Genomic DNA, 72,089 nt, shown 5'->3' with positions numbered 1-72,089 from the left:
TTCTTTTTATCACAGGACAAGAAATCAGCCCTCGACAACTTAACCGGCAGAAAAATATTTTTTTGAAAAAACCCCAAAGCCCCGGGGTCACAATTTCATCAAAAATCTGACTTTCGGCAATTGACTCAGAAATGGTGCCCAACGGTTGCAAATGCTCCTCTGAAAGGTTTGGCGGTCGAAAGAGAAGGCTTTTTATTACAGGACAAGAAATCAGCCCTCGACAACGTAACCGGCAGAAATAATTTTTTTTGAAAAAATCCCTACGCCCCGGGGTCACAATTTCATCAAAAACCTGACTTTTAGCAATTTACTCTATAATCGTGTCCAACGGTTGCAAATGCTCCTCTGAAAGGTTTGCCGGTCGAAACAGATGTCTTTTTATCACAGGAAAAGAAAACAGCCCTCGACAACTTAACCGGCAGAAAAATATTTTTTTGAAAAAATCCCTAAGCCCCGGGGTCACAATTTCATCAAAAATCTGTCTTTCAGCAATTGACTCAGAAATGGTGCCCAACGGTTGCAAATGCTCCTCTGAAAGGTTTGGCGGTCGAAACAGAAGGCTTTTTATCACAAGATAAGAAATCAGCCCTCGTCAACTTAACTGGCAGAAAAATATATTTTTGAAAAAATCCCTAAGCCCCGGGTCAGAATTTCATCAAAACTCTGAATTTCGGCAATTGATTCATAAATGGTGCCCAACGGTTGCAAATGCTCCTCTGAAAGGTTTGGCAGTCGAAAAAGAAGGCTTTTTATCACAGGACAAGAAATCAGCCCTCGACAACTTAACTGGCAGAAAAGTATATTTTGAAAAAATCTCTAAGCCCCGGGGTCACAATTTCATCAAAACTCTGACTTTTGGCAATTTACTCCGAAATGATGCCCAATGGTTGCAAATGCTCCTCTGAAAGGTTTGGCGGTCGAAAGAGAAGGCTTTTTATCTCAGGACAAGAAATCAGCCCTCAACAACTTAACCGGCAGAAAAATATTTTTTTGAAAAAATCCCTAAGCCCCGGGGTCACAATTTCATCAAAAATCTGACTTTCGGCAATTGACTCAGAACTGGTGCAAAATGCTTGCAAATGCTCCTCTGAAAGGTTTGGCGGTCGAAAGAGATGGCTTTTTATTACAGGAAAAGAAAACAGCCCTCGACAACTTAACCGGCAGAAAAATATTTTTTTGAAATAATTCCTAAGCCCCGGGGTCACAATTTCTTTTTTTTTTTTTATAAGATTTTTATTGGGTTTTCACATTTTATAAACACAGACACACACACACGGACAAAGACAACACATATAAAATTTTGTATCCTTACTTTCCTAACCCCAGTTCTTGACCTCCCCCCACCCCCCCTTCATACATCCTAATTCAATTAAATTAGCTCAGCAAGTTCATATCTCTCATTCTTTACATATTATTATTATTATATATATATTTTTAAAGAAATACTTAATTCTTATTACTTGGCCAAATTTTACTTATCCAGTTTCCTTATAAACATTAAATCCTTTTCTAAGGTCGACTCGAATTCCTTCCACGAATTTCCCTTTTATCTTAAAAATAGGTCATAATAATCAAACACAAAGGTCATAAACATATTTTTAAAAATTCTTTCCCCCCCCCGCCCCGGTTTCTGTCCCTTCCCAATGTCCCCATGTCCACAAAAACAGTCTTTAGCCTGGATTCCTCACATCTGAGGCCTTTAAATCTCTGACAGTCTCTCTCTGCCGATTTTGTTGGTAGCCCTCTTTGTTGGTCCTCGGGTCTCAAAGGAGTTCTAGCTCAGTCTCATCAGATTTTCTTCCATCCAAAGTACTTGACACCAGCTGCTGCGAAAGGTCAGCCAATCCATGCTCAAAGAGGAAGCCCCAATCATATTTCTTATTTCTTTTAAATTCAAATATTCCAAGTGTTCCAGGGGCTTCCTGCCTCCTCTTTCGCATCTCTCGCAAGTTTGTAATCCAAAGGTCTTCTTCTTTGTGTTCTGACAATGTAGGCTTGTGGTTGGTACTCTCCATCTGTACTGGCCCTTGTTCCCTCTCCTCCTGTTCCAAAGTTATCTCTTCTAATTCAGCTGCAGATTTTTTCCCGGTCAAGTCCATTGTGCATTCAGCAGAGTCACTTATTTTAGAGTTCAAGGTTATAAGTTGTTTACTCATAGCCGTAGTCTGCTCCTGCAACTTTCCCACGAGAAAAGACATTCTTTCTATCTCTGCCTGTAATTTTCCATCTGCAGCCATTGTAGTGTTTCAATGTTTCCCCTAGGGGGATTTTGGTTACTTAATAGTCTTTTCCCAACAGTCCGTTACTTTGTTATTTCACTGCTTTGTTCCCAACCATTTTAATTCAAATATAACAAATTTAGTCCAGAAAGGTGTTAAATAATAAGATTTTTAACTTTCACTGCCCGTTTGACAGCTCCTTTGACAGCTGTCAAACTCCTTGTTCCTTTTTCTCCAGCTCACATACAGGACACTCCCGGGTCTGGGGGGGGTTAAAACAAAAACTTCTAAAATTCCAGTCTTACTCTCCAGCACAAATCTTCTTGTGTCAAATTCATGAAGATATTATCTTTTAAAAAACACCAAAAAGAAAAAACTCTCCACCTTAGTTCTCCGATCCTTCCTTTAAATCTTCTGTAAGCAGGGGGGGGGTGCGGACTTCCCTTTAGCACATCCCCCGATCGTACCGAATTAAAGGATAGAAATTTTAAAGTCCAAATTCCATTCTACTCACGGATTAATTACAGTCCAAATTTCAGGGAAGAAAGTCAGCGGTCTCCGGCCATGGCTCGCGGCTTCGCTCCACTGCAGTAGCGGTCCACTCACAGCACCACGCCACTCCCCATACCCTCTCCGCAGCCTTTAAAAAGGCTCTTCGTGGGTCAGGGGGGCGCTTTAGGTGCCTGCCGAGTCACCAAGTCCGCAGGCTTCCGCGCCTGCGGTTTCTGAGGGTCCCCGCGTCGCCGTTGCGGTAGAACCCTTCTCCAGCGGAGCCGATTCCCTCCGGAGCTCGGAGGGAATCCGCCATTAACCAGATCGCGCTAACCCGGAAGTCCCGGGGTCACAATTTCATCAAAAATCTGACTTTCAGCAATTGACTCAGAAATGGTGCCCAACGGGTGCAAATGCTCCTCTGAAAGGTTTGGCGGTTGAAACAGAAGGCTTTTTATCTCAGGAAAAGAAATCAGCCCTCGACAACTTAACTGGCAGAAAAATATTTTTTTGAAAAAATCCCTAAGCCCCGGGGTCACAATTTCATCAAAACTCTGAATTTTGGCAATTCATTCATAAATGGTGCCCAACGGTTGCAAATGCTCCTCTGAAAGGATTGGCAGTCGAAAAAGAAGGCTTTTTATCACAGGACAAGAAATCAGCCCTCGACAACGTAACTGGCAGAAAAATATTTTTTTGAAAAAATCCCTAAGCCCCGGGGTCACAATTTCATCAAAAATCTGACTTTCGGCAATTGACTCAAAACTGGTGCAAAACGGTCGCAAATGCTCCCTAGAAGGGGTTGGCGGTCGAAACAGAAGGCTTTTTATCACAGGAAAAGAAATCAGCCCTCGACAACTTAACCGGCAGAAAAAGATATTTTTGAAAAAATCTCTAAGCCCCGGGGTCACAATTTCATCAAAACTCTGACTTTTGGCAATTTACTCCGAAATGATGCCCAATGGTTGCAAATGCTCCTCTGAAAGGTTTGGCGGTCGAAAGAGAAGGCTTTTTATCTCAGGAAAAGAAATCAGCCCTCGACAACTTAACTGGCAGAAAAATATTTTTTTGAAAAAATCCCTAAGCCCCGGGGTCACAATTTCATCAAAAATCTGACTTTCGGCAATTGACTCAGAAATGGTGCCCAACGGTTGCAAATGCTCCTCTGAAAGGTTTGGCGGTCGAAAGAGAAGGCTTTTTATCTCAGGAAAAGAAATCAGCCCTCGACAACTTAATTGGCAGAAAAAGATATTTTGGAAGAAATCCCTAAGCCCCGGGGTCACAATTTCATCAAAAACCTGACTTTTGGCAATTGACTCAAAAATGGTGCCAAACGGTTTCTAATGCTCCTCTGAAAGGTTTGGCGGTCGAAACAGATGTCTTTTTATCACAGGAAAGGAAATCAGCCCTCGACAACTTAACCGGCAGAAAAATATTTTTTTGAAAAAATCCCTAAGCCCCGGGGTCACAATTTCATCAAAAATCTGACTTTTGGCTATTTACTCAATAATGGGAGGAGAACTTCTAAAGACCACAGAGCAAATGAGGCTGGAGTACTCCTCTATCAAATGGCCATCCGTTTAAATCTGGTCCCCTTAAATGGCACATGCCTCCCTGATATTCCTGGGGATTTTACCCACCTGAGCGTTAAATCAAACAGCGTCCTCGATTACCTGTTGGTTTCCAGGGATCTACTTAAGTGTATTTCCACCTTTAAGATCGAGAATGTACAATCTAGTGATCATCTTCCCCTTGTAGCCAAGCTTTCCCTGAACTGGCAGTCGGAGGCTCATAGACATGTGACTCAGATGGTAACCAACGAATCTTTCCAAGTAAGAGGAATCAAATGGTCGGAGACCCAGGCTCAAAGGTATCAGGAATTCTTTCAAAAAGAAATCCTTGGGCCCCATCCCAACATAGGCTCTGCCTCAGACAAGCATAGCATAGTGTTGAAATGCTTCCACCATCTTACGACTGATCTTACGTCCTTCTTTAGGTTACCACCCAAAATATTAAATTGAAATGAATATTCTTGCAGCGCCCCCTAGTATAACTCTCAGTGCAAACAAGCAAGACAGCGCCTTTGTGCTATATATAATGTTTATAAGACCTCCGGTGCATCTACTCTGCCAGCTAGTTATGCACAAGCCAAGCTAGTTTATAAACGCACGCAGAAAATTGCCAAACGTGAGTTGCAATACAATCGCTGGCAGGCTTTGATTACTGCTTCAAAATCACACAGATCCAGGGAATTCTGGTCTTTGATCAACAGAAGGGTGAGGAAATACCCAAGGGCAGTCATCCCTGCACCAACATGGGAATTGTTCCTGAAGAAATGCTTCTCACAGGCGGATGCTCCCTCTGACCATCTGACGCATCTGTTTACCCACTTACCTATTTGGCCTCCCACCGATCCTGACGAAATAGCCAAGCTAATAGCCCAGCTGAAACCGGGTAAAGCCCCAGGGCCCGATCTGATCCCTGCCGAAGCCATTAAACTACACCCAAAATGGTGGGCTGGCATCTTGGCCAAAACCTTCGATGCAATCAATGCTTCTGGCCTCATTCCCAAAATATGGAAGGAGGCCATTATAGTACCAATTCAAACGGTTTCTAATGCTCCTCGACAACTTAACCGGCAGAAAAATATTTTTTTGAAAAAATCCCTAAGCCCCGGGGTCACAATTTCATCAAAACTCTGAGTTTTGGCAATTTACTCTATAATGGTGTCCAACGGTTCCAAATGCTCCTCTGAAAGGTTTGGCGGTCGAAAGAGAAGTCTTTTTATCACAGTACAAGAAATCAGCCCTCGACAACTTAACCGGCAGAAAAATATTTTTTTAAAAAAATCCCTAAACCCCGGGGTCACAATTTCATCAAAACTCTGACTTTCGGCAATTGACTCAGAAATGGTGCCCAACAGTTGCAAATGCTCCTCTGAAAGGTTTGCCGGTCGATACAGATGACTTTTTATCACAGGAAAAGAAATCAGCCCTCGACAACTTAACTGGCAGAAAAATATTTTTTTGAAAATATCACTAAGCCCCGGGGTCACAATTTCATCAAAAATCTGACTTTCGGCAATTGACTAAGAAATGGTGCCCAACGGTTGCAAATGCTCCTCTGAAAGGTTTGGCCGTCGAAAGAGAATGCTTTTTATCACAGGAAAAGAAATCAGCCCTCGACAACTTAACCGGCAGAAAAATATTTTTTTCAAAAAATCCCTAAGCCCCGGGCTCAAAATTTCATCAAAACTCTAACTTTTGGCAATTGACTCAGAAATGGTGCCCAACGGTTGCAAATGCTCCTCTGAAAGGTTTGGCGGTCGAAAGAGAAGGCTTTTTATCACAAGATAAGAAATCAGCCCTCGACAACTTAACCGGCAGAAAAATATTTTTTTGAAAAAATCCCTAAGCCCCGGCGTCACAATTTCATCAAAAATCTGACTTTCGACAATTGACTCAGAAATGGTGCCCAACGGTTGCAAATGCTCCTCTGAAAGGTTTGGTGGTCGAAAGAGAAGTCTTTTTATCACAGTACAAGAAATCAGCCCTCGACACCTTAAGCGGCAGAAAAATATTTTTTTGAAAAAACCCCAAAGCCCCGGGGTCACAATTTCATCAAAAATCTGACTTTCGGCAATTGACTCAGAAATTGTGCCCAACGGTTGCAAATGCTCTTCTGAAAGGTTTGGCGGTCGAAACAGAAGGCTTTTTATCACAAGATAAGAAATCAGCCCTCGACAACGTAACCGGCAGAAAAATATTTTTTTGAAAAAATCCCTAAGCCCCAGGGTCACAATTTCATCAAAACTCTGAATATCGGCAACTGATTCATAAATGGTGCCCAACGGTTGCAAATGCTCCTCTGAAAGGTTTGGTGGTCGAAAGAGAAGGCTTTTTATCACAGGAAAAGAAATCAGCCCTCGACAATTCAACTGGCAGAAAAATATTTTTTTGAAAAGATCCCTAAGCCCCGGGGTCACAATTTCATCAAAAACCTGACTTTTGGCAATTGACTCAAAAATGGTGCCCAACGGTTGCAAATGCTCCTCTGAAAGATTTGGCGGTCGAACGAGAAGGCTTTTTATCACAGGAAAAGAAATCAGCCCTCGACAACTTAACCAGCAGAAAAATATATTTTGAAAATATCCCTAAGCCCCGGGGTCACAATTTCATCAAAACTCTGACTTTCAGCAATTGACTCAAAACTGGTGCAAAACGGTTGCAAATGCTCCTCTGAAAGGTTTGGCGGTCGCAAGAGAAGGCTTTTTATCACAGGACAAGAAATCAGCCCTCGACAACTTAACCGCCAGAAAAATATTTTTTTGAAAATATCCCTAAGCAATTTCACAATTTCATCAAAAATCTGACTTTCGGCAATTGACTCAGAAATGGTGCCCAACGGTTGCAAATGCTCCCCTGAAAGATTTGGCGGTCGAACGAGAAGGCTTTTTATCACAGGACAAGAAATCAGCCCTCGACAACTTAACCGGCAGAAAAATATCTTTTTGAAAAAATCCCAAAGCCCCGGGGTCACAATTTCATCAAAAATCTGACTTTCAGCAATTGACTCAAAACTGGTGCAAAACGGTTGCAAATGCTCCCTAGAAGGGGTTGGCGGTCGAAACAGAAGGCTTTTTATCACAGGCAAAGAAATCAGCCCTTGACAACTTAACCGGCAGAAAAAGATATTTTTGAAAAAATCCCGAAGCCAGGGGTCACAATTTCATCAAAAACCTGACTTTTGGCAATTGACTCAAAAATGGTGCCCAACGGTTGCAAATGCTCCTCTGAAAGGTTTGGCGGTCGAAAGAGAAGGCTTTTTATCACTGTAAAAGAAATCAGCCCTCGACAACTTAACCGGCAGAAAAATATATTTTGAAAAAATCCCTAAGCCCCGGGGTCACAATTTCATCAAAACTCTGACTTTCGGCAATTGACTCAGAAATGGTGCCCAACAGTTGCAAATGCTCCTCTGAAAGGTTTGCCGGTCGATACAGATGACTTTTTATCACAGGAAAAGAAATCAGCCCTCGACAACTTAACTGGCAGAAAAATATTTTTTTGAAAATATCACTAAGCCCCGGGGTCACAAATTCATCAAAAATCTGACTTTCGGCAATTGACTAAGAAATGGTGCCCAACGGTTGCAAATGCTCCTCTGAAAGGTTTGGCCGTCGAAAGAGAATGCTTTTTATCACAGGAAAAGAAATCAGCCCTCGACAACTTAACCGGCAGAAAAATATTTTTTTCAAAAAATCCCTAAGCCCCGGGCTCAAAATTTCATCAAAACTCTAACTTTTGGCAATTGACTCAGAAATGGTGCCCAACGGTTGCAAATGCTCCTCTGAAAGGTTTGGCGGTCGAAAGAGAAGGCTTTTTATCACAAGATAAGAAATCAGCCCTCGACAACTTAACCGGCAGAAAAATATTTTTTTGAAAAAATCCCTAAGCCCCGGCGTCACAATTTCATCAAAAATCTGACTTTCGACAATTGACTCAGAAATGGTGCCCAACGGTTGCAAATGCTCCTCTGAAAGGTTTGGTGGTCGAAAGAGAAGTCTTTTTATCACAGTACAAGAAATCAGCCCTCGACACCTTAAGCGGCAGAAAAATATTTTTTTGAAAAAACCCCAAAGCCCCGGGGTCACAATTTCATCAAAAATCTGACTTTCGGCAATTGACTCAGAAATTGTGCCCAACGGTTGCAAATGCTCTTCTGAAAGGTTTGGCGGTCGAAACAGAAGGCTTTTTATCACAAGATAAGAAATCAGCCCTCGACAACGTAACCGGCAGAAAAATATTTTTTTGAAAAAATCCCTAAGCCCCAGGGTCACAATTTCATCAAAACTCTGAATATCGGCAACTGATTCATAAATGGTGCCCAACGGTTGCAAATGCTCCTCTGAAAGGTTTGGTGGTCGAAAGAGAAGGCTTTTTATCACAGGAAAAGAAATCAGCCCTCGACAATTCAACTGGCAGAAAAATATTTTTTTGAAAAGATCCCTAAGCCCCGGGGTCACAATTTCATCAAAAACCTGACTTTTGGCAATTGACTCAAAAATGGTGCCCAACGGTTGCAAATGCTCCTCTGAAAGATTTGGCGGTCGAACGAGAAGGCTTTTTATCACAGGAAAAGAAATCAGCCCTCGACAACTTAACCAGCAGAAAAATATATTTTGAAAATATCCCTAAGCCCCGGGGTCACAATTTCATCAAAACTCTGACTTTCAGCAATTGACTCAAAACTGGTGCAAAACGGTTGCAAATGCTCCTCTGAAAGGTTTGGCGGTCGCAAGAGAAGGCTTTTTATCACAGGACAAGAAATCAGCCCTCGACAACTTAACCGCCAGAAAAATATTTTTTTGAAAATATCCCTAAGCAATTTCACAATTTCATCAAAAATCTGACTTTCGGCAATTGACTCAGAAATGGTGCCCAACGGTTGCAAATGCTCCCCTGAAAGATTTGGCGGTCGAACGAGAAGGCTTTTTATCACAGGACAAGAAATCAGCCCTCGACAACTTAACCGGCAGAAAAATATCTTTTTGAAAAAATCCCAAAGCCCCGGGGTCACAATTTCATCAAAAATCTGACTTTCGGCAATTGACTCAAAACTGGTGCAAAACGGTTGCAAATGCTCCCTAGAAGGGGTTGGCGGTCGAAACAGAAGGCTTTTTATCACAGGCAAAGAAATCAGCCCTTGACAACTTAACCGGCAGAAAAAGATATTTTTGAAAAAATCCCGAAGCCCGGGGGTCACAATTTCATCAAAAACCTGACTTTTGGCAATTGACTCAAAAATGGTGCCCAACGGTTGCAAATGCTCCTCTGAAAGGTTTGGCGGTCGAAAGAGAAGGCTTTTTATCACTGTAAAAGAAATCAGCCCTCGACAACTTAACCGGCAGAAAAATATATTTTGAAAAAATCCCTAAGCCCCGGGGTCACAATTTCATCAAAACTCTGACTTTCGGCAATTGACTCAGAAATGGTGCCCAACAGTTGCAAATGCTCCTCTGAAAGGTTTGCCGGTCGATACAGATGACTTTTTATCACAGGAAAAGAAATCAGCCCTCGACAACTTAACTGGCAGAAAAATATTTTTTTGAAAATATCACTAAGCCCCGGGGTCACAATTTCATCAAAAATCTGACTTTCGGCAATTGACTAAGAAATGGTGCCCAACGGTTGCAAATGCTCCTCTGAAAGGTTTGGCCGTCGAAAGAGAATGCTTTTTATCACAGGAAAAGAAATCAGCCCTCGACAACTTAACCGGCAGAAAAATATTTTTTTCAAAAAATCCCTAAGCCCCGGGCTCAAAATTTCATCAAAACTCTAACTTTTGGCAATTGACTCAGAAATGGTGCCCAACGGTTGCAAATGCTCCTCTGAAAGGTTTGGCGGTCGAAAGAGAAGGCTTTTTATCACAAGATAAGAAATCAGCCCTCGACAACTTAACCGGCAGAAAAATATTTTTTTGAAAAAATCCCTAAGCCCCGGCGTCACAATTTCATCAAAAATCTGACTTTCGACAATTGACTCAGAAATGGTGCCCAACGGTTGCAAATGCTCCTCTGAAAGGTTTGGTGGTCGAAAGAGAAGTCTTTTTATCACAGTACAAGAAATCAGCCCTCGACACCTTAACCGGCAGAAAAATATTTTTTTGAAAAAACCCCAAAGCCCCGGGGTCACAATTTCATCAAAAATCTGACTTTCGGCAATTGACTCAGAAATTGTGCCCAACGGTTGCAAATGCTCTTCTGAAAGGTTTGGTGGTCGAAAGAGAAGGCTTTTTATCACAGTACAAGAAATCAGCCCTCGACAATTCAACTGGCAGAAAAATATTTTTTTGAAAAGATCCCTAAGCCCCGGGGTCACAATTTCATCAAAAACCTGACTTTTGGCAATTGACTCAGAAATGGTGCCCAACAGTTGCAAATGCTCCTCTGAAAGGTTTGGCGGTCGATACAGATGTCTTTTTATCACAGGAAAAGAAATCAGCCCTCGACAACTTAACCGGCAGAAAAATATTTTTTGAAAATATCCCTAAGCCCCGGGGTCACAATTTCATCAAAAATCTGACTTTCGGCAATTGACTCAGAAATGGTGCCCAACGGTTGGAAATGCTCCTCTGAAAGGTTTGGCGGTCGATACAGACGTCTTTTTATCACAGGAAAAGAAATCAGCCCTCGACAACTTAACCGCCAGAAAAATATTTTTTTGAAAAAATCCCTAAGCCCCGGGGTCACAATTTCATCAAACATCTGACTTTCGGCAATTGACTCAGAAATGGTGCCCAACGGTTGCAAATGCTCCTCTGAAAGGTTTGGCGGTCGAACGAGAAGGCTTTTTATCACAGGACAAGAAATCAGACCTCGACAACTTAACCGGCAGAAAAATATATTTTGAAAAAATCCCTAAGCCCCGGGGTCACAATTTCATCAAAACTCTGACTTTCAGCAATTGACTCAAAACTGCTGCAAAACGGTTGCAAATGCTCCTCTGAAAGGTTTGGCGGTCGCAAGAGAAGGCTTTTTATCACAGGACAAGAAATCAGCCCTCGACAACTTAACCGCCAGAAAAATATTTTTTTGAAAATATCCCTAAGCAATTTCACAATTTCATCAAAAATCTGACTTTCGGCAATTGACTCAGAAATGGTGCCCAACAGTTGCAAATGCTCCTCTGAAAGGTTTGGCGGTCGATACAGATGTCTTTTTATCACAGGACAAGAAATCAGCCCTCGACAACTTAACCGCAATAAAAATATTTTTTTGAAAATATCCCTAAGCCCCGGGGTCACAATTTCATCAAAAATCTGACTTTCGGCAATTGACTCAGAAATGGTGCCCAACGGTTGCAAATGCTCCCCTGAAAGATTTGGCGATCGAACGAGAAGGCTTTTTATCACAGGACAAGAAATCAGCCCTCGACAACTTAACCGGCAGAAAAATATCTTTTTGAAAAAATCCCAAAGCCCCGGGGTCACAATTTCATCAAAAATCTGACTTTCGGCAATTGACTCAAAACTGGTGCAAAACGGTTGCAAATGCTCCCTAGAAGGGGTTGGCGGTCGAAACAGAAGGCTTTTTATCACAGGCAAAGAAATCAGCCCTTGACAACTTAACCGGCAGAAAAAGATATTTTTGAAAAAATCCCGAAGCCCGGGGGTCACAATTTCATCAAAAACCTGACTTTTGGCAATTGACTCAAAAATGGTGCCCAACGGTTGCAAATGCTCCTCTGAAAGGTTTGGCGGTCGAAAGAGAAGGCTTTTTATCACTGTAAAAGAAATCAGCCCTCGACAACTTAACCGGCAGAAAAATATATTTTGAAAAAATCCCTAAGCCCCGGGGTCACAATTTCATCAAAAATCTGACCTTCGGCAATTGACTCAGAAATGGTGCCCAACGGTTGCAAATGCTCCTCTGAAGGGTTTGGCGTTCGAAACAGATGTCTTTTTATCACAGGAAAAGAAATCAGCCCTCGACAACTTAACCGGCAGAAAAATATTTTTTTGAAAAAATCCCTAAGCCCCGGGGTCACAATTTCATCAAAACTCTGACTTTTGGCAATTGACTCAGAAATGGTGCCCAACAGTTGCAAATGCTCCTCTGAAAGGTTTGGCGGTCGATACAGATGTCTTTTTATCACAGGAAAAGAAATCAGCCCTCGACAACTTAACCGGCAGAAAAATATTTTTTTGAAAAAACCCCAAAGCCCCGGGGTCACAATTTCATCAAAAATCTGACTTTCGGCAATTGACTCAGAAATTGTGCCCAACGGTTGCAAATGCTCTTCTGAAAGGTTTGGCGGTCGAAACAGAAGGCTTTTTATCACAAGATAAGAAATCAGCCCTCGACAACGTAACCGGCAGAAAAATATTTTTTTGAAAAAATCCCTAAGCCCCAGGGTCACAATTTCATCAAAACTCTGAATATCGGCAACTGATTCATAAATGGTGCCCAACGGTTGCAAATGCTCCTCTGAAAGGTTTGGTGGTCGAAAGAGAAGGCTTTTTATCACAGGAAAAGAAATCAGCCCTCGACAATTCAACTGGCAGAAAAATATTTTTTTGAAAAGATCCCTAAGCCCCGGGGTCACAATTTCATCAAAAACCTGACTTTTGGCAATTGACTCAAAAATGGTGCCCAACGGTTGCAAATGCTCCTCTGAAAGATTTGGCGGTCGAACGAGAAGGCTTTTTATCACAGGAAAAGAAATCAGCCCTCGACAACTTAACCAGCAGAAAAATATATTTTGAAAATATCCCTAAGCCCCGGGGTCACAATTTCATCAAAACTCTGACTTTCAGCAATTGACTCAAAACTGGTGCAAAACGGTTGCAAATGCTCCTCTGAAAGGTTTGGCGGTCGCAAGAGAAGGCTTTTTATCACAGGACAAGAAATCAGCCCTCGACAACTTAACCGCCAGAAAAATATTTTTTTGAAAATATCCCTAAGCAATTTCACAATTTCATCAAAAATCTGACTTTCGGCAATTGACTCAGAAATGGTGCCCAACGGTTGCAAATGCTCCCCTGAAAGATTTGGCGGTCGAACGAGAAGGCTTTTTATCACAGGACAAGAAATCAGCCCTCGACAACTTAACCGGCAGAAAAATATCTTTTTGAAAAAATCCCAAAGCCCCGGGGTCACAATTTCATCAAAAATCTGACTTTCGGCAATTGACTCAAAACTGGTGCAAAACGGTTGCAAATGCTCCCTAGAAGGGGTTGGCGGTCGAAACAGAAGGCTTTTTATCACAGGCAAAGAAATCAGCCCTTGACAACTTAACCGGCAGAAAAAGATATTTTTGAAAAAATCCCGAAGCCCGGGGGTCACAATTTCATCAAAAACCTGACTTTTGGCAATTGACTCAAAAATGGTGCCCAACGGTTGCAAATGCTCCTCTGAAAGGTTTGGCCGTCGAAAGAGAAGGCTTTTTATCACTGTAAAAGAAATCAGCCCTCGACAACTTAACCGGCAGAAAAATATATTTTGAAAAAATCCCTAAGCCCCGGGGTCACAATTTCATCAAAACTCTGACTTTCGGCAATTGACTCAGAAATGGTGCCCAACAGTTGCAAATGCTCCTCTGAAAGGTTTGCCGGTCGATACAGATGACTTTTTATCACAGGAAAAGAAATCAGCCCTCGACAACTTAACTGGCAGAAAAATATTTTTTTGAAAATATCACTAAGCCCCGGGGTCACAATTTCATCAAAAATCTGACTTTCGGCAATTGACTAAGAAATGGTGCCCAACGGTTGCAAATGCTCCTCTGAAAGGTTTGGCCGTCGAAAGAGAATGCTTTTTATCACAGGAAAAGAAATCAGCCCTCGACAACTTAACCGGCAGAAAAATATTTTTTTCAAAAAATCCCTAAGCCCCGGGCTCAAAATTTCATCAAAACTCTAACTTTTGGCAATTGACTCAGAAATGGTGCCCAACGGTTGCAAATGCTCCTCTGAAAAGTTTGGCGGTCGAAAGAGAAGGCTTTTTATCACAAGATAAGAAATCAGCCCTCGACAACTTAACCGGCAGAAAAATATTTTTTTGAAAAAATCCCTAAGCCCCGGCGTCACAATTTCATCAAAAATCTGACTTTCGACAATTGACTCAGAAATGGTGCCCAACGGTTGCAAATGCTCCTCTGAAAGGTTTGGTGGTCGAAAGAGAAGTCTTTTTATCACAGTACAAGAAATCAGCCCTCGACACCTTAACCGGCAGAAAAATATTTTTTTGAAAAAACCCCAAAGCCCCGGGGTCACAATTTCATCAAAAATCTGACTTTCGGCAATTGACTCAGAAATTGTGCCCAACGGTTGCAAATGCTCTTCTGAAAGGTTTGGTGGTCGAAAGAGAAGGCTTTTTATCACAGTACAAGAAATCAGCCCTCGACAATTCAACTGGCAGAAAAATATTTTTTTGAAAAGATCCCTAAGCCCCGGGGTCACAATTTCATCAAAAACCTGACTTTTGGCAATTGACTCAGAAATGGTGCCCAACAGTTGCAAATGCTCCTCTGAAAGGTTTGGCGGTCGATACAGATGTCTTTTTATCACAGGAAAAGAAATCAGCCCTCGACAACTTAACCGGCAGAAAAATATTTTTTGAAAATATCCCTAAGCCCCGGGGTCACAATTTCATCAAAAATCTGACTTTCGGCAATTGACTCAGAAATGGTGCCCAACGGTTGGAAATGCTCCTCTGAAAGGTTTGGCGGTCGATACAGACGTCTTTTTATCACAGGAAAAGAAATCAGCCCTCGACAACTTAACCGCCAGAAAAATATTTTTTTGAAAAAATCCCTAAGCCCCGGGGTCACAATTTCATCAAACATCTGACTTTCGGCAATTGACTCAGAAATGGTGCCCAACGGTTGCAAATGCTCCTCTGAAAGGTTTGGCGGTCGAACGAGAAGGCTTTTTATCACAGGACAAGAAATCAGACCTCGACAACTTAACCGGCAGAAAAATATATTTTGAAAAAATCCCTAAGCCCCGGGGTCACAATTTCATCAAAACTCTGACTTTCAGCAATTGACTCAAAACTGCTGCAAAACGGTTGCAAATGCTCCTCTGAAAGGTTTGGCGGTCGCAAGAGAAGGCTTTTTATCACAGGACAAGAAATCAGCCCTCGACAACTTAACCGCCAGAAAAATATTTTTTTGAAAATATCCCTAAGCAATTTCACAATTTCATCAAAAATCTGACTTTCGGCAATTGACTCAGAAATGGTGCCCAACAGTTGCAAATGCTCCTCTGAAAGGTTTGGCGGTCGATACAGATGTCTTTTTATCACAGGACAAGAAATCAGCCCTCGACAACTTAACCGCAATAAAAATATTTTTTTGAAAATATCCCTAAGCCCCGGGGTCACAATTTCATCAAAAATCTGACTTTCGGCAATTGACTCAGAAATGGTGCCCAACGGTTGCAAATGCTCCCCTGAAAGATTTGGCGATCGAACGAGAAGGCTTTTTATCACAGGACAAGAAATCAGCCCTCGACAACTTAACCGGCAGAAAAATATCTTTTTGAAAAAATCCCAAAGCCCCGGGGTCACAATTTCATCAAAAATCTGACTTTCGGCAATTGACTCAAAACTGGTGCAAAACGGTTGCAAATGCTCCCTAGAAGGGGTTGGCGGTCGAAACAGAAGGCTTTTTATCACAGGCAAAGAAATCAGCCCTTGACAACTTAACCGGCAGAAAAAGATATTTTTGAAAAAATCCCGAAGCCCGGGGGTCACAATTTCATCAAAAACCTGACTTTTGGCAATTGACTCAAAAATGGTGCCCAACGGTTGCAAATGCTCCTCTGAAAGGTTTGGCGGTCGAAAGAGAAGGCTTTTTATCACTGTAAAAGAAATCAGCCCTCGACAACTTAACCGGCAGAAAAATATATTTTGAAAAAATCCCTAAGCCCCGGGGTCACAATTTCATCAAAAATCTGACCTTCGGCAATTGACTCAGAAATGGTGCCCAACGGTTGCAAATGCTCCTCTGAAGGGTTTGGCGTTCGAAACAGATGTCTTTTTATCACAGGAAAAGAAATCAGCCCTCGACAACTTAACCGGCAGAAAAATATTTTTTTGAAAAAATCCCTAAGCCCCGGGGTCACAATTTCATCAAAACTCTGACTTTTGGCAATTGACTCAGAAATGGTGCCCAACAGTTGCAAATGCTCCTCTGAAAGGTTTGGCGGTCGATACAGATGTCTTTTTATCACAGGAAAAGAAATCAGCCCTCGACAACTTAACCGGCAGAAAAATATTTTTTTGAAAAAACCCCAAAGCCCCGGGGTCACAATTTCATCAAAAATCTGACTTTCGGCAATTGACTCAGAAATTGTGCCCAACGGTTGCAAATGCTCTTCTGAAAGGTTTGGCGGTCGAAACAGAAGGCTTTTTATCACAAGATAAGAAATCAGCCCTCGACAACGTAACCGGCAGAAAAATATTTTTTTGAAAAAATCCCTAAGCCCCAGGGTCACAATTTCATCAAAACTCTGAATATCGGCAACTGATTCATAAATGGTGCCCAACGGTTGAAAATGCTCCTCTGAAAGGTTTGGTGGTCGAAAGAGAAGGCTTTTTATCACAGGAAAAGAAATCAGCCCTCGACAATTCAACTGGCAGAAAAATATTTTTTTGAAAAGATCCCTAAGCCCCGGGGTCACAATTTCATCAAAAACCTGACTTTTGGCAATTGACTCAAAAATGGTGCCCAACGGTTGCAAATGCTCCTCTGAAAGATTTGGCGGTCGAACGAGAAGGCTTTTTATCACAGGAAAAGAAATCAGCCCTCGACAACTTAACCAGCAGAAAAATATATTTTGAAAATATCCCTAAGCCCCGGGGTCACAATTTCATCAAAACTCTGACTTTCAGCAATTGACTCAAAACTGGTGCAAAACGGTTGCAAATGCTCCTCTGAAAGGTTTGGCGGTCGCAAGAGAAGGCTTTTTATCACAGGACAAGAAATCAGCCCTCGACAACTTAACCGCCAGAAAAATATTTTTTTGAAAATATCCCTAAGCAATTTCACAATTTCATCAAAAATCTGACTTTCGGCAATTGACTCAGAAATGGTGCCCAACGGTTGCAAATGCTCCCCTGAAAGATTTGGCGGTCGAACGAGAAGGCTTTTTATCACAGGACAAGAAATCAGCCCTCGACAACTTAACCGGCAGAAAAATATCTTTTTGAAAAAATCCCAAAGCCCCGGGGTCACAATTTCATCAAAAATCTGACTTTCGGCAATTGACTCAAAACTGGTGCAAAACGGTTGCAAATGCTCCCTAGAAGGGGTTGGCGGTCGAAACAGAAGGCTTTTTATCACAGGCAAAGAAATCAGCCCTTGACAACTTAACCGGCAGAAAAAGATATTTTTGAAAAAATCCCGAAGCCCGGGGGTCACAATTTCATCAAAAACCTGACTTTTGGCAATTGACTCAAAAATGGTGCCCAACGGTTGCAAATGCTCCTCTGAAAGGTTTGGCGGTCGAAAGAGAAGGCTTTTTATCACTGTAAAAGAAATCAGCCCTCGACAACTTAACCGGCAGAAAAATATATTTTGAAAAAATCCCTAAGCCCCGGGGTCACAATTTCATCAAAACTCTGACTTTCGGCAATTGACTCAGAAATGGTGCCCAACAGTTGCAAATGCTCCTCTGAAAGGTTTGCCGGTCGATACAGATGACTTTTTATCACAGGAAAAGAAATCAGCCCTCGACAACTTAACTGGCAGAAAAATATTTTTTTGAAAATATCACTAAGCCCCGGGGTCACAATTTCATCAAAAATCTGACTTTCGGCAATTGACTAAGAAATGGTGCCCAACGGTTGCAAATGCTCCTCTGAAAGGTTTGGCCGTCGAAAGAGAATGCTTTTTATCACAGGAAAAGAAATCAGCCCTCGACAACTTAACCGGCAGAAAAATATTTTTTTCAAAAAATCCCTAAGCCCCGGGCTCAAAATTTCATCAAAACTCTAACTTTTGGCAATTGACTCAGAAATGGTGCCCAACGGTTGCAAATGCTCCTCTGAAAGGTTTGGCGGTCGAAAGAGAAGGCTTTTTATCACAAGATAAGAAATCAGCCCTCGACAACTTAACCGGCAGAAAAATATTTTTTTGAAAAAATCCCTAAGCCCCGGCGTCACAATTTCATCAAAAATCTGACTTTCGACAATTGACTCAGAAATGGTGCCCAACGGTTGCAAATGCTCCTCTGAAAGGTTTGGTGGTCGAAAGAGAAGTCTTTTTATCACAGTACAAGAAATCAGCCCTCGACACCTTAACCGGCAGAAAAATATTTTTTTGAAAAAACCCCAAAGCCCCGGGGTCACAATTTCATCAAAAATCTGACTTTCGGCAATTGACTCAGAAATTGTGCCCAACGGTTGCAAATGCTCTTCTGAAAGGTTTGGTGGTCGAAAGAGAAGGCTTTTTATCACAGTACAAGAAATCAGCCCTCGACAATTCAACTGGCAGAAAAATATTTTTTTGAAAAGATCCCTAAGCCCCGGGGTCACAATTTCATCAAAAACCTGACTTTTGGCAATTGACTCAGAAATGGTGCCCAACAGTTGCAAATGCTCCTCTGAAAGGTTTGGCGGTCGATACAGATGTCTTTTTATCACAGGAAAAGAAATCAGCCCTCGACAACTTAACCGGCAGAAAAATATTTTTTGAAAATATCCCTAAGCCCCGGGGTCACAATTTCATCAAAAATCTGACTTTCGGCAATTGACTCAGAAATGGTGCCCAACGGTTGGAAATGCTCCTCTGAAAGGTTTGGCGGTCGATACAGACGTCTTTTTATCACAGGAAAAGAAATCAGCCCTCGACAACTTAACCGCCAGAAAAATATTTTTTTGAAAAAATCCCTAAGCCCCGGGGTCACAATTTCATCAAACATCTGACTTTCGGCAATTGACTCAGAAATGGTGCCCAACGGTTGCAAATGCTCCTCTGAAAGGTTTGGCGGTCGAACGAGAAGGCTTTTTATCACAGGACAAGAAATCAGACCTCGACAACTTAACCGGCAGAAAAATATATTTTGAAAAAATCCCTAAGCCCCGGGGTCACAATTTCATCAAAACTCTGACTTTCAGCAATTGACTCAAAACTGCTGCAAAACGGTTGCAAATGCTCCTCTGAAAGGTTTGGCGGTCGCAAGAGAAGGCTTTTTATCACAGGACAAGAAATCAGCCCTCGACAACTTAACCGCCAGAAAAATATTTTTTTGAAAATATCCCTAAGCAATTTCACAATTTCATCAAAAATCTGACTTTCGGCAATTGACTCAGAAATGGTGCCCAACAGTTGCAAATGCTCCTCTGAAAGGTTTGGCGGTCGATACAGATGTCTTTTTATCACAGGACAAGAAATCAGCCCTCGACAACTTAACCGCAATAAAAATATTTTTTTGAAAATATCCCTAAGCCCCGGGGTCACAATTTCATCAAAAATCTGACTTTCGGCAATTGACTCAGAAATGGTGCCCAACGGTTGCAAATGCTCCCCTGAAAGATTTGGCGATCGAACGAGAAGGCTTTTTATCACAGGACAAGAAATCAGCCCTCGACAACTTAACCGGCAGAAAAATATCTTTTTGAAAAAATCCCAAAGCCCCGGGGTCACAATTTCATCAAAAATCTGACTTTCGGCAATTGACTCAAAACTGGTGCAAAACGGTTGCAAATGCTCCCTAGAAGGGGTTGGCGGTCGAAACAGAAGGCTTTTTATCACAGGCAAAGAAATCAGCCCTTGACAACTTAACCGGCAGAAAAAGATATTTTTGAAAAAATCCCGAAGCCCGGGGGTCACAATTTCATCAAAAACCTGACTTTTGGCAATTGACTCAAAAATGGTGCCCAACGGTTGCAAATGCTCCTCTGAAAGGTTTGGCGGTCGAAAGAGAAGGCTTTTTATCACTGTAAAAGAAATCAGCCCTCGACAACTTAACCGGCAGAAAAATATATTTTGAAAAAATCCCTAAGCCCCGGGGTCACAATTTCATCAAAAATCTGACTTTCAGGAATTAATTCAAAAATGGTGCCCAACGGTTGCAAATGCTCCTCTGAAAGGTTTGGCGGTCGAAACAGAAGGCTTTTTATCACAGGACAAGTAATCAGCTTTCGACAACGTAACCGGCAGAAAAATATTTTTTTGAAAAAATCCCTAAGCTTTGGGGTCACAATTTCATCAAAAACCTGACTTTTGGCAATTGACTCAAAAATGGTGCCCAACGGTTGCAAATGCTCCTCTGAAAGGTTTGGCGGTCGATACAGATGTCTTTTTATCACAGGAAAAGAAATCAGCCCTCGACAACTTAACTGGCAGAAAAATATATTTTGAAAAAATTCCTAAGCCCCGGCGTCACAATTTCATCAAAAATCTGACTTTCGACAATTGACTCCGAAATGGTGCCCAACGGTTGCAAATGCTCCTCTGAAAGGTTTGGCGGTCGAAAGAGAAGTCTTTTTATCACAGTACAAGAAATCAGCCCTCGACACCTTAACCGGCAGAAAAATATTTTTTTGAAAAAAACCCCAAAGCCCCGGGGTCACAATTTCATCAAAAATCTGACTTTCGGCAATTGACTCAGAAATGGTGCCCAACGGTTGCAAATGCTCCTCTGAAAGGTTTGGCGGTCGAAACAGAAGTCTTTTTATCACAGGACAAGAAATCAGCCCTCGACAACTTAACTGGCAGAAAAATATATTTTGAAAAAATCCCTAAGCCCCGGCGTCACAATTTCATCAAAACTCTGACTTTTGGCAATTTACTCTATAATGGTGTCCAACGGTTCCAAATGCTCCTCTGAAAGGTTTGCCGGTCGAAACAGATGTCTTTTTATCACAGGAAAAGAAAACAGCCCTCAACAACTTAACCGGCAGAAAAATATTTTTTTGAAAAAATCCCTAAGCCCCGGGGTCACAATTTCATCAAAACTCTGACTTTTGGCAATTGACTCAGAAATGGTGCCCAACAGTTGCAAATGCTCCTCTGAAAGGTTTGGCGGTCGATACAGATGTCTTTTTATCACAGGAAAAGAAATCAGCCCTCGACAACTTAACCGGCAGAAAAATATTTTTTTGAAAATATCCCTAAGCCCCGGGGTCACAATTTCATCAAAAATCTGACTTTCGGCAATTGACTCAAAAATGGTGCCCAACGGATGCAAATGCTCCTCTGAAAGGTTTGGTGGTCGAAAGAGAAGGCTTTTTATCACAGCAAAAGAAATCAGCCCTCGACAACTTGACTGGCAGAAAAATGTATTTTGAAAATATCCCTAAGCCCCGGGGTCACAATTTCATCAAAACTCTGACTTTCGGCAATTGACTCAGAAATGGTGCCCAACGGTTGCAAATGCTCCTCTGAAAGGTTTGGCGGTCGAAAGAGAAGGCTTTTTATCACAAGATAAGAAATCAGCCCTCGACAACTTAACCGGCAGAAAAATATTTTTTTGAAAAAATCCCTAAGCCCCGGGGTCACAATTTCATCAAAACTCTGACTTTCGACAATTGACTCAAAAATGTTGACCAACGGTTGCAAATGCTCCTCTGAAAGGTTTGGCGGTCGAAACAGATGTCTTTTTATCACAGGAAAAGAAATTAGCCCTCGACAACTTAACCGACAGAAAAATATTTTTTTGAAAAAATCCCTAAGCCCCGGGGTCACAACTTCATCAAAAATCTGACTGTCAGGAATTAATTCAAAAATGGTTCCCAACGGTTGCAAATGCTCCTCTGAAAGGTTTGGCGGTCGAAACAGAAGGCTTTTTATCACAGAACAAGTAATCAGCTTTCGACAACGTAACCGGCAGAAAAATATTTTTTTGAAAAAATCCCTAAGCCCTGGGGTCAGAATTTCATCAAAAACCTGACTTTTGGCAATTGACTCAAAAATGGTGCCCAACGGTTGCAAATGCTCCTCTGAAAGGTTTGGCGGTCGATACAGATGTCTTTTTATCACAGGAAAAGAAATCAGCCCTCGACAACGTAACCGGCAGAAAAATATTTTTTTGAAAAAATCCCTAAGCCCTGGGGTCACAATTTCATCAAAAACCTGACTTTTGGCAATTGACTCAAAAATGGTGCCCAACGGTTGCAAATGCTCCTCTGAAAGGTTTGGCGGTCGATACAGATGTCTTTTTATCACAGGACAAGAAATCAGCCCTCGACAACTTAACTGGCAGAAAAATATATTTTGAAAAAATCCCTAAGCCCCGGCGTCACAATTTCATCAAAACTCTGACTTTTGGCAATTTACTCTATAATGGTGTCCAACGGTTCCAAATGCTCCTCTGAAAGGTTTGCCGGTCGAAACAGATGTCTTTTTATCACAGGAAAAGAAAACAGCCCTCAACAACTTAACCGGCAGAAAAATATTTTTTTGAAAAAATCCCTAAGCCCCGGGGTCACAATTTCATCAAAAATCTGACTTTCGGCAATTGACTCAGAAATGGTGCCCAACAGTTGCAAATGCTCCTCTGAAAGGTTTGGCGGTCGATACAGATGTCTTTTTATCACAGGAAAAGAAATCAGCCCTCGACAACTTAACCGGCAGAAAAATATTTTTTTGAAAATATCCCTAAGCCCCGGGGTCACAATTTCATCAAAACTCTGACTTTCGGCAATTGACTCAAAACTGGTGCAAAACGGGTGCAAATGCTCCTCTGAAAGGTTTGGTCGTCGAACAAGAAGGCTTTTTATCACAGGACAAGAAATCAGCCCTCGACAACTTAACCGGCAGAAAAATATATTTTGAAAAAATCCCTAAGCCCCGGGGTCACAATTTCATCAAAACTCTGACTTTTGGCAATTTACTCTATAATGGTGTCCAACGGTTCCAAATGCTCCTCTGAAAGGTTTGCCGGTCGAAACAGATGTCTTTTTATCACAGGAAAAGAAATCAGCCCTCGACAACTTAACCGGCAGAAAAATATTTTTTTGAAAAAATCCCTAAGCCCCGGGGTCACAATTTCATCAAAACTCTGACTTTCGGCAATTGACTCAGAAATGGTGCCCAACGGTTGCTAATGCTCCTCTGAAAGGTTTGGCGGTCGAAAGAGAAGGGTTTTTATCACAAGATAAGAAATCAGCCCTCGACAACTTAACCGGCAGAAAAAGATATTTTGAAAAAATCCCTAACCCCCGGGTGTCACAATTTCATCAAAAACCTGACTTTTGGCAATTGACTTAAAAATGGTGCCCAACGGTTGCAAATGCTCCTCTGAAAGGTTTGGCGGTCGATACAGATGTCTTTTTATCACAGGAAAAGAAATCAGCCCTCGACAACTTAACCGGCAGAAAAATATTTTTTTGAAAATATCCCTAAGCCCCGGGGTCACAATTTCATCAAACATGTGACTTTCGGCAATTGACTCAGAAATGGTGCCCAACGGTTGCAAATGCTCCTCTGAAAGGTTTGGCGGTCGAAAGAGAATGCTTTTTATCACAGGAAAAGAAATCAGCCCTCGACAACTTAACCGGCAGAAAAATATTTTTTTGAAAAAATCCCTAAGCCCCGGGGACACAATTTCATCAAAACTCTGACTTTCGGCAATTGACTCAGAAATGGTGCCCAACGGTTGCAAATCCTCCTCTGAAAGGTTTGGCGGTCGAAACAGATGTCTTTTTATCACAGGAAAAGAAATTAGCCCTCGACAACGTAACCGGCAGAAAAATATTTTTTTGAAAAAATCCCTAAGCCCCGGGTTCACAATTTCATCAAAAACCTGACTTTTGGCAATTGACTCAAAAATGCTGCCCAACGGTTGCAAGTACTCCTCTGAAAGGTTTGGCGGTCGAAAGAGAATGCTTTTTATCACAGGACAAGAAATCAGCCCTCGACAACTTAACTGGCAGAAAAATATATTTTGAAAAAATCTCTAAGCCTTGGGGTCACAATTTCATCAAAACTCTGACTTTCGGCAATTGACTCCGAAATGGTGCCCAATGGTTGCAAATGCTCCTCTGAAAGGTTTGGCGGTCGAAAGAGAAGGCTTTTTATCACAGTACAAGAAATCAGCCCTCGACAACTTAACCGGCAGAAAAATATTTTTTTGAAAAAACCCCAAAGCCCCGGGGTCACAATTTCATCAAAAATCTGACTTTCGGCAATTGACTCAGAAATGGTGCCCAACGGTTGCAAATGCTCCTCTGAAAGGTTTGGCGGTCGATACAGACGTCTTTTTATCACAGGAAATGAAATCAGCCCTCGACAACTTAACCGCCAGAAAAATATTTTTTTGAAAAAATCCCTAAGCCCCGGGGTCACAATTTCATCAAAACTCTGACTTTCAGCAATTGACTCAAAACTGCGGCAAAACGGTTGCAAATGCTCCTCTGAAAGGTTTGGCGCTCGAAAGAGAAGGCTTTTTATCACAGGACAAGAAATCAGCCCTCGACAACATAACCGGCAGAATAATATATTTTGAAAAAATCCCTAAGCCCCGGGGTCACAATTTCATCAAAACTCTGACTTTCAGCAATTGACTCAAAACTGGTGCCCAACGGTTGCAAATACTCCTCTGAAAGGTTTGGCGGTCGAAAGAGAATGCTTTTTATCACAGGACAAGAAATCAGCCCTCGACAACTTAACTGGCAGAAAAATATATTTTGAAAAAATCTCTAAGCCTTGGGGTCACAATTTCATCAAAACTCTGACTTTCGGCAATTGACTCCGAAATGGTGCCCAATGGTTGCAAATGCTCCTCTGAAAGGTTTGGCGGTCGAAAGAGAAGGCTTTTTATCACAGGACAAGAAATCAGCCCTCGACAACTTAACCGGCAGAAAAAATTTTTTTTGAAAAAATCCCTAAGCCCCGGCGTCACAATTTCATCAAAAATCTGACTTTCGACAAATGACTCAGAAATGGTGCCCAACGGTTGCAAATGCTCCTCTGAAAGGTTTGGCGGTCGAAAGAGAAGTCTTTTTATCACAGTACAAGAAATCAGCCCTCGACACCTTAACCGGCAGAAAAATATTTTTTTGAAAAAACCCCAAAGCCCCGGGATCACAATTTCATCAAAAATCTGACTTTCGGCAATTGACTCAGAAATGGTGCCCAACGGTTGCAAATGCTCCTCTGAAAGGTTTGGCGGTCGATACAGACGTCTTTTTATCACAGGAAAAGAAATCAGCCCTCGACAACTTAACCGCCAGAAAAATATTTTTTTGAAAAAATCCCTAAGCCCCGGGGTCACAATTTCATCAAAACTCTGACTTTCAGCAATTGACTCAAAACTTGTGCAAAACAGTTGCAAATGCTCATCTGAAAGGTTTGGCGGTCGAAAGAGAAGGCTTTTTATCACAGGACAAGAAATCAGCCTTCGACAACATAACCGGCAGAAAAATATATTTTGAAAAAATCCCTAAGCCCCGGGGTCACAATTTCATCAAAACTCTGACTTTCAGCAATTGACTCAAAACTGGTGCAAAACGGTTGCAAATGCTCCTCTGAAAGATTTGGCGGTCGAAAGAGACGGCTTTTTATCACAGGACAAGAAATCAGCCCTCGACAACTTAACCGGCAGAAAAATATCTTTTTGAAAAAACCCCTAAGCCCCGGGGTCACAATTTCATCAAAAATCTGACTTTCGGCAATTGACTCAGAAATGGTGCCCAACGGTTGCAAATGCTCCTCTGAAAGGTTTGGCGGTCGAAAGAGAAGGCTTTTTATCACAAGATAAGAAATCAGCCCTCGACAACTTAATCGGCAGAAAAATATATTTTGAAAAAATCCCTAAGCCCCAGGGTCACAATTTCATCAAAACTCTGACTTTCGGCAATTGACTCAAAAATGTTGCCCAACGGTTGCAAATGCTCCTCTGAAAGGTTTGGCAGTCGAAACAGATGTCTTTTTATCACAGGAAAAGAAATTAGCCCTCGACAACTTAACCGGCAGAAAAATATTTTTTTGAAAAAATCCCTAAGCCCCGGCGTCACAATTTCATCAAAACTCTGACTTTCAGCAATTGACTCAAAACTGGTGCAAAACGGTTGCAAATGCTCCTCTGAAAGATTTGGCGGTCGAAAGAGACGGCTTTTTATCACAGGACAAGAAATCAGCCCTCGACAACTTAACCGGCAGAAAAATATCTTTTTGAAAAAACCCCTAAGCCCCGGGGTCACAATTTCATCAAAAATCTGACTTTCGGCAATTGACTCAGAAATGGTGCCCAACGGTTGCAAATGCTCCTCTGAAAGGTTTGGCGGTCGAAAGAGAAGGCTTTTTATCACAAGATAAGAAATCAGCCCTCGACAACTTAATCGGCAGAAAAATATATTTTGAAAAAATCCCTAAGCCCCAGGGTCACAATTTCATCAAAACTCTGACTTTCGGCAATTGACTCCGAAATGGTGCCCAACGGTTGCAAATGCTCCGCTGAAAGGTTTGGCGGTCGAAAGAGAAGTCTTTTTATCACAGTACAAGAAATCAGCCCTCGACACCTTAACCGGCAGAAAAATATTTTTTTGAAAAAACCCCAAAGCCCCGGGGTCACAATTTCATCAAAAATCTGACTTTCAGCAATTGACTCAGAAATGGTGCCCAACGGTTGCAAATGCTCCTCTGGAAGCTTTGGCGGTCGAAAGAGAAAGCTTTTTATCACAGGACAAGAAATCAGCCCTCGACAACTTAACCGGCAGAAAAATATTTTTTTGAAAATATCCCTAAGCCCCGGGGTCACAATTTCATCAAAAATCTGACTTTCGGCAATTGACTCAGGAATGGTGCCCAACTGTTGCAAATACTCCTCTGAAAGGTTTGGCGGTCGAATTGAATGCTTTTTATCACAGGACAAGAAATCAGCTTTCGACAACGTAACCGGCAGAAAAATATTTTTTTGAAAAAATCCCTAAGCCCTGGGGTCACAATTTCATCAAAAACCTGACTTTTGGCAATTGACTCAAAAATGGTGCCCAACGGTTGCAAATGCTCCTCTGAAAGGTTTGGCGGTCAATACAGATGTCTTTTTATCACAGGAAAAGAAATCAGCCCTCGACAACTTAACCGGCAGAAAAATATTTTTTTGAAAATATCCCTAAGCCCCGGGGTCACAATTTCATCAAAAATCTGACTTTCGGCAATTGACTCAGGAATGGTGCCCAACTGTTGCAAATACTCCTCTGAAAGGTTTGGCGGTCGAAAGAGAATGCTTTTTATCACAGGACAAGAAATCAGCCCTCGACAACTTAACTGGCAGAAAAATATATTTTGAAAAAATCCCTAAGCCCCGGCGTCACAATTTCATCAAAAATCTGACTTTCGACAATTGACTCCGAAATGGTGCCCAACGGTTGCAAATGATCCGCTGAAAGGTTTGGCGGTCGAAAGAGAAGTCTTTTTATCACAGTACAAGAAATCAGCCCTCGACACCTTAACCGGCAGAAAAATATTTTTTTGAAAAAAACCCCAAAGCCCCGGGGTCACAATTTCATCAAAAATCTGACTTTCGGCAATTGACTCAGAAATGGTGCCCAACGGTTGCAAATGCTCCTCTGAAAGGTTTGGCGGTCGAAACAGAAGGCTTTTTATCACAGGAAAAGAAATCAGCCCTCGACAACTTAACCGGCAGAAAAATATTTTTTTCAAAAAATCCCTAAGCCCCGGGGTCATAATTTCATCAAAACTCTGACTTTCAGCAATTGACTCAGAAATGGTGCCCAACGGTTGCAAATGCTCCTCTGGAAGCTTTGGCGGTCGAAAGAGAAAGCTTTTTATCACAGGACAAGAAATCAGCCCTCGACAACTTAACCGGCAGAAAAATATTTTTTTCAAAAAATCCCTAAGCCCCGGGGTCACAATCTCATCAAAACTCTGACTTTCAGCAATTGACTCAAAACTGGTACAAAACGGTTGCAAATGCTCCTCTGAAAGGTTTGGCGGTCGAAAGAGAAGGCTTTTTATTACAGGACAAGAAATCAGCCCTCGACAACTAAACCGGCAGAAAATTTTTTTTTTGAAAAAATCCCTAATTCCCGGGGTCACAATTTCATCAAAAATCTGGCTTTCGGCAATTGACTCAGAAATGGTGCCCAACGGTTGCAAATGCTCCTCTGAAAGGTTTGGCGGTCGAACGAGAAGGCTTTTTATCACAGGACAAGAAATCAGCCCTCGACAACTGAACAGGCAGAAAAATATATTTTGAAAAAATCCCTAAGCCCCGGGGTCACAATTTCATCAAAACTCTGACTTTTGGCAATTTACTCTATAATGGTGTCCAACGGTTGCAAATGCTCCTCTGAAAGGTTTGGCGGTCGAACGAGAAGGCTTTTTATCACAGGAAAAGAAAACAGCCCCCAACAACTTAACCGGCAGAAAAATATTTTTTTGAAAAAATCCCTAAGCCCCGGGGTCACAATTTCATCAAAAATCTGACTTTCAGGAATTAATTCAAAAATGGTGCCCAACGGTTGCAAATGCTCCTCTGAAAGGTTTGGCGGTCGAAACAGAAGGCTTTTTATCACAGGACAAGTAATCAGCTTTCGACAACGTAACCGGCAGAAAAATATTTTTTTGAAAAAATCCCTAAGCCCTGGGGTCACAATTTCATCAAAAACCTGACTTTTGGCAATTGACTCAAAAATGGTGCCCAACGGTTGCAAATGCTCCTCTGAAAGGTTTGGCGGTCGATACAGATGTCTTTTTATCACAGGAAAAGAAATCAGCCCTCGACAACTTAACTGGCAGAAAAATATATTTTGAAAAAATCCCTAAGCCCCGGCGTCACAATTTCATCAAAAATCTGACTTTCGACAATTGACTCCGAAATGGTGCCCAACGGTTGCAAATGCTCCTCTGAAAGGTTTGGCGGTCGAAAGAGAAGTCTTTTTATCACAGTACAAGAAATCAGCCCTCGACACCTTAACCGGCAGAAAAATATTTTTTTGAAAAAAACCCCAAAGCCCCGGGGTCACAATTTCATCAAAAATCTGACTTTCGGCAATTGACTCAGAAATGGTGCCCAACGGTTGCAAATGCTCCTCTGAAAGGTTTGGCGGTCGAAACAGAAGGCTTTTTATCACAGGAAAAGAAATCAGCCCTCGACAACTTAACTGGCAGAAAAATATATTTTGAAAAAATCCCTAAGCCCCGGCGTCACAATTTCATCAAAAATCTGACTTTCGACAATTGACTCCGAAATGGTGCCCAACGGTTGCAAATGCTCCTCTGAAAGGTTTGGCGGTCGAAAGAGAAGTCTTTTTATCACAGTACAAGAAATCAGCCCTCGACACCTTAACCGGCAGAAAAATATTTTTTTGAAAAAAACCCCAAAGCCCCGGGGTCACAATTTCATCAAAAATCTGACTTTCGGCAATTGACTCAGAAATGGTGCCCAACGGTTGCAAATGCTCCTCTGAAAGGTTTGGCGGTCGAAACAGAAGGCTTTTTATCACAGGAAAAGAAATCAGCCCTCGACAACTTAACCGGCAGAAAAATATTTTTTTCAAAAAATCCCTAAGCCCCGGGGTCATAATTTCATCAAAACTCTGAATTTCGGCAATTGATTCATAAATGGTGCCCAACGGTTGCAAATGCTCCTCTGAAAGGTTTGGCGGTCGAAACAGAAGGATTTTTATCACAGGACAAGAAATCTGCCCTCGACAAGGTAACCGGCAGAAAAATATTTTTTTGAAAAAATCCCTAAGCCCCGGGGTCACAATTTCATCAAAAATCTGACTTTCGGGAATTAATTCAAAAATGCTGCCCAACGGTTGTAAATGCTCCTCTGAAAGGTTTGGCGATCGAAACAGAAGGCTTTTTATCACAGGACAAGAAATCAGCCCTCGACAACTTAACCGGCAGAAAAATATTTTTTTGAAAAAATCCCTAAGCCCCGGAGTCACAATTTCATCAAAAACCTGACTTTTGGCAATTGACTCAAAAATGGTGCCCAACGGTTTCTAATGCTCCTCTAAAAGTTTTTGCGGTCGAAACAGATGTCTTTTTATCACAGGAAAAGAAATCAGCCCTCGACAACGTAACCGGCAGAAAAATATTTTTTTGAAAAAATCCCTAAGCCCCGGGGTCACAATTTCATCAAAAACCTGACTTTTGGCAATTGACTCAGAAGTGGTGCCCAACGGTTGCAAATGCTCCTCTAAAAGGTTTGGCGGTCGAAAGAGAAGGCTTTTTATCACAAGATAAGAAATCAGCCCTCGACAACTTAACCGGCAGAAAAATACCTTTTTGAAAAAACCTCTGTGATTGAGGCTAACAACATGGCGCCTTGTTGTACAACGAACACTTCCGAGGTCATTCTTACTACTATTTTAGCACTACTTTACCACTACTTTACTACTACTTTACTACCACTTTACTACTACTTTACTACTACTTTACCACTACTTTACAACTGCTTTACTACTGCTTTACTACCACTTTACTACCAATTTACTATTACTTTACCACTACTTTACTATTACTTTACTACTGCTTTACCACTACTTTACTACCACTTTACTACTGCTTTACTACCACTTTACTACTGCTTTACTACTGCTTTACTACTGCTTTACTACTACTTTACTACTGCTTTACTACTACTTTACTATTACTTTACCACTACTTTACTATTACTTTACTACTGCTTTACCACTACTTTACTACCACTTTAAGACTACTATTCCACCACTTTACTATTGTTTTACCATTACTTAACTGCTACTTCACTACTGGTTTACTATTGCTTTACTACCACTTTACTTCCACTTTACTACTGCTACTTTAATACTTATCCTGCTTTACTATTTATACCCCTATTTATGCAGTAGACCTTCCTGAACAATGGCATGCCTGTCTATAGTAACAAATAGTATTGTTACTATTTTATTAATTGTATATACTGCGCTTCATCCGTAGATTTAAGGTTGGTTTACAACTTAAAAATGCAAGGTAAAAAACACCTTAAGCGGCAGAATTTTTTTTTTAAAAAAAAATCCCTAAGCCCCGGGGTCACAATTTGATGAAAAAACTGACTTGCGGCCATTCACTCAAAAATGCTGCCATACGGTTGCATATGCTCACCTGAGAGGTTTGGCGGTCGAAACAGAAGGCTTTTTATCACAGGACAGAAAATCCTTAACCGGCAGAAAAAGATTTTTTTGATAAAATCCCTAAGCCCCGGGCTCACAATTTCAGCAAAAATCTGACTTTCGGCAATTGACTCAAAAATGGTGCCAAACGGTTGCAAATGCTCCCCTGAAAGGTTTGGCGGTCGAAACAGAAGGCTTTTTATCACAGGAAAAGAAATCAGCCCTCGACAACTTAACTGGCAGAAAAAGATCTTTTTGAAAAAACCCCTAAGCCCCGGGGTCACAATTTCATCAAATATCTGACTTTCGGCAATTGACTCAGAAATGGTGCCTGTCAGGGACTCAGCGGGAGCGCAGGGAGGAGAGGAGATGGAGAGCGAGGGGGAGCAATCCGAGGGCAGCGTAGGAGAAGATGACAGCAGCCCGATAGATTCCATGAGCCTCTCCAGCGAATCGGAAGATTCACAGAAGGGGGCGCCGATGGGCAGGGCAAGGGGCGACCCAAGGGGGACACCCCAGAAGCAAGGGGCCAGCGGGGACTCCCAGAGCAGCAGTTGGAAATCAGGACCAGCTTCCCCACCAGAGCGTAGTGGGGGGGAGGAGTCCCAGGTGTCAGAGCCCACATATGCACCACCAGTGATAGAAGATGAGTCAGGGTTGACCACGCCTCCATCGGAGAGCGAGTTAACGGTCAAGAGGAAAGTTGCAGGCTGGGCGCGCGCGCCAAGTTCAAATGTACAGGCGAGCGGCACAGAAGGTAGCCCGGATAGGGAACCAGGTCCTAAAGCCCGCCGGAAGGAGGGGCAAGAATCGTCAGGGTCAGCGTCAGAAGAGTCCAGAAAGGATGAAACCCTAGTGGGCAGGAGGGCCCAGAGGAGAAAGGAACTTAGGAAGAGGTGGAGCAAGGCTAGAGTCTTAAACTGGTGTGGAAGGGGAGGAGACTCAGTCGGGACTTTGCCGGTCTAAGGTCGAGACGTAGAGCTGCACGCTGCGGCTTTAAAATGGAAACTGAACCTCAATAAAGACTTTTGTACATAACTACAGCCTAGCGTTGGTCCTCTGTGAGCTGGGACCTGGAGGCAGCTCTGACAGTAAGTCCCGTCACAGTCAAAGAACCTCGCAACGTGAGAGGACGCAGCGAGGGGCGAAGATTGGTGCTTCGCGAGCTCACAAAAGCAGCACAAGATGACTACAGAAGAACGACTGGCAAGGAGGAGAGAAGAGGAATCAGATGCTGTCTGCAAGGATCTGCAAACCAGGTTGGAAATGTTGACTAAACAGGGGCCACCGGGAGCCAAATCAGAGGGGATCGGGCTCGGGAAGAGAGGGGGGAGCCTTGTGTCGCATTTCGATGGGAGTCTGCAGCAATATCCTAACTTCAGAGCAGACGTAGTTTTTGCGCTAAAGTTGCTGGAGAAGGACTTTAGAGATGAGCAGGAGATAGTAGGCTTCATACTATCGCATCTCCATGGAGAAGCTAAAGCGTGGTTGCGCAATCTGTGGAGAGATAATGATCCAGCCCTCCAAAACGCAAAAGCCTTCATTAAGGCAATGGACGATTGTTTTTTATCGGAGATAGATGTGGATGTCGCTAGAAAAGAGATTCATGGTTTGAAACAAGGCAGAGCCACTGTAAGGCAATATCATTCCCGCTTTTTTGCATTTGTCAACGCGCTGGGATGGGAAAAAGACTCAGCGTCCGTCAGGGACCTGTTCTGGGAGGGGCTGAACGGGGCTGTGAAAGACGAAATCGCAAGGGGGGAGAGACCACGGAGCACTCAAGAAGTGGTCCAGAAGGCGCTGACGATTGGTGTGCGGCTAGAAGAACGTCCCTGGAGCAAAGATGAAGGGCGTTGGGGACGCACGCCAGCAAGGGCACCTCCTTTCTTTCCCAGAGACTCAGCGCGCGCTCAATCCACGCCTCCACTGGGAGGGGGAGAGGAGCCGATGGAGATAGGTGGTGCCAAGGCTCAGTCAGCAACCAGAGCCCTCACACCAGGAGCAGCCAAGGTGAAGCCTCCTAGAGGGAACAGGAAGTGTTACATCTGCGAAAGTGCTCAGCATATGGCAAAAGAGTGCCCCCAGAGGCTCCGCAAGCACAATGCAGCCTCAGCAAAAGTAACAGAAGCAGCTCAGCAGAGGGAACCGCAGCAGGGAAACGACGAAGTCTGGCTGGAAGCAGAGCCGCTGGGGCCCAGCCAGACGAATCAGTGAAGCAGTCCCCAGGAATCTTACAGCCCACAGACCCCCTCCCGCCCAAACCAGTGGTGCAGCTCACCGCAACACTCCAGCTTCCCAATGGGCTCACCATGGAAGTCCCTATTACCATTGACTCTGGTAGCAATGCAGACTTTATAGGAGTGGATTTCATCAAGCAACATGGCATAGCGCTCCTGCCTGCCACGATGCCCCTGAAAGTAGTGACAGTCGATGGAAGAGAATTGCTGGGGGGACAGGTGGTACAGCAAACGCCGCCAATGGTGATGCGAATTGGAAATCACCGCGAAGTCATCAGCTTCAATGTCACCCAACTGTCAGACACGCCCATAGTGTTGGGCATGAGCTGGTTGGACAGGCACAGCCCGGCATTGGCATGGTACCAGCGTAAATTGACCTTCTGCTCCTCCTACTGCGCAGAACATTGCATCATGACTACCCAGGAGGACGAGGGGCAAGAGGATGACCCACAGCTACAACTGGGCATGCTGCAAGCGGTACCCGACAAGTACAAGGCGTTTTTGGAGGTCTTCTGCGAGAAGGAAGCGGACAAGCTGCCTCCCCACAGACCCTACGACTGCAAGATTGACCTCCTGCCGGGGGCAACGCTGCCGACCGGAAAACTGTACTCCATGTCTGAAGACGAACTGCAAGAGCTCAGGGAGTTCATAGATCACAATTTGAAGCGGGGATTCATCCGAGAATCCAAAGCAGTGGGGGGCAGTCCTGTGTTCTTTGTGAAGAAAAAGACACGCCCCAAAAGAGGCTAGTAGTTGATTTCAGAATCTTAAACTCGAAAACCAAGCCCACGGCTTTCCCGATGCCCAAGATCGACGACTTGCTCGCGACGGTGAGGAAGGGACGCATCTTCACCAAGTTGGATCTACGAGGGGCGTACAATCTTATACGCATGCGGGAGGGTGACGAGTGGAAGACGGCCATGTTCACGCCCTTGGGCACCTATGAGTATAGGGTTATGCCTTTCGGTTTACAAAATGGCTCCCACTGCTTCCAAGCCTTCATGCATCACGTGTTAGCGGGGCTCCTCTACAAGAAGTGCGTCTGCTTCCTGGACGACATTCTGATCTTCTCTGAATCGCAGGAGGCTCACGAGAGAGATGTCAAGGAAGTCCTGCAAAGACTACGGGAGCACAGGCTTTACGCCAAACTGGAGAAATGCCAGTTCGACATGACGGAGGTGGATTTCCTGGGCTACAAGCTGTCCAACAAGGGAATCGCCATGGACAGCACCAAGGTACGATCAGTACTGGACTGGAAAAGCCCGCGCAATCGGAAGGAGGTCCAGAGGTTTGTCGGCTTTGCTAACTTTTATTGCAAGTTCATCAAGGGTTTCGCTATGCAGACGGCGGCCATCACGGACACCCTCAGCTCCAAGAAGAAGAAGTTCATCTGGACGGAGCAGGCGGAGCAGTCTTTTCAGAAACTCAAGCGTCTTTTCGCTTCCGAGGAACAACTGCTGCATGTGAACCCCAGCAGACCCATGAGGGTGGAGACGGATGCCTCCGACAGAGCCGTGGGGGCAGTCCTGTTGCAGCAAGACCCGCAAGGGGATTGGAGGCCGTGTGCTTTCTACTCCAGGAAACTCAGCAAGTCGGAGCAGAACTACACCATCTGGGACAGAGAGTTGCTGGCCATTCATGCAGCCTTCAAGGCGTGGCGGCACTTCCTCATCGGAGCCAAACACACGGTGCAAGTTCGCACGGACCATAAGAACCTGGAGTACTGGCGCACGGCGCGGTTCCTGAACCAGAGACACATCCGCTGGGCGGAGTTCTTTGCGGATTTCGACTTCAGGATAGAATATATCCCCGGAGACAACAACGTCATGGCTGATGCGCTATCCAGGAAGCCGCAGTATCTGGAGGAAGCAGCACCGGTAGCGGCCAAACACATTTTCGCACCCAAGGCGTGGGCATGCGCTTCAGCCACCGTAGACCTGGAAGCAATACGGCGCGAGCTGCGAACAGATTCCTTCGCACGATCCAAGATGGAGGAGGTGCGCAGCGGCACGGCGAAGGACGACGAGTTCCAGATACGCGACGGACTGCTCCTCCGCAAGGGGGCCATCTATGTGCCGGGAGATGAACTCCGCGCGACAGTACTGCAACAGCTACACGACGCACCCAGCGCCGGACATTTCGGCAAGGACAAGACGGTGGAATTAGTAGCCAGAGACTTTTGGTGGCCCAAGATGCGGGGAGAAGTCGCGGATTACGTCACGAGGTGCGACACATGCCAAAGGGCCAAGCCAGTACACAGACCGCCAGCGGGACTGTTAGAACCGCTAAAGACCCCGTCCGAACCGTGGGAGAGGGTGGCCTTGGACTTTGTCACTGACCTGCCCAGCTCGAGGGGCAAAACAGCAGTACTCGTGGTAGTCGACATGTTCACCAAGATGGCGCACTTCATTCCTTGCGCGAAGGTGGCCACAGCGGAACAGACAGCCAAGCTGTTGATAGACCACGTGTTCAAGGTGCATGGCCTGCCACGGTCTATCCTGTCTGACCGGGGGCGCCAGTTCATCTCGAGTTTCTGGCAGAAGCTGATGGGGATCCTGAACGTCAAGGTCAACCTAGCGTCGGCAAGACACCCGCAGACCAACGGACAAGCGGAGAGGGTCAACGCCATCATGCAGCAGTACCTGAGATGCTACGCCAACCAGCAGCCCTCGACCTGGGTGGACTACCTACCCCTGGCCGAGTTTGCCTACAACAACACACAACATGTGTCCACGGGGGTGACACCGTTTTTCGCCAACAACGGGCGACATCCCAGGACCTTCCTGGGCTTAGAGAAAGAGGGGGAGGGGGAGCCGCAGGGAGCAGAGGCATTGGCAGAGGAGTTACAGGAGGTCCATGAACAGCTCCGTAGGCAGTTAGACCTAGCAAAACACGTATACAAGATGCAAGCAGTCAAACACAGAAGAGTGGGGGAGGACATACGGGTAGGGGACTGGGTCTGGTTAGCGGCCCAGGCAGTGCCGGCCAGATCCTTAGCTAAGAAGAAGCTAGGACACAAGCAGCTAGGCCCTTACCTAGTCGAGGCACAGATCAACCCAGTGGCCTTCCGTTTGACACTACCGGAGGGTTCCAGAATGCACCCGGTCTTTCATAGATCGGTGCTAATGCCCTACAAGGCACCTCACAGGTTTCAGGAGCCAGGGACAGCTTCCAGTCCGCTTAGAGACGCACCCATGACAGGGGGGTCGCCTAGGGCGGGGCCACTCAACGAGGTGACGGAGATTTTGGACTCGAGATGGGGGGAAGAGGGGGTCGAATATCTCATCGCAAGGGAAGGTGCCCCGGCCAGCGCCAACAGCTGGGTGCCGTACTATGCGGTGGAGGAGCACTACCTCAAAGACGAGTTCCACGCACTCTTCCCACACAGGCCCATGCCGGAGGATTATTTTGACGAATATCTTTTCACCCCCCACACTCTCAGCCAGTACGTTTCAGGGGTTCTCCTCGGCTGAGGAGACGGTTCCAGAGACTACCTCGCCGGAGGGGTCGGTCTCAGACTTGGGTGCGGAACGCTCTTATTGGTGGGACACTCAACCCGAGGAGGAGTGGCGCAGGAGACTGCTCAGAGGGCCCTGGCACGCAGACTCCCCAGAGGAAATGGGGGAACAAGGGGGCATGGACGGGTTGGGGGAGGACCCTGGGTTCGAGCACACCGGAAACGAGATGGAAGCGGAGGAGAGCGACGTCGATGTACCAGTCACGGACTGGCAGCATGCCAGGGGGGAAGAACTATATCCGGCATGCACCCCACAGCATTGGAGCACCCGGAACCCACGCCAGAAGAGGGGGAGGGGGGAAGGGGGGGCTTCGAGGGGGGGATGGATGTCAGGGACTCAGCGGGAGCGCAGGGAGGAGAGGAGATGGAGAGCGAGGGGGAGCAATCCGAGGGCAGCGTAGGAGAATATGACAGCAGCCCGATAGATTCCATGAGCCTCTCCAGCGAATCGGAAGATTCGCAGAAGGGGGCGCCGATGGGCAGGGAAAGGGGCGACCCAAGGGGGACAACCCAGAAGCAAGGGGCCAGCGGGGACTCCCAGAGCAGCAGTTGGAAATCAGGACCAGCTTCCCCACCAGAGCGTAGTGGGGGGGAGGAGTCCCAGGTGTCAGAGCCCACATATGCACCACCAGCGAGAGAAGATGAGTCAGGGTTGACCACGCTTCCATCGGAGAGAGAGTTAACGGTCAAGAGGAAAGTTGCAGGCTGGGCGCGCGCGCCAAGTTCAAATGTACAGGCGAGCGGCACAGAAGGTAGCCTGGATAGGGAACCAGGTCCTAAAGCCCGCCGGAAGGAGGGGCAAGAATCGTCAGGGTCAGCGTCAGAAGAGTCCAGGAAGGATGAAACCCTAGCGGGCAGGAGGGCCCAGAGGAGAAAGGAACTTAGGAAGAGGTGGAGCAAGGCTAGAGTCTTAAACTGGTGTGGAAGGGGAGGAGACTCAGACGGGACTTTGCCGGTCTAAGGTCGAGACGTAGAGCTGCACGCTGCGGCTTTAAAATGGAAACTGAACCTCAATAAAGACTTTTGTACATAACTACAGCCTAGCGTTGGTCCTCTGTGAGCTGGGACCTGGAGGCAGCTCTGACAGGTGCCCAACGGTTGCAAATGCTCCTCTGAAAGGTTTGGTGGTCGAAAGAGAAGGCTTTTTATCACAGAAAAAGAAATCAGCCCTCGACAACTTAAGTGGCAGAAAAATGTATTTTGAAAATATCCCTAAGCCCCGGGGTCACAATTTCAGCAAAAATCTGACTTTCGGCAATTGACTCAAAAATGGTGCCAAACGGTTGCAAATGCTCCCCTGAAAGGTTTGGCGGTCGAAACAGAAGGCTTTTTATCACAGGAAAAGAAATCAGCCCTCGACAAATTAACCGGCAGAAAAAGATATTTTTGAAAAAATCTCTAAGCCCCGGGGTCACAATTTCATCAAAAACCTGACTTTTGGCAATTGACTCAGAAATGGTGCCCAACGGATGCAAATGCTCCTCTGAAAGGTTTGGCGGTCGATACAGATGTCTTTTTATCACAGGAAAAGAAATCAGCCCTCGACAACTTAAGTGGCAGAAAAATATATTTTGAAAAAATCTCTAAGCCTTGGGGTCACAATTTCATCAAAACTCTGACTTTCGGCAATTGACTCAAAAATGGTGCCAAACGGTTGCAAATGCTCCTCTGAAAGGTTTGGCGGTTGAAAGAGAAGGCATTATATCACAGTAAAAGAAATCAGCCCTCGACAACTTAACTGGCAGAAAAATATATTTTGAAAAAATCCCTAAGCCCCGGGGTCACAATTTCATCAAAAACCTGACTTTTGGCAATTGACTCAAAAATGGTGCCCAACGGTTGCAAATGCTCCTCTGAAAGGTTTGGCGGTCGAACGAGAAGGCTTTTTATCACAGGACAAGAAATCAGCCCTCGACAACTTAACCGGCAGAAAAATATTTTTTTGAAAAAATCCCTAAGCCCCGGGGTCAGAATTTCATCAAAAATCTGACTTTCGGCAATTGACTCAGAAATGGTGCCCAACGATTGCAAATGCTCCTCTGAGAGGTTTGGAGGTCGAAAGAGAATGCTTTTTATCACAGGAAAAGAAATCAGCCCTCGACAACTTAACCGGCAGAAAAATATTTTTTTGAAAAAATCCCTAAGCCCCGGGGTCACAATTTCATCAAAACTCTGACTTTTGGCAATTGACTCAGAAATGGTGCCCAACGGTTGCAAATGATCCTCTGAAAGGTTTGGCGGTCGAAAGAGATGGCTTTTTATCACAAGATAAGAAATCAGCCCTCGACAACTTAACCGGCAGAAAAAGATATTTTGAAAAAATCCCTAAGCCCCGGGGTCACAATTTCATCAAAAATCTGACTTTCGGCAATTGACTCAGAAATGGTGCCCAACGGTTGCAAATGCTCCTCTGAAAGGTTTGCCGGTCGAAAGAGAATGCTTTTTATCACAGGAAAAGAAATCAGCCCTCGACAACGTAACCGGCAGAAAAATATTTTTTTGAAAAAATCCCTAAGCCCCGGGGTCACAATTTCATCAAAAATCTGACTTTCGGCAATTGACTCAGAAATGGTGCCCAACGGTTGCACATGCTCCTCTGAAAGGTTTGGCGGTCGAAAGAGAAGGCTTTTTAGAGAAATCAGCCCTCGACAACTTAACCGGCAGAAAAATATTTTTTTGAAAAAATCTCTAAGCCCCGGGGTCACAATTTCATCAAGACTCTGAATTTCGGCAATTGACTCATAAATGGTGCCCAACGGTTGCAAATGCTCCTCTGAAAGGTTTGGCGGTCGAAACAGAAGGATTTTTATCACAGGACAAGAAATCAGCCCTCGACAACGTAACCGGCAGAAAAATATTTTTTTGAAAAAATCCCTAAGCTCCGGGGTCACAATTTCATCAAAACTCTGAATTTCGGCAATTGACTCAGAAATGGTGCCCAACGGTTGCAAATGCTCCTCTGAAAGTTTTTGCGGTTGAAACAGATGTCTTTTTATCACAGGAAAAGAAATCAGCCCTCGACAACTTAACCGGCAGAAAAATATTTTTTTGAAAAAATCCCTAAGCCCCGGAGTCACAATTTCATCAAAAACCTGACTTTCGGCAATTGACTCAGAAATGGTGCCCAACGGTTGCAAATGCTCCTCTGAAAGGTTTGCCGGTCGAAAGAGAATGCTTTTTATCACAGGAAAAGAAATCAGCCCTCGACAACTTAACCGGCAGAAAAAGATATTTTGAAAAAATCCCTAAGCCCCGGGGTCACAATTTCATCAAAAACCTGACTTTTGGCAATTGACTCAAAAATGGTGCCCAACGGTTGCAAATGCTCCTCTGAAAAGTTTGGCGGTCGATACAGATGTCTTTTTATCACAGGAAAAGAAATCAGCCCTCGACAACTTAACCGGCAGAAAAATATTTTTTTGTAAATATCCCTAAGCCCGGGGTCACAATTTCATCAAAAATATGACTTTCGGCAATTGACTCAGAAATGGTGCCCAACGGTTGCAAATGCTCCTCTGAAAGGTTTGGCGGTCGAAACAGAAGGATGTTTATGACACGACAAGAAATCAGCCCTCGACAACGTAACCGGCAGAAAAATATTTTTTTGAAAAAATCCCTAAGCCCCGGGGTCACATTTTCATCAAAAATCTGACTTTCGGCAATTGACTCAGAAATGGTGCCCAACGGTTGCAAATACTCCTCTGAAAGGTTTGGCGGTCGAAAGAGAAGGCTTTTTAGAGAAATCAGCCCTCGACAACTTAACCGGCAGAAAAATATTTTTTTGAAAAAATCTCTAAGCCCCGGGGTCACAATTTCATCAAAACTCTGAATTTCGGCAATTGATTCATAAATGGTGCCCAACGGTTGCAAATGCTCCTCTGAAATGTTTGGCGGTCGAAACAGAAGGATTTTTATCACAGGACAAGAAATCAGCCCTCGACAACGTAACCGGCAGAAAAATATTTTTTTGAAAAAATATGACTTTCGGCAATTGACTCAGAAATGGTGCCCAACGGTTGCAAATGCTCCTCTGAAAGGTTTGGCGGTCGAAACAGAAGGTTTTTTATCACAGGACAAGAAATCAGCCCTCGACAACTTAACCGGCAGAAATATATTTTTTTGAAAAAATCCCTAAGCTCCGGGGTCACAATTTCATCAAAACTCTGAATTTCGGCAATTGACTCAGAAATGGTGCCCAACGGTTGCAAATGCTCCTCTGAAAGGTTTGGCGGTCGAAAGAGAAGTCTTTTTATCACAGGACAAGAAATCAGCCCTCGACAACTTAACCGGCAGAAAAATATATTTTGAAAAAATCCCTAAGCCCCGGGGTCACAAATTCATCAAAACTCTGAATTTCGGCAATTGATTCAGCAATGGTGCCCAACGGTTGCAAATGCTCCTCTGAAAGGTTTGGCGGTCGAAACAGAAGGATTTTTATCACAGGACAAGAAATCAGCCCTCGACAACTTAACCGGCAGAAATATATTTTTTTGAAAAAATCCCTAAGCTCCGGGGTCACAATTTCATCAAAACTCTGAATTTCGGCAATTGACTCAGAAATGGTGCCCAACGGTTGCAAATGCTCCTCTGAAAGGTTTGGCGGTCGAAACAGAAGGATTTTTATCACAGGACAAGAAATCAGCCCTCGACAACTTAACCGGCAGAAATATATTTTTTTGAAAAAATCCCTAAGCTCCGGGGTCACAATTTCATCAAAAATCTGACTTTCGGTAATTGACTCAGAAATGGTGCCCAACGGTTGCAAATGCTCCTCTGAAAGGTTTGGCGGTCGAAAGAGAAGGCTTTTTATCACAAGATAAGAAATCAGCCCTCGACAACTTAACCGGCAGAAAAAGATATTTTGAAAAAATCCCTAAGCCCCGGGGTCACAATTTCATCAAAACTCTGACTTTTGGCAATTGACTCAAAAATGGTGCACAACGGTTGCAAATGCTCCTCTGAAAGGTTTGGCGGTCGAAACAGATGTCTTTTTATCACAGGAAAAGAAATTAGCCCACGACAACTGAACCGGCAGAAAAATATTTTTTTTGAAAAAATCCCTAAGCCCCGGGGTCACAATTTCATCAAAACTCTGACTTTTGGCAATTGACTCAGAAATGGTGCCCAACGGTTGCAAATGCTCCTCTGAAAGGTTTGGCGGTCGAAAGAGAAGGCTTTTTATCACAGAACAAGAAATCAGCCCTCGACAACGTAACCGGCAGAAAAATATATTTTGAAAAAATCCCTAAGCCCCGGGGTCACAATTTCATCAAAACTCTGACTTTTGGCAATTTTCTCTATAATGGTGTCCAACGGTTCCAAATGCTCCTCTGAAAGGTTTGCCGGTCGAAACAGTTGTCTTTTTATCACAGGAATAGAAAACAGCCCTCGACAACGTAACCGGCAGAAATATATATTTTTGAAAAAATCCCTAAGCCCCGGGGTCACAATTTCATCAAAAATCTGACTTTCGGCAATTGACTCAGAAATGGTGCCCAACGGTAGCAAATGCTCCTCTGAAAGGTTTTCCGGTCGAAAGAGAATGCTTTTTATCACAGGAAAAGAAATCAGCCCTCGACAACTTAACCGGCAGAAAAATATTTTTTTCAAAAAATCCCTAAGCCCCGGGGTCACAATTTCATCAAAACTCTGACTTTTGGCAATTGACTCAGAAATGGTGCCCAACGGTTGCAAATGCTCCTCTGAAAGGTTTGGCGGTCGAAAGAGATGGCTTTTTATCACAAGATAAGAAATCAGCCCTCGACAACTTAACCGGCAGAAAAAGATATTTTGAAAAAATCCCTAAGCCCCGGGGTCACAATTTCATCAAAAACCTGTCTTTTGGCAATTGACTTAAAAATGGTGCCCAACGGTTGCAAATGCTCCTCTGAAAGGTTTGGCGGTCGATACAGATGTCTTTTTATCACAGGAAAAGAAATCAGCCCTCGACAACTTAACCGGCAGAAGAATATTTTGTTGTAAATATCCCTAAGCCCGGGGTCACAATTTCATCAAAAATATGACTTTCGGCAATTGACTCAGAAATGGTGCCCAACGGTTGCAAATGCTCCTCTGAAAGGTTTGGCGGTCGAAACAGAAGTATTTTTATGACACGACAAGAAATCAGCCCTCGACAACGTAACCGGCAGAAAAATATTTTTTTGAAAAAATCCCTAAGCCCCGGGGTCACAATTTCATCAAAAATCTGACTTTCGGCAATTGACTCAGAAATGGTGCCCAACGGTTGCAAATGCTCCTCTGAAAGGTTTGGCGGTCGAAAGAGATGGCTTTTTATCACAAGATAAGAAATCAGCCCTCGACAACTTAACCGGCAGAAAAAGATATTTTGAAAAAATCCCTAAGCCCCGGGGTCACAATTTCATCAAAAATCTGACTTTCGGCAATTGACTCAGAAATGGTGCCCAACGGTTGCAAATGCTCCTCTGAAAGGTTTGGCGGTCGATACAGATGTCTTTTTATCACAGGAAAAGAAATCAGCCCTCGACAACTTAACCGGCAGAAAAATATATTTTTGAAAAAATCCCTAAGCCCCGGGGTCACAATTTCATCAAAAATCTGACTTTCGGCAATTGACTCAGAAATGGTGCCCAACGGTAGCAAATGCTCCTCTGAAAGGTTTTGCGGTCGAAAGAGAAGGCTTTTTTTCACAGGAAAAGAAATCAGCCCTCGAAAACTTAACCGGCAGAAAAATATTTTTTTCAAAAAATCCCTAAGCCCCGGGGTCACAATTTCATCAAAAATATGACTTTCGGCAATTGACTCAGAAATGGTGCCAAACGGTTGCAAATGCTCCTCTGAAAGGTTTGGCGGTCGAAACAGAAGGATTTTTATCACAGGACAAGAAATCAGCCCTCGACAACGTAACCGGCAGAAAAATATTTTTTTGAAAAAATCCCTCAGCCCCGGGGTCACAATTTCATCAAAAATCTGACTTTCGGCAACTGACTCAGAAATGGTGCCCAACGGTTGCAAATGCTCCTCTGAAAGGTTTGGCGGTCGAAACAGAAGGATTTTTATCACACGACAAGAAATCAGCCCTCGACAACGTAACCGGCAGAAAAATATTTTTTTGAAAAAATCCCTAAGCCCCGGGGTCACAATTACATCAAAACTCTGACTTTCGGCAATTGACTCAAAAATGGTGCACAACGGTTGCAAATGCTCCTCTGAAAGGTTTGGCGGTTGAAACAGATGTCTTTTTATCACAGGAAAAGAAATTAGCCCTCGACAACTTAACCGGCAGAAAAATATTTTTTTGAAAAAATCCCTAAGCCCCGGGGTCACAATTTCATCAAAACTCTGACTTTTGGCAATTGACTCAGAAATGGTGCCCAACGATTGCAAATGCTCCTCTGAAAGGTTTGGCGGTCGAAAGAGAAGGCTTTTTATCACAGGACAAGAAATCAGCCCTCGACAACGTAACCGGCAGAAAAATATATTTTGAAAAAATCCCTAAGCCCCGGGGTCACAATTTCATCAAAACTCTGACTTTTGGCAATTTTCTCTATAATGGTGTCCAACGGTTCCAAATGCTCCTCTGAAAGGTTTGGCGGTCGAAACAGAAGGATTTTTATCACAGGACAAGAAATCAGCCCTCGACAACGTAACCGGCAGAAAAATATTTTTTTGAAAAAATCCCTAAGCCCCGGGGTCACAATTTCATCAAAAATCTGACTTTCGGCAACTGACTCAGAAATGCTGCCCAACGGTTGCAAATGCTCCTCTGAAAGGTTTGGCGGTCGAAACAGAAGGATTTTTATGACACGACAAGAAATCAGCCCTCGATAACGTAACCGGCAGAAAAATATTTTTTTGAAAAAATCCCTAAGCCCCGGGGTCACAATTTCATCAAAACTCTGACTTTCGGCAATTGACTCAAAAATGGTGCACAACGGTTGCAAATGCTCCTCTGAAAGGTTTGGCGGTCGAAAGAGATGGCTTTTTATCACAAGATAAGAAATCAGCCCTCGACAACTTAACCAGCAGAAAAAGATATTTTGAAAAAATCCCTAAGCCCCGGGGTCACAATTTCATCAAAAACCTGACTTTTGGCAATTGACTTAAAAATGGTGCCCAACGGTTGCAAATGCTCCTCTGAAAGGTTTGGCGGTCGATACAGATGTCTTTTTATCACAGGAAAAGAAATCAGCCCTCGACAACTTAACCGGCAGAAAAATATTTTTTTGTAAATATCCCTAAGCCCGGGGTCACAATTTCATCAAAAATATGACTTTCGGCAATTGACTCAGAAATGGTGCCCAACGGTTGCAAATGCTCCTCTGAAAGGTTTGGCGGTCGAAACAGAAGGATTTTTATGACACGACAAGAAATCAGCCCTCGACAACGTAACCGGCAGAAAAATATTTTTTTGAAAAAATCCCTAAGCCCCGGGGTCACAATTTCATCAAAAATATGACTTTCGGCAATTGACTCAGAAATGGTGCCAAACGGTTGCAAATGCTCCTCTGAACGGTTTGGCGGTCGAAACAGAAGGATTTTTATCACAGGACAAGAAATCAGCCCTCGACAACGTAACCGGCAGAAAAATATTTTTTTGAAAAAATCCCTAAGCCCCGGGGTCACAATTTCATCAAAAATCTGACTTTCGGCAACTGACTCAGAAATGGTGCCCAACGGTTGCAAATGCTCCTCTGAAAGGTTTGGCGGTCGAAACAGAAGGATTTTTATCACACGACAAGAAATCAGCCCTCGACAACGTAACCGGCAGAAAAATATTTTTTTGAAAAAATCCCTAAGCCCCGGGGTCACAATTTCATCAAAACTCTGACTTTCGGCAATTGACTCAAAAATGGTGCACAACGGTTGCAAATGCTCCTCTGAAAGGTTTGGCGGTTGAAACAGATGTCTTTTTATCACAGGAAAAGAAATTAGCCCTCGACAACTTAACCGGCAGAAAAATATTTTTTTGAAAAAATCCCTAAGCCCCGGGGTCACAATTTCATCAAAACTCTGACTTTTGGCAATTGACTCAGAAATGGTGCCCAACGATTGCAAATGCTCCTCTGAAAGGTTTGGCGGTCGAAAGAGAAGGCTTTTTATCACAGGACAAGAAATCAGCCCTCGACAACGTAACCGGCAGAAAAATATATTTTGAAAAAATCCCTAAGCCCCGGGGTCACAATTTCATCAAAACTCTGACTTTTGGCAATTTTCTCTATAATGGTGTCCAACGGTTCCAAATGCTCCTCTGAAAGGTTTGGCGGTCGAAACAGAAGGATTTTTATCACAGGACAAGAAATCAGCCCTCGACAACGTAACCGGCAGAAAAATATTTTTTTGAAAAAATCCCTAAGCCCCGGGGTCACAATTTCATCAAAACTCTGACTTTCGGCAATTGACTCAAAAATGGTGCACAACGGTTGCAAATGCTCCTCTGAAAGGTTTGGCGGTTGAAACAGATGTCTTTTTATCACAGGAAAAGAAATTAGCCCTCGACAACTTAACCGGCAGAAAAATATTTTTTTGAAAAAATCCCTAAGCCCCGGGGTCACAATTTCATCAAAACTCTGACTTTTGGCAATTGACTCAGAAATGGTGCCCAACGATTGCAAATGCTCCTCTGAAAGGTTTGGCGGTCGAAAGAGAAGGCTTTTTATCACAGGACAAGAAATCAGCCCTCGACAACGTAACCGGCAGAAAAATATATTTTGAAAAAATCCCTAAGCCCCGGGGTCACAATTTCATCAAAACTCTGACTTTTGGCAATTTTCTCTATAATGGTGTCCAACGGTTCCAAATGCTCCTCTGAAAGGTTTGGCGGTCGAAACAGAAGGATTTTTATCACAGGACAAGAAATCAGCCCTCGACAACGTAACCGGCAGAAAAATATTTTTTTGAAAAAATCCCTAACCCCCGGGGTCACAATTTCATCAAAACTCTGACTTTCGGCAATTGACTCAAAAATGGTGCACAACGGTTGCAAATGCTCCTCTGAAAGGTTTGGCGGTCGAAAGAGATGGCTTTTTATCACAAGATAAGAAATCAGCCCTCGACAACTTAACCGGCAGAAAAAGATATTTTGAAAAAATCCCTAAGCCCCGGGGTCACAATTTCATCAAAAACCTGACTTTTGGCAATTGACTTAAAAATGGTGCCCAACGGTTGCAAATGCTCCTCTGAAAGGTTTGGCGGTCGATACAGATGTCTTTTTATCACAGGAAAAGAAATCAGCCCTCGACAACTTAACCGGCAGAAAAATATTTTTTTGTAAATATCCCTAAGCCCGGGGTCACAATTTCATCAAAAATATGACTTTCGGCAATTGACTCAGAAATGGTGCCCAACGGTTGCAAATGCTCCTCTGAAAGGTTTGGCGGTCGAAACAGAAGGATTTTTATGACACGACAAGAAATCAGCCCTCGACAACGTAACCGGCAGAAAAATATTTTTTTGAAAAAATCCCTAAGCCCCGGGGTCACAATTTCATCAAAAATCTGACTTTCTGCAATTGACTCCGAAATGGTGCCCAACGGTTGCAAATGCTCCTCTGAAAGGTTTGACGGTCGAAAGAGAAGGCTTTTTATCACAAGATAAGAAATCAGCCCTCGACAACTTAACCGGAAGAAAAATATTTTTTTGAAAAAATCCCTAAGCCCCGGGGTCACAATTTCATCAAAACTCTGACTTTCGGCAATTGACTCAAAAATGGTGCACAACGGTTGCAAATGCTCCTCTGAAAGGTTTGGCGGTCGAAAGAGATGGCTTTTTATCACAAGATAAGAAATCAGCCCTTGACAACTTAACCGGCAGAAAAAGATATTTTGAAAAAATCCCTAAGCCCCGGGGTCACAATTTCATCAAAAACCTGACTTTTGGCAATTGACTTAAAAATGGTGCCCAACGGTTGCAAATGCTCCTCTGAAAGGTTTGGCGGTCGATACAGATGTCTTTTTATCACAGGAAAAGAAATCAGCCCTCGACAACTTAACCGGCAGAAAAATATTTTTTTGTAAATATCCCTAAGCCCGGGGTCACAATTTCATCAAAAATATGACTTTCGGCAATTGACTCAGAAATGGTGCCCAACGGTTGCAAATGCTCCTCTGAAAGGTTTGGCGGTCGAAACAGAAGGATTTTTATGACACGACAAGAAATCAGCCCTCGACAACGTAACCGGCAGAAAAATATTTTTTTGAAAAAATCCCTAAGCCCCGGGGTCACAATTTCATCAAAAATCTGACTTTCGGCAATTGACTCAGAAATGGTGCCCAACGGTTGCAAATGCTCCTCTGAAAGGTTTGGCGGTCGAAAGAGAAGGCTTTTTATCACAAGATAAGAAATCAGCCCTCGACAACTTAACCGGCAGAAAAATATTTTTTTGAAAAAATCTCTAAGCCCCGGGGTCACAATTTCATCAAAACTCTGACTTTTGGCAATTGACTCAAAAATGGTGCCAAACGGTTTCTAATGCTCCGCTGAAAGTTTTTGCGGTTGAAACAGATGTCTTTTTATCACAGGAAAAGAAATCAGCCCTCGACAATTTAACCGGCAGAAAAATATATTTTTGAAAAAATCCCTAAGCCCCGGGGTCACAATTTCATCAAAAATCTGACTTTCAGCAATTGACTCAGAAATGGTGCCCAACGGTAGCAAATGCTCCTCTGAAAGGTTTTGCGGTCGAAAGAGAAGGCTTTTTATCACAGGAAAAGAAATCAGCCCTCGACAACTTAACCGGCAGAAAAATATTTTTTTCAAAAAATCCCTAAGCCCCGGGGTCACAATTTCATCAAAACTCTGACTTTTGGCAATTGACTCAGAAATGGTGCCCAACGGTTGCAAATGATCCTCTGAAAGGTTTGGCGGTCGAAAGAGATGGCTTTTTATCACAAGATAAGAAATCAGCCCTCGACAACTTAACCGGCAGAAAAAGATATTTTGAAAAAATCCCTAAGCCCCGGGGTCACAATTTCATCAAAAATCTGACTTTCGGCAACTGAGTCAGAAATGGTGCTCAACGGTTGCAAATGCTCCTCTGAAAGGTTTGGCGGTCGAAACAGAAGGATTTTTATCACACGACAAGAAATCAGCCCTCGACAACGTAACCGGCAGAAAAATATTTTTTTGAAAAAATCCCTAAGCCCCGGGGTCACAATTTCATCAAAACTCTGACTTTCGGCAATTGACTCAAAAATGGTGCACAACGGTTGCAAATGCTCCTCTGAAAGGTTTGGCGGTCGAAACAGATGTCTTTTTATCACAGGAAAAGAAATTAGCCCTCGACAACTTAACCGGCAGAAAAATATTTTTTTGAAAAAATCCCTAAGCCCCGGGGTCACAATTTCATCAAGACTCTGACTTTTGGCAATTGACTCAGAAATGGTGCCCAACGGTTGCAAATGCTCCTCTGAAAGGTTTGGCGGTCGAAAGAGAAGGCTTTTTATCACAGGACAAGAAATCAGCCCTCGACAACGTAACCGGCAGAAAAATATATTTTTTGAAAAAATCCCTAAGCCCCGGGGTCACAATTTCATCAAAACTCTGACTTTTGGCAATTGACTCAAAAATGGTGCACAACGGTTGCAAATGCTCCTCTGAAAGGTTTGGCGGTCGAAACAGATGTCTTTTTATCACAGGAAAAGACATTAGCCCTCGACAACTTAACCGGCAGAAAAATATTTTTTTTGAAAAAATCCCTAAGCCCCGGGGTCACAATTTCATCAAAACTCTGACTTTTGGCAATTGACTCAGAAATGGTGCCCAACGGTTGCAAATGCTCCTCTGAAAGGTTTGGCAGTCGAAAGAGAAGGCTTTTTATCACAGGACAAGAAATCAGCCCTCGACAACGTAACCGGCAGAAAAATATATTTTGAAAAAATCCCTAAGCCCCGGGGTCACAATTTCATCAAAACTCTGACTTTTGGCAATTTTCTCTATAATGGTGTCCAACGGTTCCAAATGCTCCTCTGAAAGGTTTGCCGGTCGAAACAGTTGTCTTTTTATCACAGGAATAGAAAACAGCCCTCGACAACGTAACCGGCAGAAATATATATTTTTGAAAAAATCCCTAAGCCCCGGGGTCACAATTTCATAAAAAATCTGACTTTCGGCAATTGACTCAGAAATGGTGCCCAACGGTAGCAAATGCTCCTCTGAAAGGTTTTCCGGTCGAAAGAGAATGCTTTTTATCACAGGAAAAGAAATCAGCCCTCGACAACTTAACCGGCAGAAAAATATTTTTTTCAAAAAATCCCTAAGCCCCGGGGTCACAATTTCATCAAAACTCTGACTTTTGGCAATTGACTCAGAAATGGTGCCCAACGGTTGCAAATGCTCCTCTGAAAGGTTTGGCGGTCGAAAGAGATGGCTTTTTATCACAAGATAAGAAATCAGCCCTCGACAACTTAACCGGCAGAAAAAGATATTTTGAAAAAATCCCTAAGCCCCGGGGTCACAATTTCATCAAAAACCTGTCTTTTGGCAATTGACTTAAAAATGGTGCCCAACGGTTGCAAATGCTCCTCTGAAAGGTTTGGCGGTCGATACAGATGTCTTTTTATCACAGGAAAAGAAATCAGCCCTCGACAACTTAACCGGCAGAAGAATATTTTTTTGTAAATATCCCTAAGCCCGGGGTCACAATTTCATCAAAAATATGACTTTCGGCAATTGACTCAGAAATGGTGCCCAACGGTTGCAAATGCTCCTCTGAAAGGTTTGGCGGTCGAAACAGAAGTATTTTTATGACACGACAAGAAATCAGCCCTCGACAACGTAACCGGCAGAAAAATATTTTTTTGAAAAAATCCCTAAGCCCCGGGGTCACAATTTCATCAAAAATCTGACTTTCGGCAATTGACTCAGAAATGGTGCCCAACGGTTGCAAATGCTCCTCTGAAAGGTTTGGCGGTCGAAAGAGATGGCTTTTTATCACAAGATAAGAAATCAGCCCTCGACAACTTAACCGGCAGAAAAAGATATTTTGAAAAAATCCCTAAGCCCCGGGTTCACAATTTCATCAAAAATCTGACTTTCGGCAATTGACTCAGAAATGGTGCCCAACGGTTGCAAATGCTCCTCTGAAAGGTTTGGCGGTCGATACAGATGTCTTTTTATCACAGGAAAAGAAATCAGCCCTCGACAACTTAACCGGCAGAAAAATATATTTTTGAAAAAATCCCTAAGCCCCGGGGTCACAATTTCATCAAAAATCTGACTTTCGGCAATTGACTCAGAAATGGTGCCCAACGGTAGCAAATGCTCCTCTGAAAGGTTTTGCGGTCGAAAGAGAAGGCTTTTTTTCACAGGAAAAGAAATCAGCCCTCGAAAACTTAACCGGCAGAAAAATATTTTTTTCAAAAAATCCCTAAGCCCCGGGGTCACAATTTCATCAAAAATATGACTTTCGGCAATTGACTCAGAAATGGTGCCAAACGGTTGCAAATGCTCCTCTGAAAGGTTTGGCGGTCGAAACAGAAGGATTTTTATCACAGGACAAGAAATCAGCCCTCGACAACGTAACCGGCAGAAAAATATTTTTTTGAAAAAATCCCTAAGCCCCGGGGTCACAATTTCATCAAAAATCTGACTTTCGGCAACTGACTCAGAAATGGTGCCCAACGGTTGCAAATGCTCCTCTGAAAGGTTTGGCGGTCGAAACAGAAGGATTTTTATCACACGACAAGAAATCAGCCCTCGACAACGTAACCGGCAGAAAAATATTTTTTTGAAAAAATCCCTAAGCCCCGGGGTCACAATTTCATCAAAACTCTGACTTTCGGCAATTGACTCAAAAATGGTGCACAACGGTTGCAAATGCTCCTCTGAAAGGTTTGGCGGTTGAAACAGATGTCTTTTTATCACAGGAAAAGAAATTAGCCCTCGACAACTTAACCGGTAGAAAAATATTTTTTTGAAAAAATCCCTAAGCCCCGAGGTCACAATTTCATCAAAACTCTGACTTTTGGCAATTGACTCAGAAATGGTGCCCAACGATTGCAAATGCTCCTCTGAAAGGTTTGGCGGTCGAAAGAGAAGGCTTTTTATCACAGGACAAGAAATCAGCCCTCGACAACGTAACCGGCAGAAAAATATATTTTGAAAAAATCCCTAAGCCCCGGGGTCACAATTTCATCAAAACTCTGACTTTTGGCAATTTTCTCTATAATGGTGTCCAACGGTTCCAAATGCTCCTCTGAAAGGTTTGGCGGTCGAAACAGAAGGATTTTTATCACAGGACAAGAAATCAGCCCTCGACAACGTAACCGGCAGAAAAATATTTTTTTGAAAAAATCCCTAAGCCCCGGGGTCACAATTTCATCAAAACTCTGACTTTCGGCAATTGACTCAAAAATGGTGCACAACGGTTGCAAATGCTCCTCTGAAAGGTTTGGCGGTTGAAACAGATGTCTTTTTATCACAGGAAAAGAAATTAGCCCTCGACAACTTAACCGGCAGAAAAATATTTTTTTGAAAAAATCCCTAAGCCCCGGGGTCACAATTTCATCAAAACTCTGACTTTTGGCAATTGACTCAGAAATGGTGCCCAACGATTGCAAATGCTCCTCTGAAAGGTTTGGCGGTCGAAAGAGAAGGCTTTTTATCACAGGACAAGAAATCAGCCCTCGACAACGTAACCGGCAGAAAAATATTTTTTTGAAAAAATCCCTAAGCCCCGGGGTCACAATTTCATCAAAAATCTGACTTTCGGCAACTGACTCAGAAATGCTGCCCAACGGTTGCAAATGCTCCTCTGAAAGGTTTGGCGGTCGAAACAGAAGGATTTTTATGACACGACAAGAAATCAGCCCTCGATAACGTAACCGGCAGAAAAATATTTTTTTGAAAAAATCCCTAAGCCCCGGGGTCACAATTTCATCAAAACTCTGACTTTCAGCAATTGACTCAAAAATGGTGCACAACGGTTGCAAATGCTCCTCTGAAAGGTTTGGCGGTCGAAAGAGATGGCTTTTTATCACAAGATAAGAAATCAGCCCTCGACAACTTAACCGGCAGAAAAAGATATTTTGAAAAAATCCCTAAGCCCCGGGGTCACAATTTCATCAAAAACCTGACTTTTGGCAATTGACTTAAAAATGGTGCCCAACGGTTGCAAATGCTCCTCTGAAAGGTTTGGCGGTCGATACAGATGTCTTTTTATCACAGGAAAAGAAATCAGCCCTCGACAACTTAACCGGCAGAAAAATATTTTTTTGTAAATATCCCTAAGCCCGGGGTCACAATTTCATCAAAAATATGACTTTCGGCAATTGACTCAGAAATGGTGCCCAACGGTTGCAAATGCTCCTCTGAAAGGTTTGGCGGTCGAAACAGAAGGATTTTTATGACACGACAAGAAATCAGCCCTCGACAACGTAACCGGCAGAAAAATATTTTTTTGAAAAAATCCCTAAGCCCCGGGGTCACAATTTCATCAAAAATATGACTTTCGGCAATTGACTCAGAAATGGTGCCAAACGGTTGCAAATGCTCCTCTGAAAGGTTTGGCGGTCGAAACAGAAGGATTTTTATCACAGGACAAGAAATCAGCCCTCGACAACGTAACCGGCAGAAAAATATTTTTTTGAAAAAATCCCTAAGCCCCGGGGTCACAATTTCATCAAAAATCTGACTTTCGGCAACTGACTCAGAAATGGTGCCCAACGGTTGCAAATGCTCCTCTGAAAGGTTTGGCGGTCGAAACAGAAGGATTTTTATCACACGACAAGAAATCAGCCCTCGACAACGTAACCGGCAGAAAAATATTTTTTTGAAAAAATCCCTAAGCCCCGGGGTCACAATTTCATCAAAACTCTGACTTTCGGCAATTGACTCCAAAATGGTGCACAACGGTTGCAAATGCTCCTCTGAAAGGTTTGGCGGTTGAAACAGATGTCTTTTTATCACAGGAAAAGAAATTAGCCCTCGACAACTTAACCGGCAGAAAAATATTTTTTTGAAAAAATCCCTAAGCCCCGGGGTCACAATTTCATCAAAACTCTGACTTTTGGCAATTGACTCAGAAATGGTGCCCAACGATTGCAAATGCTCCTCTGAAAGGTTTGGCGGTCGAAAGAGAAGGCTTTTTATCACAGGACAAGAAATCAGCCCTCGACAACGTAACCGGCAGAAAAATATATTTTGAAAAAATCCCTAAGCCCCGGGGTCACAATTTCATCAAAACTCTGACTTTTGGCAATTTTCTCTATAATGGTGTCCAACGGTTCCAAATGCTCCTCTGAAAGGTTTGGCGGTCGAAACAGAAGGATTTTTATCACAGGACAAGAAATCAGCCCTCGACAACGTAACCGGCAGAAAAATATTTTTTTGAAAAAATCCCTAAGCCCCGGGGTCACAATTTCATCAAAACTCTGACTTTCGGCAATTGACTCAAAAATGGTGCACAACGGTTGCAAATGCTCCTCTGAAAGGTTTGGCGGTTGAAACGGATGTCTTTTTATCACAGGAAAAGAAATTAGCCCTCGACAACTTAACCGGCAGAAAAATATTTTTTTGAAAAAATCCCTAAGCCCCGGGGTCACAATTTCATCAAAACTCTGACTTTTGGCAATTGACTCAGAAATGGTGCCCAACGATTGCAAATGCTCCTCTGAAAGGTTTGGCGGTCGAAAGAGAAGGCTTTTTATCACAGGACAAGAAATCAGCCCTCGACAACGTAACCGGCAGAAAAATATATTTTGAAAAAATCCCTAAGCCCCGGGGTCACAATTTCATCAAAACTCTGACTTTTGGCAATTTTCTCTATAATGGTGTCCAACGGTTCCAAATGCTCCTCTGAAAGGTTTGGCGGTCGAAACAGAAGGATTTTTATCACAGGACAAGAAATCAGCCCTCGACAACGTAACCGGCAGAAAAATATTTTTTTGAAAAAATCCCTAAGCCCCGGGGTCACAATTTCATCAAAAATCTGACTTTCGGCAACTGACTCAGAAATGCTGCCCAACGGTTGCAAATGCTCCTCTGAAAGGTTTGGCGGTCGAAACAGAAGGATTTTTATCACACGACAAGAAATCAGCCCTCGATAACGTAACCGGCAGAAAAATATTTTTTTGAAAAAATCCCTAAGCCCCGGGGTCACAATTTCATCAAAACTCTGACTTTCGGCAATTGACTCAAAAATGGTGCACAACGGTTGCAAATGCTCCTCTGAAAGGTTTGGCGGTCGAAAGAGATGGCTTTTTATCACAAGATAAGAAATCAGCCCTCGACAACTTAACCGGCAGAAAAAGATATTTTGAAAAAATCCCTAAGCCCCGGGGTCACAATTTCATCAAAAACCTGACTTTTGGCAATTGACTTAAAAATGGTGCCCAACGGTTGCAAATGCTCCTCTGAAAGGTTTGGCGGTCGATACAGATGTCTTTTTATCACAGGAAAAGAAATCAGCCCTCGACAACTTAACCGGCAGAAAAATATTTTTTTGTAAATATCCCTAAGCCCGGGGTCACAATTTCATCAAAAATATGACTTTCGGCAATTGACTCAGAAATGGTGCCCAACGGTTGCAAATGCTCCTCTGAAAGGTTTGGCGGTCGAAACAGAAGGATTTTTATGACACGACAAGAAATCAGCCCTCGACAACGTAACCGGCAGAAAAATATTTTTTTGAAAAAATCCCTAAGCCCCGGGGTCACAATTTCATCAAAAATCTGACTTTCGGCAATTGACTCAGAAATGGTGCCCAACGGTTGCAAATGCTCCTCTGAAAGGTTTGACGGTCGAAAGAGAAGGCTTTTTATCACAAGATAAGAAATCAGCCCTCGACAACTTAACCGGAAGAAAAATATTTTTTTGAAAAAATCCCTAAGCCCCGGGGTCACAATTTCATCAAAACTCTGACTTTCGGCAATTGACTCAAAAATGGTGCACAACGGTTGCAAATGCTCCTCTGAAAGGTTTGGCGGTCGAAAGAGATGGCTTTTTATCACAAGATAAGAAATCAGCCCTCGACAACTTAACCGGCAGAAAAAGATATTTTGAAAAAATCCCTAAGCCCCGGGGTCACAATTTCATCAAAAACCTGACTTTTGGCAATTGACTTAAAAATGGTGCCCAACGGTTGCAAATGCTCCTCTGAAAGGTTTGGCGGTCGATACAGATGTCTTTTTATCACAGGAAAAGAAATCAGCCCTCGACAACAAAACCGGCAGAAAAATATTTTTTTGTAAATATCCCTAAGCCCGGGGTCACAATTTCATCAAAAATATGACTTTCGGCAATTGACTCAGAAATGGTGCCCAACGGTTGCAAATGCTCCTCTGAAAGGTTTGGCGGTCGAAACAGAAGGATTTTTATGACACGACAAGAAATCAGCCCTCGACAACGTAACCGGCAGAAAAATATTTTTTTGAAAAAATCCCTAAGCCCCGGGGTCACAATTTCATCAAAACTCTGACTTTCGGCAATTGACTCAAAAATGGTGCACAACGGTTGCAAATGCTCCTCTGAAAGGTTTGGCGGTCGAAACAGATGTCTTTTTATCACAGGAAAAGAAATTAGCCCTCGACAACTTAACCGGCAGAAAAATATTTTTTTGAAAAAATCCCTAAGCCCCGGGGTCACAATTTCATCAAGACTCTGACTTTTGGCAATTGACTCAGAAATGGTGCCCAACGGTTGCAAATGCTCCTCTGAAAGGTTTGGCGGTCGAAAGAGAAGGCTTTTTATCACAGGACAAGAAATCAGCCCTCGACAACGTAACCGGCAGAAAAATATATTTTTTGAAAAAATCCCTAAGCCCCGGGGTCACAATTTCATCAAAACTCTGACTTTTGGCAATTGACTCAAAAATGGTGCACAACGGTTGCAAATGCTCCTCTGAAAGGTTTGGCGGTCGAAACAGATGTCTTTTTATCACAGGAAAAGACATTAGCCCTCGACAACTTAACCGGCAGAAAAATATTTTTTTTGAAAAAATCCCTAAGCCCCGGGGTCACAATTTCATCAAAACTCTGACTTTTGGCAATTGACTCAGAAATGGTGCCCAACGGTTGCAAATGCTCCTCTGAAAGGTTTGGCGGTCGAAAGAGAAGGCTTTTTATCACAGGACAAGAAATCAGCCCTCGACAACGTAACCGGCAGAAAAATATATTTTGAAAAAATCCCTAAGCCCCGGGGTCACAATTTCATCAAAACTCTGACTTTTGGCAATTTTCTCTATAATGGTGTCCAACGGTTCCAAATGCTCCTCTGAAAGGTTTGGCGGTCGAAAGAGATGGCTTTTTATCACAAGATAAGAAATCAGCCCTCGACAACTTAACCGGCAGAAAAAGATATTTTGAAAAAATCCCTAAGCCCCGGGGTCACAATTTCATCAAAAACCTGACTTTTGGCAATTGACTTAAAAATGGTGCCCAACGGTTGCAAATGCTCCTCTGAAAGGTTTGGCGGTCGATACAGATGTCTTTTTATCACAGGAAAAGAAATCAGCCCTCGACAACTTAACCGGCAGAAGAATATTTTTTTGTAAATATCCCTAAGCCCGGGGTCACAATTTCATCAAAAATATGACTTTCGGCAATTGACTCAGAAATGGTGCCCAACGGTTGCAAATGCTCCTCTGAAAGGTTTGGCGGTCGAAAGAGAAGGCTTTTTTTCACAGGAAAAGAAATCAGCCCTCGAAAACTTAACCGGCAGAAAAATATTTTTTTCAAAAAATCCCTAAGCCCCGGGGTCACAATTTCATCAAAAATATGACTTTCGGCAATTGACTCAGAAATGGTGCCAAACGGTTGCAAATGCTCCTCTGAAAGGTTTGGCGGTCGAAACAGAAGGATTTTTATCACAGGACAAGAAATCAGCCCTCGACAACGTAACCGGCAGAAAAATATTTTTTTGAAAAAATCCCTAAGCCCCGGGGTCACAATTTCATCAAAAATCTGACTTTCGGCAACTGACTCAGAAATGGTGCCCAACGGTTGCAAATGCTCCTCTGAAAGGTTTGGCGGTCGAAACAGAAGGATTTTTATCACACGACAAGAAATCAGCCCTCGACAACGTAACCGGCAGAAAAATATTTTTTTGAAAAAATCCCTAAGCCCCGGGGTCACAATTTCATCAAAACTCTGACTTTCGGCAATTGACTCAAAAATGGTGCACAACGGTTGCAAATGCTCCTCTGAAAGGTTTGGCGGTTGAAACAGATGTCTTTTTATCACAGGAAAAGAAATTAGCCCTCGACAACTTAACCGGCAGAAAAATATTTTTTTGAAAAAATCCCTAAGCCCCGGGGTCACAATTTCATCAAAACTCTGACTTTTGGCAATTGACTCAGAAATGGTGCCCAACGATTGCAAATGCTCCTCTGAAAGGTTTGGCGGTCGAAAGAGAAGGCTTTTTATCACAGGACAAGAAATCAGCCCTCGACAACGTAACCGGCAGAAAAATATATTTTGAAAAAATCCCTAAGCCCCGGGGACACAATTTCATCAAAACTCTGACTTTTGGCAATTTTCTCTATAATGGTGTCCAACGGTTCCAAATGCTCCTCTGAAAGGTTTGGCGGTCGAAACAGAAGGATTTTTATCACAGGACAAGAAATCAGCCCTCGACAACGTAACCGGCAGAAAAATATTTTTTTGAAAAAATCCCTAAGCCCCGGGGTCACAATTTCATCAAAAATCTGACTTTCGGCAACTGACTCAGAAATGGTGCCCAACGGTTGCAAATGCTCCTCTGAAAGGTTTGGCGGTCGAAACAGAAGGATTTTTATCACACGACAAGAAATCAGCCCTCGACAACGTAACCGGCAGAAAAATATTTTTTTGAAAAAATCCCTAAGCCCCGGGGTCACAATTACATCAAAACTCTGACTTTCGGCAATTGACTCAAAAATGGTGCACAACGGTTGCAAATGCTCCTCTGAAAGGTTTGGCGGTCGAAAGAGATGGCTTTTTATCACAAGATAAGAAATCAGCCCTTGACAACTTAACCGGCAGAAAAAGATATTTTGAAAAAATCCCTAAGCCCCGGGGTCACAATTTCATCAAAAACCTGACTTTTGGCAATTGACTTAAAAATGGTGCCCAACGGATGCAAATGCTCCTCTGAAAGGTTTGGCGGTCGATACAGATGTCTTTTTATCACAGGAAAAGAAATCAGCCCTCGACAACTTAACCGGCAGAAAAATATTTTTTTGTAAATATCCCTAAGCCCGGGGTCACAATTTCATCAAAAATATGACTTTCGGCAATTGACTCAGAAATGGTGCCCAACGGTTGCAAATGCTCCTCTGAAAGGTTTGGCGGTCGAAACAGAAGGATTTTTATGACACGACAAGAAATCAGCCCTCGACAACGTAACCGGCAGAAAAATATTTTTTTGAAAAAATCCCTAAGCCCCGGGGTCACAATTTCATCAAAAATCTGACTTTCGGCAATTGACTCAGAAATGGTGCCCAACGGTTGCAAATGCTCCTCTGAAAGGTTTGGCGGTCGAAAGAGAAGGCTTTTTATCACAAGATAAGAAATCAGCCCTCGACAACTTAACCGGCAGAAAAATATTTTTTTGAAAAAATCTCTAAGCCCCGGGGTCACAATTTCATCAAAACTCTGAATTTCGGCAATTGATTCATAAATGGTGCCCAACGGTTGCAAATGCTCCTCTGAAAGGTTTGGCGGTCGAAACAGAAGGATTTTTATCACAGGACAAGAAATCAGCCCTCGACAACGTAACCGGCAGAAAAATATTTTTTTGAAAAAATCCCTAAGCTCCGGGGTCACAATTTCATCAAAACTCTGAATTTCGGCAATTGACTCAGAAATGGTGCCCAACGGTTGCAAATGCTCCTCTGAAAGTTTTTGCGGTTGAAACAGATGTCTTTTTATCACAGGAAAAGAAATCAGCCCTCGACAACTTAAGCGGCAGAAAAATATTTTTTTGAAAAAATCCCTAAGCCCCGGAGTCACAATTTCATCAAAAACCTGACTTTTGGCAATTGACTCAGAAATGGTGCCCAACGGTTGCAAATGCTCCTCTGAAAGGTTTGGCGGTCGAAAGAGAAGTCTTTTTATCACAGGACAAGAAATCAGCCCTCGACAACTTAACCGGCAGAAAAATATATTTTGAAAAAATCCCTAAGCCCCGGGGTCACAAATTCATCAAAACGCTGAATTTCGGCAATTGATTCAGCAATGGTGCCCAACGGTTGCAAATGCTCCTCTGAAAGGTTTGGCGGTCGAAACAGAAGGATTTTTATCACAGGACAAGAAATCAGCCCTCGACAACGTAACCGGCAGAAAAATATTTTTTTGAAAAAATCCCTAATTCCCGGGGTCACAATTTCATCAAAAATCTGGCTTTCGGCAATTGACTCAGAAATGGTGCCCAACGGTTACAAATGCTCCTCTGAAAGGTTTGGCGGTTGAAACAGATGTCTTTTTATCACAGGAAAAGAAATCAGCCCTCGACAACTTAACCGGCAGAAGAATATTTTTTTGTAAATATCCCTAAGCCCGGGGTCACAATTTCATCAAAAATATGACTTTCGGCAATTGACTCAGAAATGGTGCCAAACGGTTGCAAATGCTCCTCTGAAAGGTTTGGCGGTCGAAACAGAAGGATTTTTATCACAGGACAAGAAATCAGCCCTCGACAACGTAACCGGCAGAAAAATATTTTTTTGAAAAAATCCCTAAGCCCCGGGGTCACAATTTCATCAAAAATCTGACTTTCGGCAACTGACTCAGAAATGGTGCCCAACGGTTGCAAATGCTCCTCTGAAAGGTTTGGCGGTCGAAACAGAAGGATTTTTATCACACGACAAGAAATCAGCCCTCGACAACGTAACCGGCAGAAAAATATTTTTTTGAAAAAATCCCTAAGCCCCGGGGTCACAATTTCATCAAAACTCTGACTTTCGGCAATTGACTCAAAAATGGTGCACAACGGTTGCAAATGCTCCTCTGAAAGGTTTGGCGGTTGAAACAGATGTCTTTTTATCACAGGAAAAGAAATTAGCCCTCGACAACTTAACCGGCAGAAAAATATTTTTTTGAAAAAATCCCTAAGCCCCGGGGTCACAATTTCATCAAAACTCTGACTTTTGGCAATTGACTCAGAAATGGTGCCCAACGATTGCAAATGCTCCTCTGAAAGGTTTGGCGGTCGAAAGAGAAGGCTTTTTATCACAGGACAAGAAATCAGCCCTCGACAACGTAACCGGCAGAAAAATATATTTTGAAAAAATCCCTAAGCCCCGGGGTCACAATTTCATCAAAACTCTGACTTTTGGCAATTTTCTCTATAATGGTGTCCAACGGTTCCAAATGCTCCTCTGAAAGGTTTGGCGGTCGAAACAGAAGGATTTTTATCACAGGACAAGAAATCAGCCCTCGACAACGTAACCGGCAGAAAAATATTTTTTTGAAAAAATCCCTAAGCCCCGGGGTCACAATTTCATCAAAAATCTGACTTTCGGCAACTGACTCAGAAATGGTGCCCAACGGTTGCAAATGCTCCTCTGAAAGGTTTGGCGGTCGAAACAGAAGGATTTTTATCACACGACAAGAAATCAGCCCTCGACAACGTAACCGGCAGAAAAATATTTTTTTGAAAAAATCCCTAAGCCCCGGGGTCACAATTACATCAAAACTCTGACTTTCGGCAATTGACTCAAAAATGGTGCACAACGGTTGCAAATGCTCCTCTGAAAGGTTTGGCGGTCGAAACAGAAGGATTTTTATCACAAGATAAGAAATCAGCCCTTGACAACTTAACCGGCAGAAAAAGATATTTTGAAAAAATCCCTAAGCCCCGGGGTCACAATTTCATCAAAAACCTGACTTTTGGCAATTGACTTAAAAATGGTGCCCAACGGATGCAAATGCTCCTCTGAAAGGTTTGGCGGTCGATACAGATGTCTTTTTATCACAGGAAAAGAAATCAGCCCTCGACAACTTAACCGGCAGAAAAATATTTTTTTGTAAATATCCCTAAGCCCGGGGTCACAATTTCATCAAAAATATGACTTTCGGCAATTGACTCAGAAATGGTGCCCAACGGTTGCAAATGCTCCTCTGAAAGGTTTGGCGGTCGAAACAGAAGGATTTTTATGACACGACAAGAAATCAGCCCTCGACAACGTAACCGGCAGAAAAATATTTTTTTGAAAAAATCCCTAAGCCCCGGGGTCACAATTTCATCAAAAATCTGACTTTCGGCAATTGACTCAGAAATGGTGCCCAACGGTTGCAAATGCTCCTCTGAAAGGTTTGGCGGTCGAAAGAGAAGGCTTTTTATCACAAGATAAGAAATCAGCCCTCGACAACTTAACCGGCAGAAAAATATTTTTTTGAAAAAATCTCTAAGCCCCGGGGTCACAATTTCATCAAAACTCTGAATTTCGGCAATTGATTCATAAATGGTGCCCAACGGTTGCAAATGCTCCTCTGAAAGGTTTGGCGGTCGAAACAGAAGGATTTTTATCACAGGACAAGAAATCAGCCCTCGACAACGTAACCGGCAGAAAAATATTTTTTTGAAAAAATCCCTAAGCTCCGGGGTCACAATTTCATCAAAACTCTGAATTTCGGCAATTGACTCAGAAATGGTGCCCAACGGTTGCAAATGCTCCTCTGAAAGTTTTTGCGGTTGAAACAGATGTCTTTTTATCACAGGAAAAGAAATCAGCCCTCGACAACTTAAGCGGCAGAAAAATATTTTTTTGAAAAAATCCCTAAGCCCCGGAGTCACAATTTCATCAAAAACCTGACTTTTGGCAATTGACTCAGAAATGGTGCCCAACGGTTGCAAATGCTCCTCTGAAAGGTTTGGCGGTCGAAAGAGAAGTCTTTTTATCACAGGACAAGAAATCAGCCCTCGACAACTTAACCGGCAGAAAAATATATTTTGAAAAAATCCCTAAGCCCCGGGGTCACAAATTCATCAAAACGCTGAATTTCGGCAATTGATTCAGCAATGGTGCCCAACGGTTGCAAATGCTCCTCTGAAAGGTTTGGCGGTCGAAACAGAAGGATTTTTATCACAGGACAAGAAATCAGCCCTCGACAACGTAACCGGCAGAAAAATATTTTTTTGAAAAAATCCCTAATTCCCGGGGTCACAATTTCATCAAAAATCTGGCTTTCGGCAATTGACTCAGAAATGGTGCCCAACGGTTACAAATGCTCCTCTGAAAGGTTTGGCGGTTGAAACAGATGTCTTTTTATCACAGGAAAAGAAATCAGCCCTCGACAACTTAACCGGCAGAAAAATATTTTTTTGGAATAATCCCTAAGCCCCGGAGTCACAATTTCATCAAAAACCTGACTTTTGGCAATTGACTCAGAAATGGTGCCCAACGGTTGCAAATGCTCCTCTGAAAGGTTTGGCGGTCGAAACAGAAGGATTTTTATCACACAACAAGAAATCAGCCCTCGACAACGTAACCGGCAGAAAAATATTTTTTTGAAAAAATCCCTAAGCTCTGGGGTCACAATTTCATCAAAAATCTGACTTTCGGTAATTGACTCAGAAATGGTGCCCAACGGTTGAAAATGCTCCTCTGAAAGGTTTGGCGGTCGAAACAGATGTCTTTTTATCACAGGAAAAGAAAACAGCCCTCGACAACTTAACCGGCAGAAAAAGATATTTTGAAAAAATCCCTAAGCCCCGGGGTCACAATTTCGGCAAAAACCTGACTTTTGGCAATTGACTTAAAAATGGTGCCCAACGGTTGCAAATGCTCCTCTGAAAGGTTTGGCGGTCGATACAGATGTCTTTTTATCACAGGAAAAGAAATCAACCCTCGACAACTAAACCGGCAGAAAAATATTTTTTTGAAAATATCCCTAAGCCACGGGATCACAATTTCATCAAAAATCTGACTTTCGGCAATTGACTCAGAAATGGTGCCCAACGGTTGCAAATGCTCCTCTGAAAGGTTTTGCGGTCGAAAGAGAATGCTTTTTATCACAGGAAAAGAAATCAGCCCTCGACAACTTAACCGGCAGAAAAATATTTTTTTCAAAAAATCCCTAAGCCCCGGGGACACAATTTCATCAAAACTCTGACTTTCGGCAATTGACTCAGAAATAGTGCCCAACGGTTGCAAATGCTCCTCTGAAAGGTTTGGCGGTCGAAAGAGAATGCGTTTTATCACAGGAAAAGAAATAAGCCCTCGACAACTTAACCGGCAGAAAAATATTTTTTTCAAAAAATCCCTAAGCCCCGGGGTCACAATGTCATCAAAACTCTGACTTTTAGCAATTGACTCAGAAACGGTGCCCAGCGGTTGCAAATGCTCCTCTGAAAGGTTTGGCGGTCGAAAGCGAAGGCTTTTTATCATAAGATAAGAAATCAGCCCTCGACAACTTAACCGGCAGAAAAAGATATTTTGAAAAAATCCCTAAGCCCCGGGGTCACAATTTCATCAAAAACCTGACTTTTGGCAATTGACTCAAAAATGGTGCCCAACGGTTGCAAATGCTCCTCTGAAAGGTTTGGCGGTCGATACAGATGTCTTTTTATCACAGGAAAAGAAATCAGCCCTCGACAACTTAACCGGCAGAAAAATATTTTTTTGAAAAAATCCCTAAGCCCCGGGGTCACAATTTCATCAAAAATATGACTTTCGGCAATTGACTCAGAAATGGTGCCCAACGGTTGCAAATGCTCCTCTGAAAGGTTTGGCGGTCGAAACAGAAGGATTCTTATCACAGGACAAGAAATCAGCCCTCGACAACGTAACGGGCAGAAAAATATTTTTTTGAAAAAATCCCTAAGCCCCGGGGTCACAATTTCATCAAAAATCTGAATTTCGGCAATTGATTCATAAATGGTGCGCAACAGTTGCAAATGCTCCTCTGAAAGGTTTGGCGGTCGAAAGAGAAGGCTTTTTATCACAGGACAAGAAATCAGCCCTCGACAATGTAACCGGCAGAAAAATATTTTTTTGAAAAAATCCCTAAGCCCCGGGGTCACAATTTCATCAAAAACCTGACTTTTGGCAATTGACTCAGAAATGGTGCCCAACGGTTGCAAATGCTCCTCTGAAAGGTTTGGCGGTCGAAAGAGAAGGCTTTTTATCACAGGAAAAGAAATCAGCCCTCGACAACGTAACCGGCAGAAAAATATATTTTGAAAAAATCCCTAAGCCCCGGGGTCACAATTTCATCAAAACTCTGACTTTTGGCAATTTACTCTATAATGGTGTCCAATGGTTCCAAATGCTCCTCTGTTAGGTTTGCCGGTCGAAACAGATGTCTTTTTATCACAGGAAAAGAAAACAGCCCTCAACAACTTAACCGGCAGAAAAATATTTTTTCGAAAAAATCCCTAAGCCCCGGGGTCACAATTTCATCAAAAATCTGACTTTCGGCAATTGACTCAGAAATGGTGCCCAACGGTTGCAAATGCTCCTCTGAAAGGTTTGGCGGTCGAAACAGAAGGATTTTTATGACACGACAAGAAATCAGCCCTCGACAACGTAACCGGCAGAAAAATATTTTTTTGAAAAAATCCCTAAGCCCCGGGGTCACAATTTCATCAAAAATCTGACTTTCGGCAATTGACTCAGAAATGGTGCCCAACGGTTGCAAATGCTCCTCTGAAAGGTTTGGCGGTCGAAAGAGAAGGCTTTTTATCACAAGATAAGAAATCAGCCCTCGACAACTTAACCGGCAGAAAAATATTTTTTTGAAAAAATCTCTAAGCCCCGGGGTCACAATTTCATCAAAACTCTGAATTTCGGCAATTGATTCATAAATGGTGCCCAACGGTTGCAAATGCTCCTCTGAAAGGTTTGGCGGTCGAAACAGAAGGATTTTTATCACAGGACAAGAAATCAGCCCTCGACAACGTAACCGGCAGAAAAATATTTTTTTGAAAAAATCCCTAAGCTCCGGGGTCACAATTTCATCAAAACTCTGAATTTCGGCAATTGACTCAGAAATGGTGCCCAACGGTTGCAAATGCTCCTCTGAAAGTTTTTGCGGTTGAAACAGATGTCTTTTTATCACAGGAAAAGAAATCAGCCCTCGACAACTTAACCGGCAGAAAAATATTTTTTTGAAAAAATCCCTAAGCCCCGGAGTCACAATTTCATCAAAAACCTGACTTTTGGCAATTGACTCAGAAATGGTGCCCAACGGTTGCAAATGCTCCTCTGAAAGGTTTGGCGGTCGAAAGAGAAGTCTTTTTATCACAGGACAAGAAATCAGCCCTCGACAACTTAACCGGCAGAAAAATATATTTTGAAAAAATCCCTAAGCCCCGGGGTCACAAATTCATCAAAACTCTGAATTTCGGCAATTGATTCAGCAATGGTGCCCAACGGTTGCAAATGCTCCTCTGAAAGGTTTGGCGGTCGAAACAGAAGGATTTTTATCACAGGACAAGAAATCAGCCCTCGACAACGTAACCGGCAGAAAAATATTTTTTTGAAAAAATCCCTAAGCTCTGGGGTCACAATTTCATCAAAAACCTGACTTTTGGCAATTGACTCAAAAATGGTGCCAAACGGTTTCTAATGCTCCTCTGAAAGTTTTTGCGGTTGAAACAGATGTCTTTTTATCACAGGAAAAGAAATCAGCCCTCGACAACTTAACCGGCAGAAAAATATTTTTTTGGAATAATCCCTAAGCCCCGGAGTCACAATTTCATCAAAAACCTGACTTTTGGCAATTGACTCAGAAATGGTGCCCAACGGTTGCAAATGCTCCTCTGAAAGGTTTGGCGGTCGAAACAGAAGGATTTTTATCACACAACAAGAAATCAGCCCTCGACAACGTAACCGGCAGAAAAATATTTTTTTGAAAAAATCCCTAAGCTCTGGGGTCACAATTTCGCCAAAAACCTGACTTTTGGCAATTGACTTAAAAATGGTGCCCAACGGTTGCAAATGCTCCTCTGAAAGGTTTGGCGGTCGATACAGATGTCTTTTTATCACAGGAAAAGAAATCAACCCTCGACAACTAAACCGGCAGAAAAATATTTTTTTGAAAATATCCCTAAGCCACGGGATCACAATTTCATCAAAAATCTGACTTTCGGCAATTGACTCAGAAATGGTGCCCAACGGTTGCAAATGCTCCTCTGAAAGGTTTTGCGGTCGAAAGAGAATGCTTTTTATCACAGGAAAAGAAATCAGCCCTCGACAACTTAACCGGCAGAAAAATATTTTTTTCAAAAAATCCCTAAGCCCCGGGGACACAATTTCATCAAAACTCTGACTTTCGGCAATTGACTCAGAAATAGTGCACAACGGTTGCAAATGCTCCTCTGAAAGGTTTGGCGGTCGAAACAGAAGGATTTTTATCACAGGACAAGAAATCAGCCCTCGACAACGTAACGGGCAGAAAAATATTTTTTTCAAAAAATCCCTAAGCCCCGGGGTCACAATTTCATCAAAACTCTGACTTTTGGCAATTGACTCAGAAATGGTGCCCAACGGTTGCAAATGCTGCTCTGAAAGGTTTGGCGGTCGAAAGAGATGGCTTTTTATCACAAGATAAGAAATCAGCCCTCGACAACGTAACCGGCAGAAAAATATATTTTTTGAAAAAATCCCTAAGCCCCGGGGTCACAATTTCATCAAAACTCTGACTTTTGGCAATTGACTCAAAAATGGTGCACAACGGTTGCAAATGCTCCTCTGAAAGGTTTGGCGGTCGAAAGAGAAGGCTTTTTATCACAGGACAAGAAATCAGCCCTCGACAACGTAACCGGCAGAAAAATATATTTTTTGAAAAAATCCCTAAGCCCCGGGGTCACAATTTCATCAAAACTCTGACTTTTGGCAATTGACTCAAAAATGGTGCACAACGGTTGCAAATGCTCCTCTGAAAGGTTTGGCGGTCGAAACAGATGTCTTTTTATCACAGGAAAAGAAATTAGCCCTCGACAACTTAACCGGCAGAAAAATATTTTTTTTGAAAAAATCCCTAAGCCCCGGGGTCACAATTTCATCAAAACTCTGACTTTTGGCAATTGACTCAGAAATGGTGCCCAAAGGTTGCAAATGCTCCTCTGAAAGGTTTGGCGGTCGAAAGAGAAGGCTTTTTATCACAGGACAAGAAATCAGCCCTCGACAACGTAACCGGCAGAAAAATATATTTTGAAAAAATCCCTAAGCCCCGGGGTCACAATTTCATCAAAACTCTGACTTTTGGCAATTTTCTCTATAATGGTGTCCAACGGTTCCAAATGCTCCTCTGAAAGGTTTGCCGGTCGAAACAGTTGTCTTTTTATCACAGGAATAGAAAACAGCCCTCGACAACGTAACCGGCAGAAATATATATTTTTGAAAAAATCCCTAAGCCCCGGGGTCACAATTTCATCAAAAATCTGACTTTCGGCAATTGACTCAGAAATGGTGCCCAACGGTAGCAAATGCTCCTCTGAAAGGTTTTCCGGTCGAAAGAGAATGCTTTTTATCACAGGAAAAGAAATCAGCCCTCGACAACTTAACCGGCAGAAAAATATTTTTTTCAAAAAATCCCTAAGCCCCGGGGTCACAATTTCATCAAAACTCTGACTTTTGGCAATTGACTCAGAAATGGTGCCCAACGGTTGCAAATGCTCCTCTGAAAGGTTTGGCGGTCGATAGAGATGGCTTTTTATCACAAGATAAGAAATCAGCCCTCGACAACTTAACCGGCAGAAAAAGATATTTTGAAAAAATCCCTAAGCCCCGGGGTCACAATTTCATCAAAAACCTGACTTTTGGCAATTGACTTAAAAATGGTGCCCAACGGTTGCAAATGCTCCTCTGAAAGGTTTGGCGGTCGATACAGATGTCTTTTTATCACAGGAAAAGAAATCAGCCCTCGACAACTTAACCGGCAGAAGAATATTTTTTTGTAAATATCCCTAAGCCCGGGGTCACAATTTCATCAAAAATATGACTTTCGGCAATTGACTCAGAAATGGTGCCCAACGGTTGCAAATGCTCCTCTGAAAGGTTTGGCGGTCGAAAGAGAAGGCTTTTTTTCACAGGAAAAGAAATCAGCCCTCGAAAACTTAACCGGCAGAAAAATATTTTTTTCAAAAAATCCCTAAGCCCCGGGGTCACAATTTCATCAAAAATATGACTTTCGGCAATTGACTCAGAAATGGTGCCAAACGGTTGCAAATGCTCCTCTGAAAGGTTTGGCGGTCGAAACAGAATGCTTTTTATCACAGGACAAGAAATCAGCCCTCGACAACGTAACCGGCAGAAAAATATTTTTTTGAAAAAATCCCTAAGCCCCGGGGTCACAATTTCATCAAAAATCTGACTTTCGGCAACTGACTCAGAAATGGTGCCCAACGGTTGCAAATGCTCCTCTGAAAGGTTTGGCGGTCGAAACAGAAGGATTTTTATCACACGACAAGAAATCAGCCCTCGACAACGTAACCGGCAGAAAAATATTTTTTTGAAAAAATCCCTAAGCCCCGGGGTCACAATTTCATCAAAACTCTGACTTTCGGCAATTGACTCAAAAATGGTGCACAACGGTTGCAAATGCTCCTCTGAAAGGTTTGGCGGTTGAAACAGATGTCTTTTTATCACAGGAAAAGAAATTAGCCCTCGACAACTTAACCGGCAGAAAAATATTTTTTTGAAAAAATCCCTAAGCCCCGGGGTCACAATTTCATCAAAACTCTGACTTTTGGCAATTGACTCAGAAATGGTGCCCAAAGATTGCAAATGCTCCTCTGAAAGGTTTGGCGGTCGAAAGAGAAGGCTTTTTATCACAGGACAAGAAATCAGCCCTCGACAACGTAACCGGCAGAAAAATATATTTTGAAAAAATCCCTAAGCCCCGGGGTCACAATTTCATCAAAACTCTGACTTTTGGCAATTTTCTCTATAATGGTGTCCAACGGTTCCAAATGCTCCTCTGAAAGGTTTGGCGGTCGAAACAGAAGGATTTTTATCACAGGACAAGAAATCAGCCCTCGACAATGTAACCGGCAGAAAAATATTTTTTTGAAAAAATCCCTAAGCCCCGGGGTCACAATTTCATCAAAAATCTGACTTTCGGCAACTGACTCAGAAATGGTGCCCAACGGTTGCAAATGCTCCTCTGAAAGGTTTGGCGGTCGAAACAGAAGGATTTTTATCACACGACAAGAAATCAGCCCTCGACAACGTAACCGGCAGAAAAATATTTTTTTGAAAAAATCCCTAAGCCCCGGGGTCACAATTACATCAAAACTCTGACTTTCGGCAATTGACTCAAAAATGGTGCACAACGGTTGCAAATGCTCCTCTGAAAGGTTTGGCGGTCGAAAGAGATGGCTTTTTATCACAAGATAAGAAATCAGCCCTTGACAACTTAACCGGCAGAAAAAGATATTTTGAAAAAATCCCTAAGCCCCGGGGTCACAATTTCATCAAAACTCTGAATTTCGGCAATTGACTCAGAAATGGTGCCCAACGGTTGCAAATGCTCCTCTGAAAGTTTTTGCGGTTGAAACAGATGTCTTTTTATCACAGGAAAAGAAATCAGCCCTCGACAACTTAAGCGGCAGAAAAATATTTTTTTGAAAAAATCCCTAAGCCCCGGAGTCACAATTTCATCAAAAACCTGACTTTTGGCAATTGACTCAGAAATGGTGCCCAACGGTTGCAAATGCTCCTCTGAAAGGTTTGGCGGTCGAAAGAGAAGTCTTTTTATCACAGGACAAGAAATCAGCCCTCGACAACTTAACCGGCAGAAAAATATATTTTGAAAAAATCCCTAAGCCCCGGGGTCACAAATTCATCAAAACGCTGAATTTCGGCAATTGATTCAGCAATGGTGCCCAACGGTTGCAAATGCTCCTCTGAAAGGTTTGGCGGTCGAAACAGAAGGATTTTTATCACAGGACAAGAAATCAGCCCTCGACAACGTAACCGGCAGAAAAATATTTTTTTGAAAAAATCCCTAAGCCCCGGGGTCACAATGTCATCAAAACTCTGACTTTTAGCAATTGACTCAGAAACGGTGCCCAGCGGTTGCTAATGCTCCTCTGAAAGGTTTGGCGGTCGAAAGCGAAGGCTTTTTATCATAAGATAAGAAATCAGCCCTCGACAACTTAACCGGCAGAAAAAGATATTTTGAAAAAATCCCTAAGCCCCGGGGTCACAATTTCATCAAAAACCTGACTTTTGGCAATTGACTCAAAAATGGTGCCCAACGGTTGCAAATGCTCCTCTGAAAGGTTTGGCGGTCGATACAGATGTCTTTTTATCACAGGAAAAGAAATCAGCCCTCGACAACTTAACCGGCAGAAAAATATTTTTTTGAAAAAATCCCTAAGCCCCGGGGTCACAATTTCATCAAAAATATGACTTTCGGCAATTGACTCAGAAATGGTGCCCAACGGTTGCAAATGCTCCTCTGAAAGGTTTGGCGGTCGAAAGAGAAGGCTTTTTTTCACAGGAAAAGAAATCAGCCCTCGAAAACTTAACCGGCAGAAAAATATTTTTTTGAAAAAATCCCTAAGCCCCGGGGTCACAATTTCATCAAAAATCTGAATTTCGGCAATTGATTCATAAATGGTGCGCAACAGTTGCAAATGCTCCTCTGAAAGGTTTGGCGGTCGAAAGAGAAGGCTTTTTATCACAGGACAAGAAATCAGCCCTCGACAATGTAACCGGCAGAAAAATATTTTTTTGAAAAAATCCCTAAGCCCCGGGGTCACAATTTCATCAAAAACCTGACTTTTGGCAATTGACTCAGAAATGGTGCCCAACGGTTGCAAATGCTCCTCTGAAAGGTTTGGCGGTCGAAAGAGAAGGCTTTTTATCACAGGAAAAGAAATCAGCCCTCGACAACGTAACCGGCAGAAAAATATATTTTGAAAAAATCCCTAAGCCCCGGGGTCACAATTTCATCAAAACTCTGACTTTTGGCAATTTACTCTATAATGGTGTCCAATGGTTCCAAATGCTCCTCTGTTAGGTTTGCCGGTCGAAACAGATGTCTTTTTATCACAGGAAAAGAAAACAGCCCTCAACAACTTAACCGGCAGAAAAATATTTTTTCGAAAAAATCCCTAAGCCCCGGGGTCACAATTTCATCAAAAATCTGACTTTCGGCAATTGACTCAGAAATGGTGCCCAACGGTTGCAAATGCTCCTCTGAAAGGTTTGGCGGTCG

This window comes from Podarcis cretensis (assembly GCF_951804945.1).
Source record: "Podarcis cretensis genome assembly, chromosome: 12".
Lineage (NCBI taxonomy): Eukaryota > Metazoa > Chordata > Lepidosauria > Squamata > Lacertidae > Podarcis > Podarcis cretensis.
Note: the sequence above shows the minus strand (reverse complement) of the source record.